At 28.2% G+C, this 72089-nt stretch overlaps 6 protein-coding genes across 7 annotated transcripts in view; 2 read left to right on the plus strand and 4 right to left on the minus strand.

Annotated features, from left to right (window-relative positions):
- Window positions 1-8133: 8133 nt before the first annotated feature.
- Window positions 8134-9762, minus strand: LOC113367476. Its single transcript, XM_026609082.1, has 6 exons — window positions 9590-9762; window positions 9360-9508; window positions 9063-9300; window positions 8835-8993; window positions 8477-8757; window positions 8134-8389 (listed from the first exon to the last, which is right to left on the minus strand). The coding sequence occupies exons 1-6, from the start codon at window positions 9629-9631 to the stop codon at window positions 8134-8136; spliced, it is 1125 nt and encodes a 374-aa protein (XP_026464867.1). The 5' UTR covers window positions 9632-9762.
- A 240-nt stretch (window positions 9763-10002) lies between these two features.
- On the plus strand, window positions 10003-12389 carry LOC113366325 (WW domain-binding protein 2). 2 transcript variants are annotated; one of them, XM_026607914.1, is made up of 7 exons: window positions 10005-10225; window positions 10289-10463; window positions 10649-10808; window positions 10881-11008; window positions 11126-11336; window positions 11749-11834; window positions 11925-12389. In XM_026607914.1, exons 1-7 carry the CDS (start codon window positions 10170-10172, stop codon window positions 11970-11972), a joined length of 864 nt encoding a protein of 287 aa, XP_026463699.1. In that variant the 5' UTR covers window positions 10005-10169; the 3' UTR covers window positions 11973-12389. The 2 variants fall into 2 exon arrangements, with proteins under 2 accessions (XP_026463700.1, XP_026463699.1); XM_026607915.1 differs by lacking the exon at window positions 11925-12389 and having other exon boundaries at window positions 10003-10225; window positions 11736-11834.
- A 193-nt stretch (window positions 12390-12582) lies between these two features.
- On the minus strand, window positions 12583-13958 carry LOC113367948 (tRNA-splicing endonuclease subunit Sen34). The gene is made up of 5 exons (XM_026609517.1): window positions 13663-13958; window positions 13347-13604; window positions 13086-13196; window positions 12890-13024; window positions 12583-12773 (listed from the first exon to the last, which is right to left on the minus strand). The coding sequence occupies exons 1-5, from the start codon at window positions 13796-13798 to the stop codon at window positions 12586-12588; spliced, it is 828 nt and encodes a 275-aa protein (XP_026465302.1). The 5' UTR covers window positions 13799-13958; the 3' UTR covers window positions 12583-12585.
- A 3467-nt stretch (window positions 13959-17425) lies between these two features.
- Window positions 17426-49507, minus strand: LOC113366746 (glycerophosphocholine phosphodiesterase GPCPD1-like). The gene is made up of 10 exons (XM_026608404.1): window positions 49306-49507; window positions 47782-48370; window positions 24501-24773; window positions 20614-20833; window positions 19165-19439; window positions 18888-19097; window positions 18666-18802; window positions 18312-18432; window positions 18098-18244; window positions 17426-17808 (listed from the first exon to the last, which is right to left on the minus strand). Exons 2-10 carry the CDS (start codon window positions 48340-48342, stop codon window positions 17605-17607), a joined length of 2148 nt encoding a protein of 715 aa, XP_026464189.1. The 5' UTR covers window positions 48343-48370; window positions 49306-49507; the 3' UTR covers window positions 17426-17604.
- A 12904-nt stretch (window positions 49508-62411) lies between these two features.
- LOC113366548 (cytoplasmic protein NCK1) overlaps window positions 62412-72089 on the minus strand; it is a 56276-nt gene continuing 46598 nt past the window's right edge. Inside the window, exons 2-10 of the mRNA XM_026608173.1 lie at window positions 66836-67083; window positions 66265-66426; window positions 65532-65739; window positions 65269-65402; window positions 64956-65179; window positions 64770-64870; window positions 64605-64694; window positions 64250-64469; window positions 62412-62885 (exon numbers count right to left, since the gene is read on the minus strand). Of these exons, the coding sequence (XP_026463958.1) occupies window positions 62667-62885; window positions 64250-64469; window positions 64605-64694; window positions 64770-64870; window positions 64956-65179; window positions 65269-65402; window positions 65532-65739; window positions 66265-66403 (1335 nt within the window). The 5' untranslated portion in view covers window positions 66404-66426; window positions 66836-67083 and the 3' untranslated portion in view covers window positions 62412-62666. The remainder of the gene's footprint in view (window positions 62886-64249; window positions 64470-64604; window positions 64695-64769; window positions 64871-64955; window positions 65180-65268; window positions 65403-65531; window positions 65740-66264; window positions 66427-66835; window positions 67084-72089) is intronic.
- Window positions 71543-72089, plus strand: part of LOC113366550 (3-ketodihydrosphingosine reductase) — a 1560-nt gene continuing 1013 nt past the window's right edge. Inside the window, exon 1 of the mRNA XM_026608177.1 lies at window positions 71543-72089. This exon is cut by the window's right edge and continues 36 nt beyond it. Within this exon, the coding sequence (XP_026463962.1) occupies window positions 71591-72089 (499 nt within the window). The 5' untranslated portion in view covers window positions 71543-71590.

Raw genomic sequence — 72089 nt, forward strand, 5'->3', positions numbered from 1 at the left:
TAATATTTTGACACATGTTTATATAACACAAGAGCGTGAAGTGATATTTCTTGTCAGCGATCATGGGATTTAAAACATGTACATATGTAACATGTATCCACAAGCGCCATGTAAAAATATCGAAAATACCGGTATTTTTAAGTTATTTACCGGTAAAATTACCGTCGAAAAATTAAGCGGTTTACCGGTAATTCGGTATACCGGTAAACCGGTATTGCATTCCCTAGTGCAGAACATTTGATGCGAATAGACGCCGACGAGTCTATGATGAATCGGATGTCGAATTCGTTCCTATAATTATATTTAAAATTCTTTCGACTAAACTGGATAAAGTCTCGCAATAATTCATTTTGCAAAATGATCGGCAGAGCCATTTCTTGAATCCTAAACCGAATTTTAAAAACCGTTCACAAGATCAACCGGACCTTTATTCAGTAATTGGTCTCACCAGGATTCAATTTATATTAAAACGTAGACGTTAAATTTGTTGTAAAGATTACCTCGGAAAAAAATATTATTAGCCCTCATACTAGAAAATATTCGAGATGATAATTTCGTGTCCGTTTTATGAATCAGATGCTATTATGCATATTAATTAATGTTGCCTGTGAGCGAAGGACGTCGGCCGCCGTTTATTTGCAAAATACAGATTTTCTTAGACGCTGCATTTGCCGGCGGCAATTTCGGCAAAGCTTGCAGAATTACTAAATAACCATTTAATAATAGGGTAAGGCGGGGCACAAAGGTCCGATTTGACTTTGAGCAATTATATTGTGAAAACCAGACCAATTGTATCACAAAAAATAATACATATCAAACAAAGAACTATCTGACTATGTTCAGTAAAACTACCATATTTGTATGAATGTTTAAATCCATCATTGTTCATCCAAATGTTTGTTTTTCTGCTGTTTTTCAAAAATTTTTCACCTGGTCCTTTTCACCCCATTTACATTTACATTATGTGAAAAGTACAAAAAATGTTATTAACTCTATTAATTTAAAAAAAAATGAAATGTGGTTCGTTAAAAAATGAAAATTTGTTCAAACGTTAATGTAAAATATAGTTTTATAAACAAGATATGAAGTGATCTTATTTATCAAACTATCATTTACAAATAAAAAAACGAATTCAAGAAAATTGACGCCTAGATGTTGGTGAAAAGTAGATATTATAGTAAGAAAGACCTATTACAAAGAAAATTTGTAAATATAAATTTACAACGCATAATTTTTTTTTTGTGTTACAATTATTCAAAATATTTCATAAATTGCTGTAGCTGCAGTCAATAATATTTCATATTATTATGAGAATTAGCTACAATGTACTTATAGCAATTGCCATAAAATAAATAAAACATTATAGTGAATGTCTCAATCAAGCAGTATTTTATCTTAATCAGATCATTAATGAGCATAGCAAAGAGTTGTAAATAGTATATGAATAATTTTAACCGTTATTCTCGCAAAAAAATACAAAAATCTCTGCTCTTTTCCAATGAGATCTGCATGTCGTATCTCAATTACGTCCTAGATTAAATTGCCATTCATGATATTTTTATAGATTTACTAAATACTGCATACGAAAAAGAGTAAATTGATTTAATTATCAGAACTATATTAAAAAACAGTGAAATACAATATCTGAAAAAACAATTAAAAATAAAAATTTATATCTGAAGAATAAATCAGAAATTAATTATTCTGCTAAAGACATATGTAGTTGCCTTACTTTTGCTTGATAAAAAATAGAAGATAGAGTAAGTGCAATAGGATTATGATCATTATATTTATTAATTTCATTTTGCAATGAACGGTACTAATCATGATGCTGATGAATATCAGACAAATGAAAACTAAATTGGTGTAATAAAATTCACAATATTCCAAAATTTATTTCAAAAATTTAGCAAAGTTTAAGCATTTTTCCGAACTCATTACTCTTTAAATTTTTAAGGATTGTACGTAATAATAGTACTACTAGATGCGCATCCAAAAAGTAATCAAGATTCAAATCAGACATCGACCTGAATGGACATGACATAATAGGAATCAGTCAATCTTCCCACTGATCCGAGTTTACCATTAAACTTAACGTTTTCATGAACAGAAGCGCACCAGGAGAAAACTTTAAACATACTTAGATTTATATTTTTAAGTGAAAACTGTTAATACTACTGCTTCATATCAAGATGTCCAAATTGAGTCTTGTATCCGAAACTTTGTTGCAAGTTGCAAAGACAATGACTCTATCCCTAAGCCATGGAAAAGCCGTTATTAGTGAGACTATTTTTTTTTTAAATTAATTACTGATTTATTACCCGTATAAAAAGTAAGTATAAAATAAGTATATAATTTTATATACAAATCAATCAAAATTACTCTCATATCGTGGCAGATATCGCCTTTCACTTCGTCTTTTTTTATCTTTAGTTTACTATCCATTCATTCAGAAATAATAAAATTTATCATTAAAAGCTCGTCTTTTCTTGATTGGTATGGTAAAAATAATATACATTTCGCTTTTAATATTTTGCTATATAAAACTTTATCGTTTCAGATAAAAGAACTAGTTAAATTGCCTGTGGATGACAAGATATGATATGCATTTAATTTTGTGTTTGATCAATTTGTGAAGAAAATGTAACAATATTTTAATGATAGTCGAAAAAAACCGTCAATTTTGTTTGAATTTGTTACTTTACCATGCTTTACTTTACCATTTACCATGTTTTTATCATTCTCATTGAACATTTTTATAATTTTAGATATTTGTTAAGAGTCTTAACGATTGTGAAAGTTTTTTTAATCATTACTCCAAAATTCTTGTAGAAGTTGAAATTATCCTATGACGAAGAGAAAAAATGAAACTACCTCTTTTTAGCATCTTTCATATTATAGACCACCATGATAATTTTGAAAAGAAAATAGTAACTAAATTTTAGTAACTAAATTAACAAAATTAAATTTTTATTTTAATATTTTGAAGTTGATTTTTTGTAGTTTTCTCATAGGCCTATAATATTTTAGGGGGTCGTCCGGTTTGACTATCAACTTTATCGCCATGCAAAATTTTATAAAAAAACCCAGAAGAGTAAACCTGAAGGTTCCCTTGTTAGTACATTGGCTACTGTACAGCAAATACAGTAAATAGCAATTGAAAATATGGAATATATACTTTTTACCCCCTCCCCAAATTCCATTTTTACCCCATTTGGGGTAATTTACCAGGGTTCCCCGACTGTTAAAAAATATCTTCATACAAAGTTTCATAAAGATAGACAAAAAAAAATCAACAATTAATTACAATGAGACGACCCGACCGATCTTCACCAGAAATTAATCAGCACGATGATCAAATGATGGCTTTCTGAAGGTTTTTAAAATTTCAAAATCGGTTCAGCATTCTTCGCGAAAACGTTGATGGACTATTCTCAACATGCTATCGCTTTCGGACGGGTTTTACAATTTCAAAATCGGTTCAGAATTCTTGGCGAAAACGTTGATAAACAAGCCTCAAATGATAGCTTTTGGACGGTTTTTAAAATTACAAAGGATTCTTAGCTAAAACAATGATCGTAAGTTTTCTGGTATTTCTAAACGTCGACAAAAGTCAAACTTTAGCTTACGTACAAAAACATACCTACACATACCCATGCTTGCGGTATTGACCGACATACCCAGACAAAAGACCAGTCTAGGATGCATAAATGCATTTCTTTCGCTATGCAAAAAAAACATGCTTTTTCAAATTTCGATCTCAAACGTTTCAGAATAACAAGGAAAAATCTAAAATTCTCCTTTAGGAAAGTTATCAACGATGAGCTGATCAACGATGCATCCCCATTGGCTACCTAGGAAAGACTTTAGTAAAATTAGGGCTACTGCAAAATGTTAGTTCGCCCTTGGAAATCACGTTGTACTGATCTTATATCGACTTAAATAAAATTAGCAATTCGGATTTTTAGCAAAACTATAAACAACCTTCTCCTTAAGGAAGTTATCGAAGAGCTGATCAACGATCCATCCCCATTTGCTACGTAGGAAAGACTTTAGTAAAACCAGGGCTTCTGGAAAGTGTTAGTTCGCCTCTGGTAATCACGTAGCACTAATCTTATATCGACTTAGATCTGAACATCAGAGCCCAGATGAAAAAAGTATAACTCGATCTTGTCCTGGGCGTTGGTCGTGTGGGTTAACGTTCTAACAGTGAATATATACGCGGAAGTCGAATGGTAAATAGTAAATAGTAACCGCGGCGCGTGCCACTTACCTTCCGATGAATCCAATCGAATCGAATCCAATCACGTCAATATAAAGATGATTTTTATTTAATAATAATAAGGTGCTTAACTATCTAAAAATATGAAAGATAATACTCAATAATATTGCTTTCTATTTATTATTCATCATGCTGTTCCTGTTACTGGCAGTGCAATGTCCTTTAGTAAAGAACATGGGGAAGAATTTACTGTTTGTTTCCCAAAGAGAAGTTTGCTTTAGCCAAAAAATCCGGTTTGTTAAATTTATATTTTCTCGACGTTTCAAGACATTCCAAGGCGTTTGAGACCAAAATTTAAAACGTATGTTGTATGAATGATAAGTATGAGATGAAATGAGTTATTGTCTACGCCAGTAAATTATCGAAGAACATGCAACAAAGATTATACAATACACAAGTTATTATACAATATACAAGTTAAAATTTATAATCAATAGATTAAAGAAGAACAGGCAAAACCTTTCGAAAGAGAAGTGTATTTTCGCCAGAAAATTCGATTTGCTATATTTATGTTTTCTCGACGTTTCTGAATCGTTTGAGACCAAAATTGAAAGAAATATAATATATAAGTGAAATATAATATATAATATTAAATGAGTCTACACCAGTTAATTATCCAAGAAGATGCAACAAAGTAAGATTATACAATTTAAAATTTATTATACATAGAATAGCAAAGAATAGAGAACATGGTAAACTTTTTGAAAGAGAAGTTTATTTTCGCCAGAAAATCCGATTTGCTATATTTATGTTTTCTCGACGTTTCCGAATCGTTTGAGACCAAAATTGAAAGATGTATGTTGTATAAGTGATAATATGAGATAAAAAGAGTAATTGTCCACACCAGTTAATTATCCAAGAACTAAACAAGATTATACAATTTGAAATTTATAATCAATATAATGGCCAATTGGAATTTACCTTTTTTTTCTTAATATCAACTTCTAATATTAGGATTAATTATGCATTCACTCAATAAAGATGATAAAGTCTTCGAATCCAATTTCTGTTGAGAATGAATCAATAAAATAATACTTCTAATACTACAAAATTCTTAAAAGAATTAACTGGACTGAGAAAAATAAATTAGTTATATTTTTCAAATCGTTATTCGCTTTGAAGAAAATGCATTAACGATACATTAGGTTGAAACAAATTACATGATAAATCATTTAACAGAGAAATTGATAAATTTGTTAAATTAAACATTATATCGTAGATAAAAACTTTGTCATAAAAAATATTTTGAAAATGTATTCATGGAAATCTTTGACTATAGAAAATTGTGCAAAAGCTGATCTAATAAAATGAATAAATAAAAATATTTTTAAAATTTGTTGATAGAAATCTTTGGAAAAGCTGATTTAAATAATACGCTAATTTTATTTAATAATTAATTATATTTTGATTTCATAGAAAAGGAGGAAAGACGTTTGAAATAATTCATCATTTACATTGTATACGATAGATTTGTTATCTTATTAAAAACTGATCAGAAACACTCACAAATAAATTTTATTTAACTTTGCTGCTCTCTAAAAATAAGCAAACCTGCAAAATGTTTAATCTTTGAATGCAAATTAATTAGATCAGCAACGACGCAGTTTATAGGAAATGAGCAAAAACCCTTGAAAGAAAATTATAAACATTGTTCTTGTTTTTACGAACACTGCATCTGTATATATATATATATATATATATATATATATATTTATCTGTGTGTGTATAATAATGTGTATGTAATAATGTAAATTCTGTATCAATTATAATATATGTAATTAATAAATCCTTATGCTACTGATTTATATGATATATATTCAATCTTGCAATTAATTTGATTTAAACATTAAACTATAAAGAAATTAATACAGGATTTTTTCCATTTATGGATTTTAATAATTATATGAATACCTTCGCGAATATTCATATAAGGTCTACTAAAGGGTTGCTTTATAAAGTCCATTCTAGTTAAATGTATCAATCTAATTGCTTAATGTCTAATATAAGACAAACTGCAATTTATATATTGGGAAATTAAACAAAACACTTTGATGAAGATTTTTTACGTTAACTAGTTGTTATTGATATATTATTTTTATAAACCAAAAAATATATACATATAACGTTATTGTCATTTATTTGTGGTCCAAATAGTCAATAAAGTGAATCATGCCATTCACTGATCTGGAACTGTGAAACAAATGTGTAATGAATGAATAAAATCGCTCGAACGATTCTGTTTCATGACTTATTGATTATTGAAATACAAAACTAGAAATAATCCGTTCGCTGAGGGTTCCGAATATTTATTTCCGAAATAAAAATACTTTTATCGGGTAATAAGGCGCGTTTCTTTTAGTCCAATGACGCAATATCATATGCTTTGCACATGTACAAAAATTTTTTTGAGTTTATAGCATTCAAAACCAAACAAAATGTTTTACACATTAATTATTACTATTTATAATATACACCTCTCCACTGGCACAATTTATATTTCTCCAATCTAGCAAAAATAATATATCAAATTTTCAAAGTTAATAAGTTAGTGAAATTGGGTGTAGTAACTTAGATGAGTAGTAAATATAAATTTCAATGGTATATGCAAATAAACCTTTGACCACTATGACTGATATTATAAAAACAATTTTTTTTAAATTATTAAAATTTTGCAGGAGGTTATATTCAGTCAACAACTTTTAGAAGAACACAGAAAAAAATGCAAATTAAGTTAGATACCATTATGATAAAAAGGCAAAAAATTGGAAACACGGAATAGACTGAAGATCTGACAAAATTCAAGTTTTCATTATTTTTATAAGTATATTCCTTTATATTATTTATTAAATATATATAAAATTAATGTCTGTTATTTACTTTAATACACAGACAATTTTCTACCCATCTGCCGTTTTCTATCCAAGCCCCATTTAGCTCTTGTTTATTGATAGAACGTAATTCCCAGATAAAATAGAGAATCATAATGCATACTTAATATATATATATATATATATATATATATATATTTAACACTTAAAAATATGTATTTATGCATATATGTTATATGCATAAAAATGATCTCTTATGAAACAATTGTAATTTTATTTGTGATTACTTAATTACCTTATCGTATTATAAAATCCGTTTTCCATGTCTTTATTAATAATTTTTCTTTTAACTCCTCGTCCTTTGCTCCTTTCTTTAATTACTTTTTGTAATCTTATCTTGAGGTGGCACTTTTTACTACTATATGTAATTTATTCTCCTAAGCTATATTGGAACTATCATATCTACTATAATGTTGTAAACCATTTTAAAATAGAAATAATTATGGTTTTATCTATCTATATATATATATATATATATATATATATATATTTTAACTGTTATATCGTAGCTATCAATTGGAAGTATCTTACCAAAATCGAAGAAATAAATGCTCATAGTTACGAATTAATAAATTGACATTATTCATCAAGTTGCTGCAGGTAAATTGTGTGTAGGTTTTTAAAAGGTTCAAAAACACTCCAAAATATAAAAAACTTCATAAGGCGTTTCTTCATAAACATAGATTAACACCTCCAAAAGTTTATAATACACGCCCAAAATTTGTGTGTGTGTGTATCAGAAAAGTATTTTTCAAAAATAAAGATTGATAAATTAGAAATGATGGATTTCAAATTAGATTTGAAAATGTTCTCAAACTAATATCTTTTGATTATATTCACTTTCTATAAAAAACTTTATTTTATGTATAAGAAAAATAATAAAAGAATTATTACTTTTAACATGTCTACTTTGTTTAAGATATTAAATACATACAAATGTTTATTACCCATAATGAGTACTTTTTATTGCCGGCTGTATACTTTGCTAATACTAATTTCATCAGCTACTACACAAACTTTAGCACATGTTAAACCAATTAGCACAGCTTGACGAAAAATTTCTTTATGAATTGGATTCAATGTATGGTAAAAATCAATTACATGTTGTATTACTCTTGGTTCTAAAGAATTAGGCAAACCTTTGGTTGAATTTTCAAAAATTTTTAATATAATGGGCTCAGTTGAAATACTTTCACTGCCAATGATAGTCTTATAAAACCTGTTGAAAAAAAGATTGATCTCAATACTTTTATCCACTACATTTCATGGTTGTGTAATATTAAGTTGTATGCATATAAAATATCACCTGGCTACCAGCATATTTCGCATGAAGTAAACACTGTGATTCGTACTTTCTTCAACAAAGTTATATAATAAACTATCTGTATTCTCTTGTATATTTTGATTATGATTAATATTTTGCTCCATTTGTTTTCTATTTGCTAAAATTGCACTTAGCATAGATATTAGCTGGATTCGATCATTCCTAACATAATTTGTACTGGCGGTGGTAGGATTCACATTATTTTGCAGTGCTTCAAAAATATAAATGTCTCCTTCAGGAATTAATCGTGCAATACTTAAGGCCTAATGGAATAAATAAATGAATTACAATTAAAATAATTTAGTGATATATATATATAGCATGAGCATATATCAAATACCAATTGTAAAAGTTGACTGAAGCCCGTTCGTTTATTTTCTTGCTTGTAATCATAAAGATTACAACTTTTAACAGTAATAAATGAATCAGCTAAAATATTTATAACAGACCAACTAACAGCATTCAAACTCACATGAATTGATACAATATTTGAAACTTTCTACAAAAAACAAAATAATACATATACAAATATAAAGACTTATAATTATTTAAATAATAGAAATAATACTTTTCGAATATTTTCATCAAGAGGTGGTGTAAGAAAACCCAAATTTCTTTTTTTGCCTTTCACAACTTTTTCAGTTGGTTTTTTATTGTCTCTCTCATCTAATACACTCTTATAAAACTTATCTAGTACTTTTATTCCAAAACCATCTACTTCCAATGGCGTTTCAAGATTATTAAACTTTCCTTTTCTGTTACGGTATTGCTCTAACTTTTTGAGTCTAACTTTAGTGATAGAATATCTGTAATATAAAAAATGATAGTAACTAAGCCAATTTATTAACATGTATAATTTAATTACCGTGATAAATCATCAATGGACTTCTCATTTAAAATATTCAATATATAATTTTGATCGGTATCGCTGTAACCACTGAGCGTATTGTGCTGACTACTTGAAGGAAGAGTACAGAGTGCTCTGGTATTTTTAATTTGAATTTGCCATAACAGCTATAATATATCATACACTTAAATTAATAATAAAGTTTAAAAAATTGATTAGATTTTACTTGTATTGAACAAAATTCTAACCTTGCTTGTTCTGATGAAACAATTTGTATATGATTGAATCATCTTTTATGATACGTGGTCTAACTTGAGACCATTTGTTAAAAATACTTATAAATATAAATCGTTTCCATTTATTTTTAATTATGGACTTTGAAAAGAAAATTAACCTTAAAAAATCAGATGTCAATTTTCAATAAACAAACCTCATTTACGCAATATATCAAAAACATAGAGTTGGTAGCATCTCCGAACAAATGTCGGTATGTTGGTAGTTTGTAGAAGTTATTTCTGATCATTTGTTCCCATCCCGCTTTTCAAACATATGATTCCTCTATGGCTTTCGAGAAATATTCTTATTCTTGAGTGTCCTTGACGTCAAATTTTTTATTTATTTATCTGTCGTTTTAAACCAATTAATATTTGTCACTTATGAGTCATATTTGATTACTTGATTGCATAGTGACTGTCATTACTTAATAGCATACAAGTGATTTTTCTAGCTCATATTCCGTAGTTATAAAATTCTGTTAGTTGAATTTGTTACTATTTGTTTGCTTTTGCGATTTCTATTTGAATTAACTGTACATAAGTGAGCTGAATAATGTCTCTCAATACTGCACACGCCAATGATGGCGTATTGATACATACTGGAGAATAGTAAGCAGCAACAAATCAAATAATCATACTATTGTGCAATTAATGACTAATATTTTTCTTCAGTATTCTCATCTTCAGTGATAGTGTCACTCTTCAGTTTGACGGACAACCTGGTGCTGAATTTTTGGGAAAGAAAGTTGGCCGTTTATATCTAACCACTCATCGGATGATTTTTAATAATAAATCATCTAATGATCGATTGCAGTCATTTAGTTTTCCATTTATCACCTTGTCTCAGGTAAAGTAATATAACTAAAATTATTGACACAACAGCAATATTGTAAATTAACAAATACCATTGTTAATTATTAATGGTTCTCTTTTTTTTACTTGCATTAAGATAAGTTAAGTCTAATACCCGAGTAAAAAAATTCATGAACAAGTAATAATATAGTAAACATATGGTTTGTGTTATTATCATAGGTTGAGCTTGAGCAGCCTATGTTTGGAGCAAATTATTTAAAAGGAAAGGTTACCGCACAGCCAAATGGCAATTTTACTGGCACAGCAGCATTTAAGCTTCAATTTAAATCTGGTGGGTGTATTGAATTTGGGCAAGCAATGTTACGTGCAGCACAATTAGGTATGCTCAAACTATTATCCAATGCATTATCCTATTAACAGCAATTTTTAAATAAAATTATTTTTTATTCAGCAACTCGCAATGCTCAAAATACCGCCCCACCACCATATACTCCACCTACCGGACCCTGGTATGCAGCTCCTCCACCAGCATATCAACCATCTCCTCAAGGTTATTATGGATGGATGCCCCCAACTGATGTGAGTAAATAGAATAATGCATACTCATTTATATCTAAAAAATGTATACAAAATTTATAGTTTAGTATTGAAGAATATTTTGTGAAAAATAATTATAATAAACTTCTATGGTGACAGCAATTCCCAAATGCACCACCACCAAATTCAGTATTCATGAGTGACAACCCGCCTCCATATCCTGGACTAGTCCCTAATGGAGGCTACAATCAAGGACCTAGTGCTCCTGGAGCACCACCAATGTATCCTCAGCTGAATCAGTATGGAAATCCAGCAAATTATCCCACACCGAATGGTGCGCAAGGATGGAGCAATCCTACAGCTCCTGCAAGTATGTTACCAGCAAATATATAAAATAAAGTCCCAACATGTTTGATCGTAATCCTATAATTATGTGGAAAAGAATTTCTTATAAAATTTAAATTAATCATTATTTTTTGCAATTCATATTAGAATCATTTTAGAATATTAGAACTCTTTAACAAGTATGCAATAATTATTTACAATTTAAATATGTGCCACAAAAATTGCAAGAATAATATACATAGTACATTTTGAGGAAATAATAAAATAGAAGAACTTACCATCTTGACTTTGTGTCATTTTTTTCTTATAAATTTTTCTTAAACTTATAAATCTGATTCCTTTGGCTTTAACAAGGTTGTTAATATTATTTCTTTAACATCAATTTGATTAATGTTTGTACACTCCAAATTTATATTATTAATAGTTTAAAAATTTAGATTCTAAAGCAGCAGAGGCAGCTCAGAGTGCTTATTATGATCCTAATCAACCCCAAACGGCTTATGTTCCTCCACCATCATATTATGTGAGTAAAAGTTAATTATGTAATAGTAATTTTAATACCTATAATATACAACCAAACAAAATTTATGCAAAAATTTTATATGTGCATTAGGAGCAGCCTCCAAGCTACCAGAACGCTACTAAGAAAAAAGATGATTAAAATAATCCAAAGAAAATAATGCTACTGTTGTAACTTTGTCACACTGCATATGCCTTTTTGAGATCACATATTAGAACTGCTAGATATTAAATATAATATATAAAATATATAAATGTGCATGATCATCATTTGACTAAAAATCATTCCTATTAGAGAAATAATTTATTTAAATTGGGGCTGGACTTCATTACTGTGATTTTAAATATGATTGGAAATTTCTTTGAGGGATATATAATTAAGTCAAATGTCTTGCGAATGAACTAAAGTTTTAATTTTTAATGTTTAGCGACGCAAAAAACTCAGTGACAATAAATAGTTCAAAATTTTGTTATTTCATGTATCACAAAAAGCTCCAATACAATATGCTTATATAATTTTATAGAAAAAAATGTTTTAAATATATATATTTTAAATTGGAAGAGTAGATAAAAATTCATTTGTATTCTTATTCAGTATTTTATGTATATTATTGTTTCAAAACTATGTATCTATAAAATATATAAATATATATTATATTATGCAATATAAATTTGTACTTATTTTATGATTCTACAAATTGTTTTCATTTTAGCACCAAAACTAATTACCTTAAATCATTTCTAAACATCAGGTATTATAATCCTTTCCAACTTAATGTTTGATACTTAATTGTGCCATCGATATCTTGTGATGCGTACACTGCAACTTTTTTTACACTAACTGCTAATCTTCCATTAATAACTATATCTGCCATACTATGTTGAACATTTAAAGAAGAAACCACTGAAACTATATGTGAGGCATGAAACAGCACAGGATCACCTAAAAATCATATAAGTATAATTATAATATATATTGAAATCAGATCATATATATTAACATCATAAATGTTAAGATGATAAATTTATAAACTACAATTGTGCAAGTTATAAAATTACCAGGATATAAAAGAAAATCTCCTCCAAATTTTTCTCCATCCGTTATGTAGTATCCTTTATGCCATAAATCTTCATATATTTTTGCTTTCAACACAGAATAATTTTGAAGTTTTTCAACTGGAATATCCTCCTCATCTAACAAATAGTTCAATTTATACCAACTCCTTACACAACGGATTATAAATCATTATGTAACCTGTTTCCAAAGGGTGCTCTGAGAATATTTCAACCAATGTATGTTGCCTTTGTGCAGGTACTATTTTACTAATTTCTGCTTGTATTAAATCATCTTTACTTAAATGCTGCTCTAAAATATGTACTATTTTAGTAATACTAAATGTATTAGGATTAAGTCAAATTGAAAATAAAATTTGCATTATATAATTTGTAATTTAAGTATTTATATGCAGCATAAAGTAATCTGATTATATTTAAATATAATAATGTTTATTAATACCATTTCCATCATCCCTATCAGCTAATTGCTTTTTTCTTTTTCCTTCGACAATCTTGTCAACAGTTGATTTAATTTCATTTTCACGTAATTGTTTTAAGAGTGTAACTTGTTCTTGATATAACTTTTCATTAAGTTCTTGAAATGCATGCTGTTCACTTTCACTTGGAGCAATATCTAAACCTTTACGTCTAATTAATCTAGCTATACCCTTATTGACAAGTAACAATACTTCTTCAGGTAATAGAGCTAGAGGTAAGCCTAGAAATTAATAGTCAAATTAAAATATGCTGTCATTATGGACAAATGGAAGACTTACCTAATATTGACTCTTGTCTCGGTGATGAAGCAACTGTACCTCTTAAATTACCAACAATTCGATATTCTTGCCGTAATTTTAGCCAATCTCGCGAATTCCAAACATAAGCCACTCCATCGTTAAAATATAATTTCATTGCACCAAAATTCAATAAAGGAATATGTGAAAACAAAAAGTAAACTCTCAGTCGATCGCAGAAATTGGCAGAAATAATATAATTTTATATATATAGATTTTGCTTCAGAAGAAAATGCTTTTTTTAATGCAAAGAAAGGAAAACTTGTATACTATATTATAATATAACATATAATTAATATATTATACCATTATACTGCTCAGGCACCTTACTGGAGAGCGGTTTATTTGACATTTCATAAAAACAACTGTCAGGTATGAAGTTACCATTCAAACAACGAACTAACTGTCAATGCTGCCAATATTGTGCAAATCACCGGATGATTTTTGAATTTATATTTTTATATTTTTGCTTATGTTAAAATATTCAGACGTCATTTAACTAATATTAAAACGCGCGTAATTTTATTCAATATATAAAAGAAATTAATACAACTCTCATTTAATTTGATGAAATTGCTGATATATGTATGAAACATATAAGTTTATGTGAACAAAATGTAGGATATATCCTATATTTTGTTCACATAATATCATTAAACTCTTTATTTTTATATAAACTCTTTATATATATATATATATATATATATAATGAAAAATATTTTAAAGTACTATTATATAATTTATAAACCTTTAGTTATCAAACATCAAATTACGGGGTATTCTAATATTGTCTAGGCATCAAATATTACTATGTTTTGGCTGCGGTGTATTTGAATAAAAATTCGAAGATTGAACTGATTTAAAAATACAACTAAAACTATAGTTTTGTTATTTAAATTCATGCAATAATTTGTAAGCATACTTTATAAAGCAAAATATATTGAGCAAAAGGCGTCAAAAAAATTAAATTTTTAATTATTCATATTTGCAAAGTCATGGATATATATCCATGATTTTTCACTCAAATCAAACATACACATTTTTCTTTCAAGAGTAGATGTTCTAAGTCTTAAATATTTCTAAACTCTAAATTAACTCCATATAATTATATAAATATAGTGTATAGTATTATCAAAATAAATAAATTTATCAGTATTTATTTATTCCATTTATTGATAAATCGAAAAATTAATTTTGTAACTATAGAAAAAAGTTTCAATTTTCAAAAATATTTTAGTCCATTTGCATCAATTCATCCATATGACATCAAAATGGCGTGAATTTAATTCATATCACATCAAAATGGCGTGTGAATTTAATCATCGTCCTTTCAATTGAATAATATTTTACCAAATACTACATATAATTCTCTATACCATAGTTTGTGTTAATTGAATATCTTCTAATTACCATAATTACCTTTTATAATTTTGTATAACAGCATCACCTCATTTCCTATTGCACTTGCACTTTTTTCAATTTTTTTTTATTTATGTCACGAATTTTGCACAAAAAAATAAGATGTCGACAACAGGTTAATCTTGTTACTATATTATCTATGTTGACTAAACTCATGTCCATCTGTTCGAGTTGTTTAACCATAATCCATAAAGCCTAAAATGAAAAACTTCGGCATGAAAAATGAAAAATCCTTTCAAAAAACCTTTGTTAAGATGTCAAATAACGATATTTTCCAGTTTTTATCTTTTTATTTTGGTTAGAATATAAAATTACAAAACTATAAAACCACTGGGTTTTGAACAAACACTATTGTCAACAATTCAACCAAACTAGATTAGTTAAGGAAAAGGACATATATACACAAATTACACATAACACATAACACAACACATAATCTATTTAATTTACTTATTTATTAGTTGTATTAGAATTTTTTTTAGTTACATGTGCAGGAGAGCAGCTCTCGCTTCGGCGATTCATGGCCTCGCACTCGCAATCGCTATTGTCTGAAGAACTTCGATCCATAATATATAAATACTTATGATAAGCTCTAGAGCAGTTCTTCGCCTTTTTAAATGACCTGGTAATCTTCTTCATTTGAGGAATGTCCTCAAAGTCAGTAGACAAATTACTTGGGGATGATATACCAGACTCGGATGACACCGTGCTGCTGGTCGTCGGACATGATTCGTCAGATAATAATCGATTCCGATTACGTTTCACACCAGAACAAGATGGCAACGTCAAACTTTTAGCGATCAAACTTGCTTTATCTTCGTTAAAGTTCGGCAAATTCAATGTCGGCACAGCCCCGTTCTTCAATTTTCGCGTGAAGGATTTGTAGTCGTCCATGCGGAAATGGTTCGTGCAGATCGAATACCTCTTATTTAGTTCTTCAACAGGATAAGTCTCAAGTTGAGGATTATCCACCAACTGCCTCCACAATTCTGCTCGCTCTATATTTGTAGGAAAACGATGCACTAGAATGTGCGTATGCAGATAGGAAAAACATTCAGGAACACAACACTTTTTCGCCATTGTCAAAATTTTCAATTCAACAATCACTAATGTCAAGTCAAATTTGTCACACGTCAATCAGATTTCTAAAGACCGTTAGTCATTTATTTTTCTGGTTCCACCATATCTCGTTCAGCGCATAAGATGATTAGGCGCTGAACAATCAGGATATGCGTCCAAAGTAAAAGTACCAATAAAAAGTCAATGTAATGTCAAAAATTAGATACATGTCGCAAAATCCAACCAGAAAAATTAAAAAAAAAGATAAAATATGTTCACAAATTAAGTTTTAACGTTTTCTAAAGAATCAAATAATTTGTATTTCATTTTTGAATAACGCGGGTCCCAAAAACGCAAGTAAAAATAATACTGTCCGAGTGTGTAGTCAAAATGTCCCGTAAAAACAGTAGGAAACAAAAATTCATGTCCGTTGAACGTTTCTTACCTTTTCGTTTTTCCTTACAACTTTATGCGTGAATTGAATTGAAAAAATTACGAAATTTTGTATTAGATATTTTTTATATTTTTCGAAATTTAATTTTAGATGTCTTTTGTTTTTTTTTATTACTGAAAACTTGAAAAAAAAACAAGCGAAAATTCGAGCCACGTGAAGTTCGTTCGTTATTTTTCAAAATGTCGGCGATTAATTTTTTAGTTTTGCAATTCGAATAAACTCACTGTTAGAAAAATGCATGAAATTTCAAAACAAATAATATAAAATCCAAATGTTATATTTGAATTAAATAATATTTTGTTTTGGCAAATAATACTATGACATATTGCATATATACGCAGTAAGATTATAGATGATATCCATGCAAAGATAAAACGAAGAAATAGGGAAATGAATTCACAATTTTTTTGAATATAATGGTAAACATCTACAGCTCAACATATTTTAAAACATAATTTGTGAACACTTTGATTTGTAGGTAGTACAATGTCTAGTTATTCTATTTAATGTTATTAAGTATTATTTAAAGTTAATTATTTCAATTTCGAATTATTTTTATCCATATATATTCATTTTGGCCAATTAAAATATATTAAATAGAATTAAATAAAAAACAGTTTTTATTCTAACCAAATATTTTATTTGACCAATAAGATAAAATGTAAGATATAAATATTCTAATGATGGAAGATTTAAATGTTGCATAATACTTGAATTTTGCATGTATAAAGCACGTAATAAATTTCTATATACGTTACTTATAAAAAAGTTATATATCATAGATTTAATCATCACATAATATTTGTTGTCACAATACATTTTATACTGAATTAGGCACTAATATGCATCTTTGTATAGAAAGAATAATTTAAAAGTTTATTATGTATATAAATAAAAGTTACTAAAATTCACTAACATTTTGATATAAAAACAATAAATGGAATTACAAGCAATTTATCACTAAGTGAAAGTGTAAGAATTAAATACACTTATCACTGTTGATTTATACTAGAAATAGATACAAGTGAAGTAGCTGTAGAAACATTATCCAGTAATGTTCGAGCTTCGGTTAAGTCCAACATTTTGGGGATTGGTTCAGCTTCTCTTTGAATAATACTATCATTTTGTTCCATACTTATAGTTAATAATTCATCACTAGTCTTAGATTCTTTCGTTTCAAGTAAAAATACACTTTCCTAAAAATGTAAAATTTATTTTATTTATAAAAAAAAAGAAAAAGAAGCAAAATAATGCCTATGTTTAAATATCATTACTATCTATTTGATCTTTCCTTTAGCAATTTAAATTATATATGGATACAAACATGATAAATTTGTATTTATTTACACATATGTAATGCGTGATGACTTCTTGTTAAATAATTTAATCTTTGTTTGTGCTATAATATAATTCCTGCTTACCTTCACGGTTTTGTGATTATTTAAATCAATTACTATATATTACTATAATATAATTCCTGCTTACCTTTACAGTTTTGTTGATATTTAAATCAAGCATATCATATATAACAGCATGAAGACCAAGTTTCTTCAAATATTGAATAGTTTCCTTATTATTATTTTCTTCTCCCCAACAAAAAATAACTAAGCCGGCATCTGTTGCTAAACTTATCTAAAATAATATGTTTATTATTAGCATGTGTCATAAACTATGGTTTGAAACATTTATTGAAATGTACCTGAGAGGAATCACGTAATAAGTCTTCAGTATTAACAACTATTCCTAAAATATCTTGGCAAACGGCATGTTGAACTGCCATTTCAATATTAATACAGCGGACATCATGATAAGGAGGATATCTGTAATAAAAAATTCATTAGATAAATAATAATAATTTATCAAACTATAATAATTTTATGCGAGTGTAATAAATATTAGTCTTAACTATGTGCAATGATCATGACATAAAATATAATATTTTATGTCGATATGTTTGGAACATTAAATATTGTTCTATAAACCTAGTCTTTCTATTTGATGTATCACCTTAGAAGTATTTGTTCATATTTATTATATAAAAATAGAGACTCACTTTTCACTCATTCCTTGTGTAAGGAACATCACAGGATACAAATTTTGTTTCAAACGTATCATAGTACAAATATCGGGATGGAAGCATGAGAACACAATACGCCTCTCACCAGCATTTTTGAGAACAACTTCAAGAATCTACATTTGAAAAAATAATAGAATTCAGATCACTACAGATGATTACTATAAATATCATTAATTGCATATATAAATTGCTTCTTACCTTATCTACATACATATTCATATCAAATGGATTATACAGCTCATACGAGCCATCTTTGAGTCTCATTGTCCATTTAATTTCTACATTAAAACCTACATTTGTGTCAATAACATTTAAGACTTCAGATAATTGTGGGAAAGGTTGATGTTCTTCTAAATCTTCATCGAAAAACCTCTGTTCATTTTCCCTTCCTTCGACTACATGATAAACCTAAATTAAAGAAAGGTATAGATAAGAATGAAGTGCAAAGTAATAGCGCAAAGTTTTGTAAATATACTTTTAGTTTTTGCAATTGCTCAAGTGTTAATTCTTTAACAGGTAGTTCAAGCATTTCACTATATTCATAATATTTTTTCTTTCTCATTGATACGCAGACTTGGAAGTCATGGTAAATGATTGGAACGTAATCCTTGCTGAGCTGGACGTCAAATTCGACCATGTCAGCTCCATGGGCTGCTGCAGATTTCATAGAGGCTATGGTGTTCTCTCGAACGGATCCACCATTCTTATCACGGAAGGAGGTTCCCAGACCCCTGTGACCCACATCTAGGCCTATAATAGTAAATAAGTAAGCATTGGAAAATAGTCATCTAGGAAATGATTAAAATCTGAACATAGACAATAAAGAAAAGAGTGCGCGTAAGGTTCACACGCGATTGAAGTAAAACTTATTTGCTACTAAACAAGATTGCATTTAAGTAAAAATAAATACATCATATAACCATTTGAAATAATGTGTAATAGTAATATGGTAACACTCGTGATGCACACATTTGTTAGAGTCAACCATTATACACATTAATATAATGATAAATTATATATTTATAATAGCATTAAAAATATGTATAATATTTAAAAACAATAATGTAATTAAAGTCATACTTCAAATATGACATGATCGGTTTGTCATTGTAATTAGCATTTAGGACTTGGACCTTTATAAGAAAAATGAAGTAATTGCTGATTAATACATTCTATAATATTTGTTCCCACAGTGGATTATGTAAAACAACGCCTAAAGAAATATTGTTTTAGCAACTTCACTCATCATGTAATTATGTTTGAAGAACTTCATGTAATTAAAATTAACATATATTCATTGACGGCTTACTTTTTCGCTGGCGATATAATCTCATTCTTTGAACAGCTGTAATACTTGTCTATCCTTAAAAATATTTTCCTTTTTAATAACTTCAAAGGTTTATAGAAACTTCGAATAACATAGAAATCATTTCTAATCAAAAAACTTACGTTTAGTACACGGCACAAATGATTAATTTGTTTTATTATTTTCAAGGAATAGGGTAAAATATTCAGGTACTTTTCATTGAATCAAGATTTGTACTACAATGAAACTTTAAAATGTTTATTTATCTATGCCGATTTCCTTGTTGATAACGGTACGCATACAACGTTCATGCCGGTACGCATACAACGACAGATCTCTATTCACATACACGACGACTAATCACAATCGACCCGTATTGAAATGATTTCATGTAGAGCGAATGACGTACAGTTCGGGCGTAACGCTATTTCCGTTGCATTTGTACGGATTTACACGGATAATCGCGCCTAAAGAAGTTTTACTTAAAAAATAACATTGCAAACTATCAATTGTATTTTCAAATTAAAATCTTCAGTTACTCTACAAATATATTTTCTCTAGAATTTCTCTAGAATCTAGAGTTTTTATGATACTAGTACTAATGATGGTTTAACTTACCAGTCCATGCAGAAGTCCAATGCTTGGCATAGGAAACAGCAAAATTGCATTTGTAATTCTGCATAGGTTTCACAACTAAATACTCTATATACATTAATCCAATTGGACGGTTTTTAATCGCGCAAGTTATTGGCACTTCTATGTTTCCAATGGAATTTTTGAGCTGGCCGGGCATTATGTAGTGATATCCAAGATGCTGCGGAGGTTCTCCGGTCTTGGCCTATACAGGGAAAACCAATTTATAAAACATTTGCACCATTGACGAGAGGCAAAAATTTTTATATCGAATGAAAAATATATGTAATAAAAAATTTACGCAAATAATAGTTTGCGCGTCAAACTTGCTGTGTCATCTCTCTGACCGGAACGGTTCTGCGATCATTTTTTGCACTTAACTGTTTTTTGTTGCTTAAGATGAGCATGTTTACATATGCCAATTAGGATTGAAATATTTTAATTCAATAAATAAAATTATTTATAATATATTGATCCGCTATCATCCGCACAGAAAACATGTAAAACTGTTAGTATCTAAAGATCGTTAAGTACAATGTGTTCTATCAGAAATGTTAACCTGTAAAGCTTGTTTTTAGTTTCACATCGACCTTAAAGCTGAATGTACTGTAATTCCACACCATTGCATACTTGGCAAAATGAAAAAAATCAACATGGTATTAACAAAAATTAAACTTTAAGCTCAACAAATTATGTTACTCAAATATTATGAATTTAATGTGTTGATTACAATAAAATTTACAATATTACAATATTCAATGAAAGTCTTCATCTAAATACTTTCTAGCAAAGTTATCAAGTTGAATCCAATGAATATGCTGATCCAAAAAAAAAATAGCAACCATGAATAAAGTTCCAGCAAAACTTTGATTATTGAACAATTTCAAAATGCCCAATCAATCCCATAGAATGAGATTATTTTACAAAAAAATCTTTATGAGACATATTGCACATCACTATATGCATGTGATGATGGTCAATAATTATATTAATTTTTAATTAAAGAATCAATGATGTAACTATATCATGCTTGACAAAATCCAACGTATTAGGAAGACTTCATGAGCAGACTGGGATGCATAAGCAAACACCAATGAAAAGTGATATATGAAACGAATTGGACTTCATTTTCTTTAGATGCTATAACACAAATATTGCCCAAAAATATTGCTTAAGTCTTTTATGAACATGAAAAATGTTTATTTATTGGACAATATGTTTTGCCGTATGTCTTATATGTAATCTGTTTGGATATATGCGCCAAAAACATAACTGACTTCAATCAAATTTGTACCACAGTTTTTAAACCAAACAGATCAAAATAAATCAGAATTTAAATTTGGAAAAAGTTTGCGTGATTTATTATTTCACTGATTATTCAATTTACCTTTTGCTACATTATTTATTTCTATATACACCAGTGTATAGAAGAATTATATAATGACTTTTTTAAAAATCCCATCTGAAATCAAATGCGTGAAATCGAACAATCCGAATATAAGTAACTGGTCATGATGTGAAGATTGTGACTTAAAAAATGATTAATAAAATATCGAATGCTTGATAGAACACAATCACACTGAAAGAGGACCTAAAGTTCATATTAACACAAATTTTTATTGATGCCATTTAAAGAAATGCACCAACACTGAATTTAACGAAGCTCTCCGACTCTGAAGCGCCGTCTCGTTCATCGGCTGTTAAAACCTGCCAAAAAAGAAATTCAGAACTTTAAAATTAATTTGTTTCTGACACAGCATACGAAATTATGTATTGGAATTGCAAATACTACAAACACTCAGTTGGTATATTTTTATGCCGTAATAACTAGTAATTTGATATGTCAGTGTTTCCCAACCCGTACAAATTCCCAAAATACGATCATATGTCTTAAAAGTACTATTGTCAGCAAAGAGTTACGTCAGCAGACTAATGCTTACTAACTGCTTGACATAAGCTTATTTCAGTTTCAGAAAAACATATAGCAAATTCGGCGTTCTCAAATTCGGTTTTTCAAGTTCATTGATATCCATAATATTTTTAATAGTACCATGAAAATCTTAATAGTTTCCTATGTAATTTCAATTAATTCACTCTCACCATTTCACTTATTTATTAAATGCATATAAAACCCTGAATTCTATGTCAAGATCACAGCATTCATATGTACTTTTTAATTGATTTTCTTTCTTAACAAGAAACTTTCGGTATAATACTAATGAATTCTCAAGAAAAATGAAAACTAAACAAAACCATAATTTCAATAAAAATGAAAAAACAAGTAATATACGTGATTGTATAAAACGTTAATAAGTTAATCTATTGATTTATTTGCTTATCATCAATTATTAACACGTGGATTGCCTAACAAATTTCTATTTTTATGCATAATACAAGATACAGTGGAGCCCCGCCTTACGAGCTTAAATCGTTCCGTAATCACGCTCGCATGTCGAATCTTTCGTATGTCGCAGCATTTTTTTTCTATATAAATATTAAAATTCCATTAATTCGTTTCAGCACAGTGTTCTTATTAATAATAAAATAAATGGAACGTTGATAATACCAAATACATATTTTGCAAAAATATAGAAATTTACTAAATACAAAATGAATAAATTATCATACATTTTTTTAAGTGAAACTTCTTTAGGCGCGACTAGGGAGTAAAGCTGTACAAATGCAACGGAAATAGGGTTACGCCCGAACAGTTTGTCATTCGCTCTCGATGAAATCATTTGTATGCGCGTGGATTGTGATTAGTCGTCGTGAATAGAGATCTGTCGTTGTATGCGTAAGGATACGAGAAGGAAATTGGAATGTCATTAGTTTTGAGGTTACATCGTAGTACAAATCTTGATTTAAAAAAAAATGCCTGAATCAGAAGAAAATCTCGTATGACGAGTCGCTCGTAAGGCGGGGTACAACTGTATTATGTTCAACGATTAATTGCAGTTCAGTTATTAAATGATTATTCCCATTATTTAGTGCTGCGATTTAATTCTCCAAAGAAATTAGTGTAATGTTACGTAGGCCTTTTCAAAAATTATAAAATATAAAACGATATATAATTTGCTTTTACAAAGTTAGAAAAAACTAGAGCTAAAAATTCTATTGAAAATTGGTGTTGGTTCTTTTTCCAAGAATAAAATTATGTTCATGGGTTCTATAATGAATTCATTTCGCCAAGCTATTGTGATAATAATAGTTTAAAAAATCGTCTGTATACATATTTATTTAATTATGTGCGTTTATTATTTAATGTGTCGCCAGTAATCGATGACACCCAGGGCAGTCAATGTCTTAATTATATTTTTAATAGTTGCTTGACGAGCTCAGAAATTGTTTAATAATAATGTGTATTTAATAGTATCATATTGAAAAAGTTTCATGTTGAAGAAAACATCACTCAAAAATATAAAAAACTAACAAATAATTTATATAACCCTGTCCGTTAAAAGTAAACATTTATAAATGTTATATCATTACAAATAACTGGAACACCACTATTGAAGTAGTGAATCAATATAATTAATCAAATATAGAGATACTGATATAAAATAGTTTATGAAGTGTTTAAAATAGAATGAAACAATACCAGCCGTCAACAATTCATATGAATAAATGAAAATGAACTTAAACATTCAAATATGTTTGATATTCAATTAGTAACATGGGTACTAATATGCACTCAAAATATTTATTGGATCAATTACACATTTCAAAAACACGTGCATTATCGACAACAACCCATATTCAGTTTGCGCAAATGGAACTGAGTATGAGGAAAGGTTGAAAAACACTTTGACATTCACAGATCATATAAATAGAAGTCAATCTAAACAAGCATTTTGACATTTTTGCGAACTTACTCTTGAACTATACGTGTACAGATCGACTAAGAAAGCTGTCGATTCTGGATTCGGTATGACCATATGGAATATCATACAGTTGTCTTTATTGTAAGGCCTTCCGAATTGCTCCTGATCCTCGAATTTGAAGTTTTCGTGATTGAGAGTGGCCACTTTGGTGATGACATTGGCGGGCTGGTCAACGACATCATGACTGTCACCGGTAAGGGACTCCTCCAAGGCAGACATCATGGTGCGGCCCTCGGTGCCGAAGCGTAAATTAACCGGAGTTACCTAGAAAAAAATAAATAGAATATTTACTTTTTATTTCTGATACGAATATTCGGATACAAATTTTCGTCGACGATTTCGGGAACACCGATCAACCGATTTGAATAATTCAAAAAATATTCGATTCGTATTGATGAGGAGACGTGCTGATCAGTTTTTGGCGAAGGCAGGTCTAGCCGTTCCGAAGATACGGGGCAAAAAGTGCCAAAAACGGTAACTCCGTTAGTTTTTAAGAGAATGGAGCGTCCGATTTTAGTAATTCAAAAAACATTTTGCTTGTATTGACAAGATGAACAACTGATTAAATTTTTGGAAAGGCAGGTCGAGCGGTTACGGACTCTCAATAAAAATAAGTTAAAAAATGCCATTTGGCGGTCAAAAATGTTTATTGGACATGTGTACATCAAATTATCAGATATTTTATAGAGATTTTAATAATGTGTACACATTTTGTGTATTTTTTTTTGTGTTCCGTTATCAAGATTTTTAATTAGGGTACGGAAAGTTCCAGCAATTTGCTTTAAGACGCGATACCATGCACCCCACTAGTTTATTTTTTTAGAATCATTAGAAATATAAAGAAAGTAAAAAAATGTTATGGCAAGGCCATGTTATGAAGAACTTTTCATACTAAATATTCACGAAGGCCATTTGGTGGTTGTGCGGTCAGGCGAATTTCTCAGGTTGTCAGATAGAAATCTGAACCTAGAAACCGCACAAATGCCAAAACAACTATTTTAGATAACAGGGTCTTTCTGACTCAGCTTCATAACATACGAATGACGTTGCAGTTTATATGTAAAACGCCTGAACGCACAGCAAATACATGATATTTTGACTGTACTCAGTATGATTCAGTAGCATAATGTATGGAAGTTGGAGCGTAACATGGCCTTGCCATAACTTTTTTCTGTTATGCGGTAGAATCGTTCCATAGTTTCAAATTCAATTATTGTAAGAAGAAACAAGACTCCTAGTTATAATAATTTTTCCTTAATGCCCAATATCTATTGTAAGGTAACCTTATTCACCTATTTTGTACTTCCATAAATCAAGCTTTAATTGTAAATGATTTCATACGACATTCTCTATGAGTAATAAAGAAAAATGTAAGAACTCTTTTGAATTAAAATTGTTGCATTATACATTAAATATTTGTAGTTGTTACTAATATTTGGAATCACTATTTCAAATTTTTGAAAATTTAAAATAAGAATTTGCATTTGATACATTTTAGTAAAAAGGAATTCTAAACGTACATCAACATAATATTTTTGGAAATACGATTTAAAATTAAATTATTATAATGAGGAGAATGACAATCATTATTTAATACTTAACAGATTTATTGTGAGATAACCTTGATCACTTATCTTACTACTCTTGAAAGATAAAAGAACAAGAACAACACAATTCATTGCAGGCTGGATATTGTAAACGCCAATTTTACTAAATTATTAAATTGCTCTTTTAGTCTCAAAATCTGTAAAAATCGCCATAAGAATATGGTTCAGATCAAAGGTCTTGATTGACGATTAGACAGATATTTTGCATACTGCAGAGACTTGCACTTGCTGAATCTAGGAAACTCAATAAGATATAATTTTTCATTCATGATTCCATGATTAATCATATCATGAGTGATCATCAAGTGTAAATTCCACATGGAAGCCAGAAAATGCAAGTTTCTAGAGAATTCTTTCGAACTTTGCCACATGAGACAAATCAAAAGAGACCTTGATAAGATAACAATTGCATATCTATACTTAAACAAAACAATGCAGAACTACTACGATCTAATGATCTAGTTTGGACTTTTATCCGGAATGTGAGTGGCATCACCAAATGCGAATTGCAAAAACTTTTCGGTATGGTAAAAACCCGTGGTATCTGTTTCACATGAATATTTGAATATGATTTTGACAGTCATGAATATTAATTTTATTATGATATTTTCCATATGGTTTGCAACCAGATACAAAAAAGATTCTGATTTCCAATCTGAATCAACTATTCCTAGCTCCAAATCCAAATCCAAATCTATACAATTTACAATGGCGTTATGATAACTAAGCTAAGATATTTATTTTCTATTTTTTCAATATTTTTGCATCAATAGTAGATACAATATTTTTAAAAAAACAATATTTTTAGAAAATCTACAACGTTTTTAGACAATCCTACAAAATTATCGTATAATCCACCATGTTTTCAGACAATATCTATAATGAGGCTGTATTATGTAAATTTTAGTAGAATTATGTAAATGTTAACAAAATAATAAAGTACTAAATTAGTATCTGATTTTGTTCAAAAGTGAACAGACGATTATTATTTATCCATGTAATATAGAGAACCGTATGTTTTATTAAAATTAAAAACAAATAATTTGCTACTAATTTTAATCTATAAATTTCAAATTAATACATCTTGAGAATCGTTGAATGCATAAATAACGGTATTAACATCCGATCGAAATGCTTATACAATTCCAGACAATGAGTACAATAAACCTCGTAAACAATACATCAAAAATAATTATTTGCAAATAACATTTCCAGGAACACAATATGTATAGAGTTCTGTTATATAGAAAATATCAACATCACATTTGTAATTAATTCAATATTATTCGACTATAATGAATTATACAATTAAATATAATATCTACATATAAATACAGAGGCGAACTTTACAACTATCAAAATTTTTAACAAACTCCTTCCTAAAAAAAAAACTACTGAAAAGTTGGAAAGAAAATCACCACTTGATCTATTATTAGTTAACATTAATCCTTGATAAAACTACATTTAGATCTTGATTTTACTAATTAATGGAAATTATTTTAGTTTTATATTATAATCGTTATTTAATTATGTTAATAGAAAATCAACTATTGCTTTGTTTTCTCAGCATCATGTCAGCATTTTTATGTATAATCATGACAATCTTTCAAGACGAGATGCTCAGTTTATGGCCAAGTTCCGAGTAAATTATAATTTGTGTCTTTGTTACATAAAACGATTTACATTATTTGTTGCAAAATTTATAATATTATTAAAAAATGGAACAGTCGGGGTTTTACCAGTGTGTAACGTGAAACCAATTAGAGTGGTAATAAGAAATGTGATTTGTATTCAAACCGGTATTAGTTAAGCCAAATCATCGTAATAAAAATGTAATTTATTAAGGATACTAAAACTAAAATTACCTAACTATAAATATAGACTGATGCTATTTTACATCGGCAAACAATGTAAGAAGGTAAGGTATGTGTGTTACAAAACCACAGATTTTTTATTGTTTTGAATAGCAATCAATTAAAGAGTCCTATAAGCTAGTTTGACCTAATACTACGTCGATTTTACAGATGGCAACCGAAACAGTTCTTTAATTTATAATTACAATTTCTTTAATAGGGTGAATATTTTAATGATGCAGCAATGTCTGAAAGAGGGCTATTTTTACTTGATAACATATTAAACCGATGTCACGACTACTTGACATCAGGCTCCTCAAAGAGCGATCAAACCCAGGACCTCTTACCCACAATAAAAATAGAGAAACATAACACACCATTATATATAATCTCTATTTTTCTTGTTTTATGACATTTACAATTTACAATTACATTTACATTTATAATTAAGTAATATATACTCTGAATTTATAATAAATAGCAACTTATGCATTAAAAAACTCTTGCAAGAAAATATTCTTCAGTTATAATAAAAATATATGCAACAAAATATTCCCCATAGAAACTTGAACCATCAAAACTCTTGCAACAAAATATTCCACTTATACACAATGAAAAGCCCTTGCAATGAAATATTTCTCGGATTTATAATATATAATTTATTATAATTATTCATATAAAACAGCAACAACATTTAAAAAACTATATACCTAGTATGTATTTATGGTTTTATATATATGAACCGACGATTAAGACAAGAAAACTATATGTAGAGAATCAAAATCTGAGGTATATACCTCATTTACCTGTTAGTGCTGATTTTAGACTCCTCTAACAGCAATTACTAATATTTGACTTTACAAGAAATACTTTTCAAACTTCTGCTCCCAGCCTATATGTCCTATATTGCACAGAATATTTTGGGAGCAGAAGTTTGAAAAGAATTCCTTGGAAAGTCAAATATAGTAAAGGTAGTAAGAGGAGTCTAAAATCAGCACCATTAGGTTGGACGTGACTTCAGACTGAGCATCAATAATGAAATTATACGTATACAATGGTACCCCGCCTTACGAGCGACATGACATACGAAAGTTTTGAGATATAAACCGTCAAAGAAGCGGTTTGTTTGCTTTGTCATACGAGCAAAATTGGAGATTGGAGCCGCCAAAGAAGGGATTTATTGCTTCGTCATACAAGCAAAATGAAACAGGTTCATCTAAGGGGTGCGAATGTAACAGATTCATCTAATATCAATTGCAACAAGGATTTTCGTATGTGAAGGCGAATTTAACTATCATACAAATACTTAAAGTAAATTATTTTAAAGTTAAATCTTATTAATATTAAATGTATCATTATTTTGTAAGACAAAGTTGGAATGTTTGTGGATAAAAATCCCCCCGAAAAAGATGCATCTGGTCGACCATCACAGTTGTTTGACGAAACATGTGTCATTTTGCAATATACAGTAATACCCCATTTAACGTCGTATCGTTTAACGCTGTTTCGGTTTAGCGCTCTTTTATTTCAACCCAAGTTTTGAAGATTAAATGAGGAAAATGTCAAAGAAATAATTCAAGAAGCAGCGCAGTCTTTCTAATGGTAAGCTTAAGAAATGAACTGAACAAGAAGAAAACAAAATTGTTGACAGTAGTGATTCAGCGGAAAAGCAAAAGTAATAAATGTTTTGTTCTATTTTTATTAAAAAACATACTATTAACTTCCCGTAGGGTAAGTTATTGTAATGGGCCGAAAATCGGAATTGAAAATTTTTACATTTCTCGACGTTTTGAAGGTTTCTGAACATTTTGGCATACCTCAGAAAAAATGGATGTGTGTGTGTGTGTGTGTGTGTGTGTGTATGTATGTATGGATACAAATTTTCGCCCACGTTTTCGGGCGTACGGATCAACCGATTTGAATGGTTTAAAAAACATTCGATTCCTATTAATAGGGAGAAGAGCTGATTAGTTTTTGGCAAAGGCAGGTCCAGCAGTTACGGAGATAAGGAGCAAAGAGTGCAGAAAATAGAAATCGAGTTTTTGAGAGAACGGAGCATCCAATTTGAATGATCTAAAAAACATTCAATTAATAATGATTGGGAGAAGGGGTTATCAGTTTTTCGCAAAGGCAGGCCCAGCCATTTCGGAGATACAGAGCTAAATGTACAAAAAATGGCAGTTTTTGAGAGAACTAAGCGTCCGATTCAATTGATTCAAAGAACTTTCTGCTTGTCTTAACAAAATAATTGATTTTGGAAAAAAAAAATTTGTACCATTTTTTTTTTTTTTTTTTTTTTTTTTAAATTTTTTGTATATCGAAAATAATTCAGATTTTATTTTTAATTCTGACTATAGTTCTAATATACTTTAAACAAATAATTTCAACTCTGCAATTCAGTTTATATAATTCTTATAAATATTAGACAATGTTACAATATTTATAATAATCTATTTGAAAACATTCAATATTCCTCGAACATTTCGTTACGGTACGGGAAGTTCCAGCAATTTGCCTTAAGGCACGATGCCACCCACCCCACTAGTTTAAATTTAATTTAAACCAATTTTCTAGCCATTTTCTCGTAACCCCAATATTTCTATGTAGAGATTTAACCTCGTTTAGCGCTGTTTCGCATTGCGCTCTGCTTTGATGGAACGTATCCCCCGCGTTAAACGTGGTATTCCTGTAATAAGTTGAAGAAAAAAAACAATGCTCATTGGATAGTTGTCTTAAACGCAAAAATAAGTATAATGATAATTTAGTCGTTAGTAATTTGCTTCGTTTTTTGCAGTATATGTATTTGATCTTAACAATAAATTTTCATTTATTATTATTATAGAAAAAAACACGGCTGGAACGAGTTAATGGCATTTCTATGTAGTTATGTATATGGAAAAAAATTCTTCGAGATACGAGCAATTTGAAATCCTAGTTTATTTACGGAACGAATTAAGCTCGTAAGACGATGGTGCCACTGTAATTTAATATATTATCCATACATTATTATATGTGCTTATATAGATATTGAATAATTCTCCGCGGATACTATGCAAGTTCTACAATTAATTACGCAATATACTTTGTCTGTTACTATATCCAACATCTACAATCAAATAATAACGACGTAGGTCTGCCAAGAGACGCAATTCGAAACAAATTGTCTATGCGGCAATTCGTAATTTCGTGCAGGATGTACTTTGAACCAATGACGAACCGCTTGAAACGGTCACACCACTCGCGGTCGCGGTGCCGGTGCCTCCAATTACATATAAATCATACGATAATTGACGAGGGAAACGATACTGGGAATCTCAAACCGAAATTGAGGACAATCAGATATATGGATTTTTTTATATATAAATATATATTAACAGCAATCAGAACTTTTTTTTAATAGTCCTATAAGTTTGTTGTAACGACTTCCTAATAACGTGCTTTTAATTTTTAATGATATATTTAATTATAATAAAATATATCTAATGATTTAGTTTTTTATGAATGCTGATAAGGGCTATTTTCATCTAGAAACATATTGCCATTTTTCAAGAGAAGCCTGATGTCTCTACTGCTAGACATCAGGCTGCCCAAACCGGGTAGAGAACATGGAACTTCTGATTCGAAGCCCATAGCTCCAACCACTAAACCTAGATATAGATTATAGATTATTCTGATTAACAACAATCTGAACTTTTCTTTGATAGTCTTATGACTACTAAGGCTCAGGCTTCCTATTAACGTGCCCATCATTTTTAGGAGGCAACCCAACAATTGGTTTGGCCTATTTCTGATATATTTCATTACACATATTAAAATATCTCTAATACTGCTGATGTATGATTTTCTTTCTTATGAAGCAATGCTGATAAGGTCTATTTTCATTCGGAAATGTATTGTCATTTTCCACGAGAAGCCTTATGTCACTACTGCTTGACATCAATCTTTGACTGTCCAAAGCGGGTAGAGAACATGAAACTTAAGGCCTAGATATAGATTATTTGAAACATAGATTATAAAAATAACTATGTGCAGTAATTTTATTATGTGACCAGCCACCAATGAAGTATGAAATGAAATACAAACTTCAGAAACGTTACATTATTAGTCATAAATTTTATAAGTCATAATAAAAGTTGTACACAATGTTAAATAATTAAATTGCTGAAATAATATTAATTTCGAATGGATTAATTAATTCGTGATCCATTTATGAATGAAACAAATAATACATTAATAATAAAATGACAAGGGTTTATATATCAAAATATTATATTTTGTTCTTTTGCACATCAGTTCTTTGCAAAGTTAGTCTTTAGAATTTCATGTTGATTTTAATAAATCCTTGGCACTAAATGGATTTATAAGTGGGAAACAATTTTATTGATTCCATTTCCAAGGAATAATCAAGAAACTGAAGAAGTCAGACAAGGAACAAACACAAATTTACATCGATTTTAAAAATGACTAAGTTATAAAAACCCTGCTTTTATATAAATATTATTAACATACGTAATCCTCTCGAACTTTTCAAACACCTATAGTTTATTTTAATATACACGCATTCAAATCGTAATATTTACATTTATACAAGAATGTTGAGTTTTGTTTAATATAACAATCTATATAATCTTTTACTACATTTCTATTTATGAATTAAAGACAATTTAGCCTTCAGGAAATAAACTCACGGAAATAATCACAAAAATATAGTGCTTAGCAATTATAATGCTAAATAAACAATAATATTTGTATATTAAGCACGTTATAATTAATAAAAATAAAAAAAATATTATTATTAAATAACAAAAATATATGCAAATATCAAATTATCATAAAAATATGTTACTCTTATAAATAATATGTTACTGAAGAAAAAGGGTAATGTGAGATATGTATTTGATTTATAGAATATAAGTATAATTTTATTGACAATATTGTTAAGTAATATTTTGAATTGTTTGCCATATAAACAAATAGTAAACTTATGGCGTCAATTTTTTCATATATTTTCGACTATTGCGATACAGAGAATATAGAATCAAAGTTACGAATGCCAAACCAGATCCTGACTACTCTACTTTCAAAAACATTAATGTTCTTTAAGTTAAAGAACATTAATGTTTTTGAAGTTAAAGACTTTAACGCCATTTATTATTATGTAAATTACCATTATGAAGAAGCTCATATCAATTTGTTACGAAGATTACATATATCTACAATCACATATAGAAGCAGTTGTTATATAAATACAAGAAAAATAATAAATATTCTGTAAAACATAAATTCGTAAAATTAAAATAAAGCCCTTTTGATAAAATGAATACGAATCAATAAGTAGTGATGCGGAACCATCAATGTACAATCTAACTATAATTATCTGAGATTTATCAAAATAATAATTTTAGCTTTCGCTTATTTCGAACCAATCTTGCAAAAATCACAGTTCATTGATTCCATCGTATAATATAGAAATCTCAAACATAATCACTAAAAAATATCGAGGTTAAATGAGTTATACAGTGCCGCAAATGATCTAGCGATTTCAATGACCTTAAATTTTTGCCTTGATAATATAAAAACTAAATCAAATGTCCTTGATAGATAATGAGATGATTTTACTATATTTGAACACAAATGTGATTTTTTATATGACAGCCATAAAATAATCATTAGGTAATTTTAACTCGATTATTTGATATCAAAATGTAGATACATATATACATTCAATTTGTTCTATATATTAAAATTGGCATTCAATTATACTAAGCTAATTGGTACATGTTAATCTATCTTAATAGCAGGTTACATATATAAGAAGCCATGGCGCATGATGATGCTTACATAATAGTTGGATGTATTCTTAAAATGTTTGGCGTTTTTTCAAATCTACTTCTATATTTATGGTGACAGTTTGAACTTGAAGCTTTCTTCCTAGTCATTTGGCATTGATAGCGGTGTTATATGATAAATTTAAGATAAAAAAGATAATAATGTGAGTGTTTCCTAAAGTAAATGTACCGAAAAGAGTTTGATGGACCAAATAAATTATTGCTAGAAAATGTGCCATTGCCATAAGCAGATTACATGCTTATTGAACCACGTGTGATTGCTTTTCTATTACACAAATATATTTTTTATTAAAAATTACTAATTATATCTATGGATAGAAAGAGATTACATGCTTATTGACTCACGTCAGTTTTACTCAGGTGTAATTGATTACATCAGAGGTCGGGGAACCGAGGTAAATTACCTCAAATGGGGCAAAAATGGAATTTTTAGGGGTAAAAATTATGTGCATATTTTTATTTAATATTTACTGTATTTGCTACGTATATGGTCTTATGAGGAATATCTCTCTTCGCCATGGAGTAATATGAACTTGGACCAAAATATTTTGAAGTAATAATTAAAGTTCCTCGACCGTGGATCACATTGATCAGATTTTCGTAAAAAAAGAGATTTACAATGATTTTTATTCTAAGTATCTGAAAATTTGTTCAATATTCGATACTTACTATTTTTTCGGCAATAATAAACGCAAGCCAGTAATCTTCTTACAAAAATATGATTAGTACTTTTGCTTCGCGAAGATCTCATGCAATTATCCTTTTAAAAATGAACAGATTATACAGAATATAAATGAAAAATAAATATTACACTTTAGAAAATCGTTAAATAAAACCATCTAGCTATCTAGAAACATTAAAGTTTTATGACATACAAAATTTCGAAAAAAAGAGTGCGCGTAAGGTTCACTCGCGATTGAAGTAAAACTAAATACATCATGTAACAATTTTGAATAATGTTTATTAGTAATATGGAAACACTCGTGATGCACGCATTTATTATATAATGATAAATTATAAATTATATATTTATAATAGCATCAAAAATATGTATAATACTTAAAAACAATAATGTAATTAAAGTCATACTTCAAATTTGACGTGATCGGTTTGTCGTTGTAATTAACACTTAGAAATGAGCCTTCATTAGAGAAATGAAGTAATTCTATAATAATTCTATAATATTCGTTCATACAGTGGATTATGTAAAACAACGCCTAAAGAAATATTGTTTTTACAATTTCACTCATCATGTAATAATTGTGTTTGAAGAAATTCATGTAATTAAAATTAACGTACATTCATTGATTGGTTGTATTTTTTTTTACTCTTTCGCTGGCGATGTAATCTCATTCTTTGAGCAGCTGTTGTATCTGTCTTGCTTATAAAAATATGTTACATTTTAGTAATAACCTCAAAGGTATATAGTAATCTCGAAAACCTCGAATAATACAAATTACTTCAATAAACTTACGTTTTTTACAGGGCACAAAATTTTTCATTTGTTTTATTATTTGCACTATAATTATTTATGGGGGACGGGATAGAATATTCTTCCGATCCAGACATTTTTTATTAACTCAAGATTTGTACTACTATTTAACCTTAAAATGTAATAACATGAAACACCAAAAAATGAACACACCTTTCGGTGACGTACTCACGCATACAACGAACATGATACGACGACCAATCACAATCGACCCGTATAGAAATGATATCATCGACATCAAATGACGAATCATTGGCACTCGACTCAGCCGTAACGCACTTCCGTTGCATTTGAACGGTTTTAAACTCTAGTCACGCCTAAAGAAGTTTTACTCCAAAAATATCATATATATATATATATATGGTAATTAAATGGAATTTTTTGGTATATCATAAAAACGGATTTATAAAACCTGCGACAACTATTCAGATTCGTTTACATAGTATATATTTGAATTAAAATTTTGAATTATATTTTGTAATAAATTTTATAGATTTTACCATAAATTTAATTAGTTTGCAGCTCCTTTGCATATTTTTTGCTGACCTATATACAATAACAGTGCAAATTTGCATTCTAAATGACGTTCAGCGTAGAAGATTAATTGCGAATTCAAATATTAGCACAGACAAATATCGTTTATCAAATATTTAATCAATCGTGTATCAAATATATCATCGTTTTAATCGAATAATTGCAATTCGGTATATTTTTTCATATAAGTTTGAGGCGAAGATCACTTGTGATAAGTTGTACAACATCAAACGGCTTTAAAATTATCAAAATCACGTTAATTTTTATGGTCTTATATGCATGAATTAGTGTATGAGATGTGATTAATGACCTGAAAAAGGCAAACAAGGATATTATTTTGAGAGATAATCTAATTCTGAAATTGCATGTCAGAAGGTAAGGGAGCGTCCATTAATCACGTGATCGATTTTTTAAAGATTTTTGGGCCTCTCCTCCTTCTTGGTGATTCGTGATGATATTCACAATTTAATCCATTTTCGAATTAGTGAATATTGGTTAAAGCAATTCATATTTCCAATATCAGTGACGACTCCCAAAAATAACAAAACTACTAAAATCTATAAAATAATAACATAAATACATCTTCTTAGTATCAATTAAAAGACTATTAAGAAGATACAAAGCTGTTTTAATCATTAGCAGTCGGCACAGTGTCAAGAAAAGAACTTTTTTTTCAATTGAGATTACTATTAGCACACATTGCTAAAATTTAATCGCCCTGTTGGATTTATTAATATGCAAATGTTTGCACAACTGATAATATTTATTATCAGCCGCATAAAATATCTTAGCTTTGTTTGTTATTCTATATCTAAAGCGCAGTTTCGAAATCATATAATAATAAAATAAGCCACATTGACAAATTAAATGACGAAATATTTTTGGTAATTGTTATCATGAACTATATCAATGAAAAATAATATACAATATTAGTCTGCAAAATTTGATAGTATGAACCAAGTAAAAGTTGATCCTGATAACTTTGTTGCAGGCATGGCAGAAATGGCTCATCAAACTTAATTAGCATAAAAAATTTATTGTAAAACTTAATAATTACTAAAACGGAGTATACATATATGAAGAAAATATGTTACAAGTCAAAAAAATTGTAATGTGGAGTAAAAATTAAATTAAAATTGGATATGAATAATTATGTTTTTAATTTAAAAAATGTCAAAACCAATATATAGGTGGTAAAAGTACTGAATAGAATACGATATAAAAGGTTAGTACAGAATATATAATAGAATATGTTGTAAGTGGCTAAATGCTCCAAGTAAAGGGGCGTCCATTACTCATGTGATTGATTTTTTAGGGATTTTTTGACCACCCCTCCCCCTGGATGATGTCTTGATATTTTAAATTAACCCCACCCCTCCCCCACCAAAAATCACGTGTATTTTTAGTTACGTACAATTTTTCGAATTGACTAAATAATCGTAGATTTTTTTTTAAATTAGGTAAAAAATAGATACACGTGATATCTAACTAGACCCCTCCCCCCTCGTGATTTTTTTGTCAAACTCTCTCCCACTAAAAGCCTCAAGTGGTTGATGGACTCCCTAAGGGTCAAATAAACATAAATAAAAAAGATAAAAACATTTTTTATAAAAATAAAAAGAACTAAGGCAGTAATCATTTTAAATTAAAGAAAAAGTTTTATGGTGCGTGATTCCATGTTTTATTGCTTTTTTGGGAAAATTTACTAGAAATTATAATTAGGACCCCTTGGCCAAAATTTTCTAAAAACGGACAATTTAGTATTTATTAGTATTTCAATAAAATACTCAAAAGAAAAGTTTTATGGCGCGTGATTCATTGTGATTTATTCGTTTTATTGGGAAAATTCACTAGAAATTTGTTAGGACCCACAGGCTAAAATTTTTTGAGAATGTACATTTTAGTATTTCAATAAAATTCTCAATGTCTATAAAAGACAGGTGACTATACTTAAATATATTTACAAATATTCTGCTATAAATTTTAATCACCAAACGAAGTATAATATCATTTTATTACTCATTATCAATTATTTCATTTAATGTAGCTGTTAGCATTCCTCAGAAATTCTAGTTAAATTCGTCTAGACAATTCTTTTAATTATGACGCTTCGACCTTCAAACCTACTTTTGTATTTAGAGTATATATATAACATAAAACATGTACGTTTCATATATTTTGGCTGTGGCGTTCCTTGTATTTATTGATCCAACCCAATGGGGTACCAATTTATGTGGAAATTGCTTTATAGAGAAAAGAAATTTATCAGAAAATTGATGCAAAGTAAAGTAATTTAAGTTTATATGAAAGAAAAATCTAAAAAAATCCAAGTGTAATAAAGGATATGCAGATTAAAGATATGGTTGTGTGACCACACAGAATTGACCCCACGCTGGTATTTAAATGAATTATATGTCATTTTATAGGTCTTCTTGAAAAAATACCAATTTTCAATTTCCTAGCTCATTATTTGGCCCAATTATGCAAAAGTGGCCCCTCAAACTTTTATAATTTTTTTATAAAATGCTTCATTATTAAAATTTTGATCAACTTCTTGAACAGTCCTAAAATATTTATTATCTAATTATCTACTCGAATCATATAATTATTCGTATAGGTATTACAATCATCAGACAAAATATAAAATAGCAATATGATATGACCAAAATGGGTAAAATATATTTTACTATTTTAAAGACAAAGCAAATATAGTTTATGCAAATATAAATTATAGAAGAAAAAAAATATATCAAAAAACTGATATAAAGTAAAGTAATTTATTCTTATGATGAAAAGCTTTTGAAACAAATAATTAAAAAATCAAAGTGTAATATGAACATAAATTTTTTGAAACGTTCGTAAAACTAATGATAATTTTAATAACTTAATTATACAGTTTTCATATATATCAATATGTTCCATAAAATATTTCACTACTGACATTTTCATAGACTTCTTGAAAAAATGTAATAACGAAATATAAAAATTAAGACAAAATATGAAAATTAACACAAAATATAAAAAAGGGCAAAAAACCATTGATATTTTCCTAATCCAGAAAAAAACGCATATAATTTGGTTTACATAAATATGTAAATATAAATTATATATATGAGCAACGAAATATATAAGAAAGCTTTGTAAAAAAAATTAAAAAAGTATAATTATTCGTCTTACAATCATCAGACAATAGTGTGATATAAACTGATAATTTTGATGTAAATTTTGTATGATAATTTTAACCCTTTCCACTCGCAGATTGCAGAATTAACATGTATTTTTCCACCGGCGGCATCCGAGTGGAAAGGATTAATATAGCAATTATACAGTTTTCATTCATAGCAATATGTTCTATAAAATATTTCACTATAAAATTTGAATAACCTCTAGAAAAAAATATTGTTAATATATATTCCAAAAAGCGTAAAGTTATGACTAAAATCAGTGAAAAATACTTTTTCTCTATTCTAAGAATAAAGAGAAAATAATTTGATTTATATAAATTATAAGGAAAAAGAAAGGTATCAGAAAACTGGTATGAAATAAAGTAATTACCTTCCAGTAGGGTAAGTTATAGTAATCGCAAAAAAATCGAAAATGAAAATTTTTGTATATCTTCACGTTCCAAAGGTTTCTGAATATTTTGGCATACCTTAAAAAATGGATGTATGTGTGTGCGGATACAAATTTTCGTCGACGATTTCGGAAACACGGATCAACCGATTTGAATAATTCAAAAAACATTCGATTCGTATTGATAAGGAGATGTCCTGATTAGTTTTTGGCGAAGGCATGTCTAGCCGTCCCGAAGAAATGTGGCAAAAAGTGCCAAAAACGGTTACTCAGTTTTTAAGAGAACGGAGCGTCCGATTTTAATAATTCAAAAAGCATTTTACTTGAATTGATAAGATGAACAACTGATTAAATTTCTGGGAAAGCAGGTCCAGCGGTTATGGATTCTCAATAAAAATAAGTTAAAAAAATGTCTTTTGGCGGTGAAGAATGTTTATTGGACATATGTACATCAAATTATCAGATATTTTATAGAAATTTTAATTATGTGTTACACATTTTGTGTATTTAGTAAATAATATTTTTTTAATCTAAGAACAAAGCAAATATAATTTGTTTAACATGAATATGTAAATACAAATTATATGATTTTGCAAAAATATAGCCATATCATTTTGCTTATACAATTTCAATATATTAGACAAACAGTAATTAGGAATGGTTATCAACATAAAAAAGAATATTTTTAGCATATTCTAAACAAATAATCGCCGTTACAAATCATTGTAGATATTCGCTTAATTGCATGAACAATAGATTAATTACAGTTATTTTTTTTTAAAAAAATAGCAATAAAACATTTGATTGTATTAATAGACATATGATCACGTAACTGTGCATTATATTTTGAAGCAAAAAACACTTTTCGCATTTTCGCTCATCGCCATAAATATTATGTAATTCTGAAACAGTTGTGAATAATAGATATCATTACATAATAAAATATAAAAAATGAATTTGCAACGTTTCCAGTTTTCAAAATGTTCAAATTGCGCATCCTTGGTAATTGGTAAAAAACAACAAACACGTGCATATTTATTTTTACGAAGGTGTGTACTAGAGCGTAATATGATACTTAATAAAATATGTCATCCAATGTCAAGTAAAGTACAAACGAATCAACAATAGAATTTTATGACGAGAATTATTAATTATCTTGTAAAACACAAGTGCAGTATTTTTCAAAAATTTTTGAAAATATCCTTCATACAATTGCTAGGGTTCAATGTTCAATAAGATCGATAATATAAACACTTATCAATAAGAGATTTCAGAGATTGTTAATTGTAAATTACGTATGCCAAAGAACTAAAGGAATAAGACGAAGTTCACTTTGTGACGAATATAAAGGATCATCATCTACGCTAATAATATACAATTAAAAATAAATAATTTTTAATAAATTAAAATCTTACTAAAAAAGCACTTATTATTCTATTATACATGAGTAAAAAATCTATTTTTGCCAGAATAAAAATGCAGGTACAACAATCAATTATTGTTCTAAATACACGTGTTATCAATTCACGTATATATGAAATAATTTATCAGCTTATTAACGGGCTTCTAGATAATAGATAAACTAGTGGTGTATGGCATCTTGCCTTAAGGCAAATTGCTGGAACTTTCCATACCGTAACGAAACATTCGAGGAATATTAAATGTTTTCAAATAGATTATTATAAAGAGTGTAATACGGTCTAATATTTATAAGAATTGTATAAACTGAATCATATAATGGAAACTATTTATTTAAAGTATAAAAGTGAGCTTCAAAACTTTAGCCAGAATTAAAATAGAAATTTGAATTATTTTTGATAAAAAAATTATATAATTTTTTTTTCCAAAAGAGATTGTTTCGTCAACACAAGCAGAAAGTTTTTTGAATCATTGAAATCACCTGCCTTTGCCAAAAACTAATAACCACTTCTCCCGATCATTACAAATTGAATGTTTTTTAGATCATTCAAATCGGATACTCCGTTCTCTCAAAAACTCGATTTTTATTTTCTGCACTCTTTGCTAGACCTGCCTTTGTCAAAAACTAATTATCACATCTCCCTCAATAGGAATCGATTTTTTTTTTCAATTTTACATGACAATTCTGTGTAACTAATCTACGAAATTATAAGCTTTTGGTTTGTTCAAAATTGAATATTTTCACTTGGGTCATTTCCCTTTTCAAGACCCCTTATTGTTGCAAGTATGTCGTCAATTTTCTGTAGAGGTTTTTTGTAAGAAAAACAATATTTATAAATTTTGAATAATTGTTAGGTATATTTTTTAACTTCCCGTAGGGTAAGTTATAGTAATCGCAAAAAAATCGAAAATGAAAAATTTTATATATCTTTACGTTTCACAGGTTTCTGAATATTTTGGCATACCTTAGAAAATATGGATGTATGTGTATGTGTGTGTGTGCGAGTGTGTGTATGTGTGTTCGGATACAAATTTTCGTTGACGATTTCGGGAACACGGATGAAGCGATTTGAATAATTCAAAAAAACATTCGATTCGTATTGATAAGGAGACGTATTGTTTAGTTTTTGCCGAAGGCAGGTATAGCCGTTCCGAAGATATGGGGCAAAAAGTGCCAAAAACGGTAACTCAGTTTTTAAGAGAACGATTTGAATAATTCAAAAAACATTTTAGTACTTGTATAAACAAGATGAAAAACTAATCAAATTTTCATGAAGGCAGATCTAGCGGTTTCGGAGATCTAGTAAAAAAAAGTAAAAAAAATGCCACCTGACGGTCAAAAATGATCATTAGACATATGCACATTAAATTATGAGGTATTTTATAGAGATTTTAACAATAAGTATAAATTTTGTGTACATTCCTATGGGTTCTTTACCAATACTTATCCGTTAGACGGCGACGCGGCGCTTACGCGCTTCGATTTTCTCTCCATGCAGTTAAATCAGTACGATTGCTTTTCGTAACTAATCTACGAAATTATAAGCTTTGGTTTGTTCAAAATTGAATATTTTCACTCGGGTCACTCCCTTGTCAAGACCCCTTATTGTTGTATGTCGTCAATTTTCTGTAGAGGTTTTTTTATAAAAAAAAACAATATTTATAAATATTGAACAAGTGTTCGATATACTTTTTTGGTCATGATTTTTGTTCCTAAACAAATGCCCGCGCTTTCTGCGAGTTTGCATACGTACGCTTCATTTGATATCTATAATTGCATCTTGTATCTAAAATTAGTGAAGAGCGCTTTTGGAAACGAGAATTTTTTTCCCGTATATATAAGATTTGAGAAATAATTGAATTATTTTTAACTTCCCGTAGGGCAAGTTATAGTAATCGCAAAAAAATCGAAAATGAAAATTTTTGCATTTCTCGACGTTTCAAAGGTTTCTGAATATTTTGGCATACCTTAGAAAAAATGGATGTATGTGTGTGTGTGTGTGTGTGTGTGTGTGTATGTATGTATGTATGTATGTATGTGTGTGTATGTATGTGCGGATACAAATTTTCGTCGACGATTTCGGGAACACGGATCAACCGATTTGAATAATTCAAAAAACATTCGATTCGTATTGATAAGGAGACGTGCTGATTAGTTTTTGGCGAAGGCAGGTCTAGCCGTTCCGAAGATACGGGGCAAAAAGTGCCGAAAACGGTAACTCAGTTTTTAAGAGAACGAAGCGTCCGATTTGAATAATTCAAAAAACATTTCACTTGTATTGACAAGATGAAGAATCGATAACATTTTCATGAAGGTAGGTCTAGCGGTTTCGGAGATATGGAGGAAAAAGTAAAAAAATGAGCCGTTTGGCGGTCAAAAATGATCATTAGACATATGCACATCAAATTATCAGATATTTTATAGAGATTTTATCAATAAGTATACATTTTGTTAACATTCCTATGGGTTCCGTACCAATTGCTTATGCGTTAGACGGCGACGCGGGGCTTACGCGCTTTATATTTTGTCACTATGCAGTTAAAGCAGTACGATTGCTTTGAAAAGAAAGTTCAGATCTTCCACAATATGTCAAAATAAAGAAAAAAAATTTTTTTTTCAAAAAAAAAAAAATTAATTTTTTTTTTTTTAAAAAATTTTTTTTTTAAAAAAAAGTAATTTTTTGTCCAATCTATAGTTTCTCAAAAATCTTATTTTTTCAAAGTAATTTTTTTTCAAAAATAATCGTTTTTAAAAAAATAATAATTTTTGGTACGGGAAGTTCCAGCAATTTGCCTTAAGGCACGATGCCTTAATTGCCTTAAGACAGAATTCCACTTACAGCTAGTTTTCAAATGTATTTTTTCATTATTACAATAGAAAATAATATTGTTGTGATTATATAAATAATAATATAATCTCCAATTTCCAAAATTAGTCCGCTACTTTTGATCAGTTTTGCAGCGGGGTTGCAAAAAAAAAGACCTTCGCCTAAAGTTTGCAAATCGTACGATGCGAATTTCAGATGATCTAAACAACGATGTTGCCAGATCTTCTGACAGTCTGCGTCGTAAATAAAAATCAGTTTAGGATTTGAGGTTCCAAAACTTTTAAAATGTTGATTTGCTATTCGATAGCTAAATTATGACATCATTAAATAATGATTATAATTTAAAACTAAAATGTTTTCTTAAATTTAGTAAAATTAAGATGTGTTTAAAAGTAGGTTAGACCTTTTGACTAACATTGTTATAATATCCACAATCATTTTTTTTTTAATTTGAATATATTTTATTGATATTTGCAATTACAAAAATTAGTACATTTTTCACTAATTTTTGCAATATCAAACGACAATAAAAAATATATTAAAAATTTAAAAAACTGATTGTGAATATGACGAAGTTAGCCAATAATAAATTTCAACTAATTTAATAACTAATTTTTAGATTTATTAGTACTTTTTAATGCAAAATAATAATTTACCAAAATTTTAATAATTTAACAAAAACTTCATAATTTGTAACCGAAAAAAACTAAATTATGACTGAACTCTTATTCTTTTGATTGAAATAAAATTTATATACATATATTCCAAAACAAAAACAGTTGATTAAAGTACAGTTATTTTTTTTTTGAATAAATCCAAAATGTATTTTCTTACTCTTGTTATAGCACAAACAAGTAGAGCAATGGAATAACTTTTAATAACAATGGAATAACAAATATGCAATTAGTTCAATAACAAAAAACAAATATTTAAATAAAGGCGGTAAGTTCAACTTATGTGATAATATGTTTTCTAAATTTCGAATGAAATTTTTCTTCTATTTTTAGTTTTATGATAGTCTTAAGTACTATTATCAGATTCTATAAGCGGAACAAAGGTGAATAAAATAATTTACTATTTATAGAAAAGTCAGTTTCTCAATAAGCAAAACTTCACATTTATGTTATACTAATTTAGATTTATAGACAAAATTAAACATTTATAAATAGAATATCATTTTATCAAGCTGATTATATTTTATACCAACTCAAATTGGCAATCATTAAAATAATGCATAAATCAGGTTTTAATTAACGTTTTATAGCAGATATATTATATTTTTGGATACATTTTAAACTAATGGGATCTATGGCAGCATCGTGCCTTGAAGTAAATTGCTGGAACTTCCCGTACCGTAATTAAAAATCTTGGTACCGAACCCAAAATTATTTACACAAAATCAGTACACATTATTAAAATCTCTGATAATTTGATGTCATATGTCCAATAAACATTTTTGACCGCCAAATAACATTTTTTGCCTTATTTTTATTGAGAGTCCATAACCGCTGGACCTGCGTTCCCAAAAATGTAATCAGATCTTCATCTTGTCAATACAAGTAAAATGTTTTTTGAATTATTAAAGCTTTTGCCCCGTATCTTCGGAACGTCTAGACCTGCCTTCGCCAAAAACTAATCAGCACGTCTCCATATCAATACGAATCGAATTATTCAAATCGGTTGATCGGGGTTCCCGAATCGTCGACGAAAATTTGTATCCGCACACACACACATCCATTTTTTAATGAACCATACATCCATTAGAATCCATTTTTTCTAATGGATCCATACATCAATTTTTTCTACTGCCAAAATATTCAGAAATCTTTGAAACGTAAAGATATATAAAAATTTTCATCATTTTCGATTTTTTAGCGATTACTATAACTTACCCTACGGAAAGTTAATTGTAAGTCATATAATAGAAGTTCTCCTAATTGTAAGATAATTCCTATACAAAATCTATTTTCATTCAGTTTCAAAGAAATTATGATTATTAGATTGAAGTGATAAACTTGTAGGAACTCTGTAAAGTTTTAGTAATGACTAATATGACCCGACATTCAGAACGAATTGATAAAAAATATATACGCACATGCTGTGACGTAGAAGAACGAGCCCATTTCAATCTATTTCATTTCAAACATTAAACAAAGCGTTAAATTGGTCATTAGCATTAAAAGTAAACATTTTTTTAATTTTGTGACATCATATAATGATCATTTCATATTCATGAATATCAATTTTAAAATTTGTTGAATAAATCGTGCGCTTAGTATAAAATAAAAAATAAAAAACATAAACTTCTCCTTTGGGAAGTTAATTATATATTTCATATAAGTTTTTCATAAATGGTTTCTATATCATCTTCTTTTTTGCTGATGTATTTAAATTCATTTTTTGCATTATTAATACATAAAATCTTCAAAAATTAGTTTGTTTTCAATTTTTTTATCTTTTAAATTAAAAAGTTAATTTATGCAACATATTTGTTTAGATAAATATTACATATATGTATATAAATACATACAACTTATAATATAAGATATATGTATTTATATGCATATATGTAATATTATCTTCAGTGTCAAACAATGACATGTCATTTTTTGCAAGTTTTTCCATTTATTTCTATATTTTTATAATCATATACATCCTGATAAATTCCTTTAACAAACTTCAGAAAGATTTATCAAAATCCGAATAATCGTTTAGGAGGAGTATATTTACATACATCATTACAAAAGAATTTTATATATAAGTCTTATATATATATAAAATTCATCTGTAATGATGTATGTAAATATACTCCTCCTAAACAAATTTTGATAAATCTTTCTGAAGTTTGTTAAGGGATTTTTTTAGACTGAAAAATTTCAATTTAGTTATGAGTCTAGACAATATTAGAATATGTATAATAAATTCATGATTATGAATAAGAAAAATTAAATCACTACGTTGTTATTGTCAAAAAGCAGCTGAGATGTGCCAGAAATTAAAATAATAAACAGGTACAGTATCTGTATGGTAGATTGAATGATACACATATGAACAGGATATGACAAATTAATTAATGATAATAATTTTAATAATAAACTGTTAAAAGAGGTAAAATAATAAGGGGGGGAGAATTTAGAAAAAAATGGCAAACAGGCCCTGAGGACCCCAGGAGCGTTCCTGGTAATAATGTATATTAAATTATTACTAAGAAAAATGTAAATTAAATGTTATAATTACTAAAATACAGTTAAAATATGATACGAGATTATAAAAAGTATAGGCAACATTATTGGAGCATTTATTTTAGGTGGAAAAATCCAAGGTAATATTGTACTTTTATCATGGATACTATATTTTTTTTCTGAAATTGTTATACCGTTTAAAGGACTTCAATTTCCAATATAGTGTGGGAATTGAGACAGTTTTATATTTAACATTGCTCATATTGATGTATATGCATTTTGGTGTGTAGAGTAATTGAAAAAATAATTATTTTTAGGTAAACGGTAGATATTAGTATAGGATATTAAAAAATTGTAGATGTGGGTACAGGGCAACGCATGTCGGGTCATCTAGTACATATATAAAAATATATATTCTTAAAATGTTGATTTGCAGCCAAATAGTCTAAATAAATAGCAATGAATAAATAACTATTTATTATGTACGTTTCTGTATGAACTGTATGTGTGTCATCATTCAGCACGTTAACAAATTAAAATCAGTAAATAAAAACAAATAAAATAAAATAAAAGTTTAATAATAAAGTTATATAGTAAGTCACATGATTAACAAATTGTAACATCGATAAAATTGATTACGTACACAGTAAATACTTAATTACATATTTTTTTTATTTTGAATATTTGGTTGCAAATATACATTTCAAGAATATCTTTCAAAAACAAATTTGAAGTTTATATATATATATATATATATATATATATATATATATCATGGTATAAATATAATATATGCACAAATATATATATATATATATATATATTTATACAAATATATATATTTATACAAATAATATAATATATATGTATATATATATATATATATATATATATATATATATATATATAAGAAATGTGTGAATATTATTTCTTACCTTAACATAGCATAGTCTTCCATTCAGTCTAGACTTCAATTGAATAGGATTATCAAACAATTTGAACTGCACAGCCACTTCGCTCGTCAACCATCCTTTATCTTCCCTAGTCTGTCCATTATAAGTGCCGAATGTATGCAACTCAACATTTTCTAAATCTTGCTGATTGTAACACTCAATAGCTCTAGGTATATGTATTGTTTCCCACCTTCTAACATAATATCTATTAGGATCAATGCTGTCTACAGCCACAATACAGTACCGAAACCTGACTGTCTGTTTCAAAGGAACACTAATTCGTCTTGACCAAATGTTTGTGCCACATTCTTGAATTAGTTCTACACACTTTTCAAATTCCCAATTACCTAAAGCATCACAGTCACCCGTAATACACACAATTTCTCCTAACTGGACATCGGCTTGGCATCTGAACAGCCATGTTCGTTCTTGGTAGCTCCCTGATGTTATGCGGGAACTACCATTTGATTCTTCACGACCCATGCCGAAGGCGTCGCGTTTTTCTTGGTTGCTGGGGTCCTCTAGGAACCACCACTTCTGCATGGCAATGATTCTTAGTTAGCAAAAATAACTGAAAAGGAAATATATACATTAAGAAAGTAGATTGGTAATAAAACAAGAATTGAAATGTAAAAAATTTAACGCCATTGATTATATAGATTAAAACTACAGTATTAACATCACATAAATAATAAATAGATTGAAACCTGATGCAACAATAACTGCTTTTTTGTGTTATTGAACTATATTTTGTTGAAATATGGTTTTAGGAAAATTAAATTCCATTATTACATATGCAATAATAAAGTATTTAATAAAGCACCATGTAATGCTTTTTTGTAGACTTATGTTAGATAATCCTAAACAATCGGATATTAAAATTCATTTACTGACATATTATAATACTTTTCATTATATTATGTTTTATACAAAAGTGAGAAATAGTTTGAAAAATGCTAAAATGTGTTTTTTCAAAAGTATGACAATAAAACAAAAGAATGAATGCTTTCTATTACTCAAATAAGTCAACTAATTAAATTCATAAGTCAACTAATTATGTATGCTCAACTAATTATGTATGATTTATATTTTTAATTTTGTACCATAAATAAAGCTGAGGAAGATCACTGTTTACATAATAATGATTTTTGTCAACACAACTCTTTTGTAAGACAAATTAGTCAAATAATTTGTTAATTGAACTCAATAGAAATTGTAATTTTTATACTAGGAGATAAATCTTTCTAAGATATCAGTAATTATATTGAAAACTTATTCTTTAGAAAATTATCACTAGCATATAACGTGCACTAAAGAAAGTAAAGTTTCTGGATTGATTTTTGACCACAATACAAAAGCTATGTAGAAATGGTAGTTTCCATTAATTAACTTTGGAAAACTAAATATTTAAATATTAATAAAAACGCCAATATTTCATTTCCTATCATTTACAACAATTATTTCACACTTCAGTATTAAACACAATTACTAATTACAATCACATACCTTTCAGCCCAGCTAAGCCTTTCCCTGTGTCCTTTATATTTGTAGGAACTTTTACTAAATATCGATCTCAGAACGAAATTTTAATTTAACATATATGAAATACATGATTTATAAAAATAGATTTTATTATAACAATGTGCTTAAAACCATTATTAAAATGTTAGTAAATCAGCTGCTCGTGCAAGTAGGAGCTGATCGTGTGCTAGCGTAAACTAAACTGACAGTTGAGCGCCGTTGTGCTTTGCCATGACAGTTACGACCGGCCAGCGATTCTCAAACTGTTGGGAAAATAAATTTGGGTACAAATTATTGATTTTATAATATACATGTCAGTCTTTTTTTTAATTTTCCGTAGGGTAAGATATAGTAATCGCAAAAAAATCGAAAATGAAAATTTTATATTTATTTACGTTTCAGAGGTTTCTGAACATTTTGGCATGCCTTAGAAAAAATGGATGTGTGTGTGTGTGCGGATACAAATTTTTGTCGACGATTTCGGGAACAACAATCAATCGATTTGAATAATTTAAAAAACATTCGATTCGTATAGATAAGGAGACGTGCTGATTAGTTTTTGGCAAAGGCAGGTCTAGCCGTTCCGAAGATACGGGACAAAAAGTGCCAAAAACTGTAACTCAGTTTTTAAGAGAATAAAGCGTCCGATTTTAATGATTTAAAAAATATTACACTTGTATTAATAAGATGAAGAACTGATTAAATTTTTGGAAAGGCAGGTTCAACGGTTATGGACTCTCAATAAAAATAAGTTGAAAAAAATGTCATGTTTTATAGAGATTTTAACAATGTGTACATATTTTTAATACTATACATACATACCAAGATTTTTAATTATGGCACGGGAAGTTCCAGCAATTTGCTTTAAGGCACAATGCCATGCACCTCACTAGTTATAAAATACATGTAACATGTAACAGATTATTAATTTCCCGTAGGGTAAGTTATAATAATCGCAAAAAAATGAAAAATGAAAATTTTTATATATCTTTACGTTTCAAAAGTTTCTGAATATATTGGCATACCTTAGAAGATACCTATTAATGCAGCACGATTGCTTTGAAAAAAAGTTCAAAATTTTCAAAAAAATTCAAAATATGTAAAAAAATCATTTTTTTAAACACTAGAATGGCGGAGGTTGGTTGTATATCTATTTTGCCTGACTGAGAGTCGATTTAGGTAAGGGATTTGGGGATTAGGGAGGAATAGGAATTAATTTTTGTATACCTTTCATTGTGCTATGAAAAACGAAAGAAATATTTAAAAACATGACTTGTAATTGTTATTATATATCACATAAAAATGCAAAAGGGTCAAATTGACTCGCACCGTCATTCTAGTGTAAACGGTATTTTTTTTTAAATTTTAAAACTTTAAAAATCTCATTTATTCAAAGTTTTCATAAAATTTAAGGGCTTTTTTTGTAATTTTAAGTTTTGGTACGGTAAGTTTCAGCAATTTGTCTTGGAGCACCACTAGTCAATTATAATATCTATGTATAACCATATGACCATCAAAATTTAGTTATTGAAAAAAGTTAATTGACATTTTCATCAAATACACCATCAAAAAGCTTAGAAGGCGTCCATCAATTACGTGATCGATTTTAAAGGATTTTTAGACTCCTTCTCACCCTTTCGTAAAACCTGATAATTTTGAAAACAACCCCCCACTGTCTGTTAACATAACGTTGTTTTTAGTAAAAAATAAATACAGGTTATAACTTACTACACCCTCCCCCCTTCCTTTTCGTGATATTTTGTAATTTTGTGTCCAACCTCTACCTCTATTTAAAGCCTCGCGTGATTAATAGACGCCCCCTTATATTTTTGAATTTTATGCACATTGCATGTAAAAATACACTTGATATATCATATATTTTTATTTAATATCTAGAAATGCTAAATAAATATATAATGAATTAAATAAATCAGTGCGTAATAATAATAATAAAGAATTTCTTAAGGTTCTAAAATGGATAAAATGACTTAAATAAAGTTAAAAAAATGCAATTTTTATTACACACATCACACAAAACTTATAATTTTTTATACGTACTATAAAATCGTTTTGATCAGTTCGTGGAGTCGGGGGGTATGAACCCTGTGAAACCCTGTATTTTTTTTAAATTCTAAGAAAGAAAAAAAAATTTCAAGTTAAATGACATTTTTATCAAAAATCTTATTTGATATGCACATTTTATTTAAATGTTCTCTCAATGGACCATATACTTACTAAATATTGAGAGCAATAGTAAATATGTAATAATATAAATAGATTTTTTATCACAAGAATTATATAAAGATTTACATCAATTCAATAACTATCTAATCAAATTTCAATGTATCTAATCTAATGTACAATGATTCTATAGATATTATTTTTATTGGATAATTTGATGAACAATCTGATCTAATTTTAATATATTTGATATATATGGTAATATTTTTATATATATTATATTTGTTTTAATTCAATTTATCTAATATTTATCTAATTGTATTCCAATGATTTGATAGCAATATTTTACTTCATACTTATTATGCTTTTTATTTAATTTTAATTAAATTATAGATATTTCATATTTGCAAAAATTATATAGAGTAAATATAACTGGTGATTCAAAATTAAAAGTAATAAATAATTAAAATTTTATATGATCAAATCAAATCGTATAATAGCACATTATAAAACCAAATATAATAATTAAGCAAATATAATAATTCAATCTTGATTATAAATTTAAAGAAGGTTTATGTTATAAAAATATTGGAATAAATTAAATTAAATTTATGTATCATTAACAATAAATATAAATTCTAAAATAACAGACATATATTGTATTAATGGTGCATAATTTTTGGAATGAAGAAATATTATGAACTCTTTATTCAATTGTTGCAAGTAGGCGAAAATATTATTAACAAAGCAATATTATTTGCATGCATACATATATCAATCTAAAAATTTATTTTTTAAAAAAAAGACAATTTTTCTCATATATGTGAAAAATTATTTAATATTTCACATATATGAACCGATTCTGCCTCATAACAGACCATTGTTATGGCAAGGCGATGTCATGAAGGACTTTCCATACAAATTCGGTCTAAATATTGACTTAAGCCATGTAGTTGCAGTCACGTGATTTTCTCAGGTTGTCAGATAGAAAACATGACCTAGAAACCGCACCAATGTCAAAAAACCGATGTTAGATAACAGGGTCTTTTTGACTCAGGTTCATAACATAAGAGTGACGTTGCTGTTTATGTGTAAAACGCCTGAATACACAGCAAATACATGATATGTTGACAGTATTCAGTATGATTCAGTAGAATAATGTATGGAAGTTGAAGTGTAACATGGCCTTGCCATAACATTTTCGACAGAATCGGTCCCATAATTTCATGATATGCAGATGTAGGAAGATCTTTTGTCCAGGAGCTATTAAAAAAAAATTGTACATTTATACATTTTTGAATTATTTGAAAATTGAAAGCATTCACTTTTGACCTTTGATCACAAGTTTTTTAATTAAACACTCATTAAGAACCAAATTATACATTTATGTACTAAAAATTCTAATTGAAAATACCTGGAGCTATAGATGTTTATTGGTGTGAGAATATAAGATATATATATATACGAGTATATATATATATATATCATCGTGTTGAATAACACTGCATTCTGACGTCGACTTTGACCCTACTTCGCATTAACCGAGAATCAGGTGCACTGGTAAGACTAGCTCCAATTTAATGGTGCGATCACCAGTCTGTCACGTACTATCAAATCCTAAATGAAATTGACCTATAGAATTATTCTAACACTTTAATAGTCATATCAAAATACTTAATACATTTGTCCATGAAAATAGGAAGTTGGCGTGTTGCCACCATGTATTTCGCAAACTACGTACTTTGTGTAAAAACTTTACTAGTATCGATTGGCACGTGTTTTGGTATTCGAGAGATTGCAGTTATGCAGAATGGCGAATAAATGACCTCGAAATGCAGACGCAAAAAAGCTTGAGCTTTCACTAGTGCGCTAATTTTCAGCTGCTATTTTAGTATATCGTATGATCTTCGGGTGCGCACATTAATGTCGATAAACTTTTGCCAGCAATGACGAGCCGAATGTTTGACCTCATTTTTTGCACATATCTAATCGCGAAAATACTTAAACTTTCTCTTCGCAAATCTCGCTAAAATTTCAATTAAAATTAATTAAGATTAATTGAAATATTTGCGCAATCCTGATGTTTCTTAATTTGTTGCGTTTAAATGTTTTTATTTTAATTGCTAATAAAACTAGTGGGGCGCATGGCATCGTGTCTTAAGGCAAATTGCTCAAACTTCCTGTACCAAGAATTATTTTTTTAAAAAGATTAACATTTTTGAAAAAAATATACTTTGGAAAAATTAGATTTTTAAGAAACTATAAATTTTTGACAAAAATTTAGTTTTTTTGAAAAAAAAAAAATGACTTTTGAAAAAATATGTTTTCTTAATTTTGAAATATTTTGGAAATTCTAAACTTTTTTTTCAAAGCAATCGTACTGCTTTAACTGCATAGAGACAAAATATCGAAGCTAAACTAAGTTACCGTTTATGGTACTTTTTGCCCCATATCTCCTTTTACAAAAAAACTGATCAGCACGTCTCCTGACCAGTAGAAATCGCAAATATTCGCCAAAAATTTGTATCCGCACACACACATACATCCATTTCTTTCTAAGATATGCCAAAATGTTCAGAAACCACTGAAACGTAAAGATATATACAAATTTTCATTTTCGATTTTTTTGCGATTACTATAACTTGCCCTACGGAAAGTTAATAAATCTAAGAGGTTTCTTTAGAAAATAAATAGTATTATGAGAGGAAAATCTGACATATTCAGATAATATAATGAGCTCGAGATATGCAATGCAGCGTATTTTACAAGACAGTAATTTAGCAAATAATGGAAAATCTTTTCATTAAACTACCTCAGTCCATTTATTTATAATCCAACTTTTCATACTTGTATACAGATATACTTATGTCATGTCTAAGAAATCCTAAATTTTATAGACATAGGTAATTTATTATTATAATAATAATAAAACATCTAACATGATATAACTGAGACAGCAAGGCAAAGCAAATAATATTCCATATTAAGAAGATATAACAATGTTTATAGCAGCAATTTTTAGTATTAATTTAGTAGTAAATTTAAAGTTCAAATTCTATTCAATAACCATTCATTTTTTCATTCAATGTTTTTATCGTGATCTACGTATAAAAATATAAACTGACGTCAAATAATTTAAACAAACAAGTGATAAAATTGGTGCATTAACAATTTAATGGATTTGTAATGCTATGCGTCATTATTTGTTGCTCGTTTGTTATTTACATAAAGTTGTTATTTGTATTACACAAATCACTAGTAAAATAATTAATTGGCTCACTTGATAAATCATCTTTTAAGCAATTAAGAAACTGTTCGAAATAGGCGTAACTATTTGGTGATTTAATATTATTATTATTTTCCTAAAAAGCTATACTGAAAAAATGTAAGAGATCCATCCATGAATAATTAAAAAATAGATAATTTACTAAAAATAGCTTAAATTAATTTGATGTGGTTGATAATGTATGAGGCGTCTCCACCGTAATTATTATTTTAAAATTATCTTATGTAATGAATAAATGTTAATAAACGCATGCAAGAGCTTTAAAACTTCTTAGTTTGCAGAATTTGTAATGAAAAACATATGAATAAAATAAACATAAGTTTATAGACATAAGTTCATAATAAGTTATGAACTAATTCTGGACCTTTTCCAATTTGTTTTTATTAATTATTTTAAACATTATTTTATTTTATAATTATTTTAAACATTCTAGAGATTTTTTTCTTTAATTAGTAAATTTTAATAATGTATATGAGAGATAATCGGTTATATTGAAGGAAAAGACATAGAACAAAATACTTTTTGTTCAACTTTTTTAAATACGACATGTTCTAATTGTTAGAAAATTATCACACAAAAAAACATATAATATACTCTAGGCAAAGCAAACTTTCCAATGAAAGTCCGACTTTTCTGAACTACTTTACTTTTTGTAAGAGTTTTATATTCATAAGAAACAGTATTACATATAATATTTTGAACCACACTGCGTATTTTGGTATTGATCCATGCGGTAAAATTACAAGAACAACTTACAATTAGTATTATGTAATACTTTGTGCTCTACATTTGATATCAAGTCAATATTTAAGATCATGTAATAATTAACATTTAGTTAATAAGTCTAATCATATTAGCAATGTTTCTTATGCGATTGTTCTTAAGGTTAAGGATCAAATATATTAAAATATCAACTGCAATTTCGAAATTTTATAAATTTTATAAATTCTGGCATCTTTTTAATATATGTCGGAGCACACACACACACACACATATATATATATATATATATATATATATATATATATATACTCCAACGGACTCAAATGCTTCCAAATTTATAAGAAAAATCTTCTGATAGTTTTAGCTCTTAATATTAACTTTAAGATAGTCCGCACTCCAACCAAAGTTTCACATGAGAATAAAATTCTATGTGTTTTTTAGAATTTCATAAATTAGCGATCAGTGAATCAAAATTTAGAGAATAATATTGTATTTGCTTATTTTGATCACAAATAAAAAAAAATACAACAAAAATTTGATATATTTTATATAATTGCTTAGAAAGAAGCACTAAGAAACTTTAGTTAGAGTGCGCACTATCTTAAAGTTAATATTAAGGCTTAAACTTTCAGAGAGTTTTTTCTAACAATTTGGAAGCATTTGAGCCCCTGGAAGTAAAGTAATTAGGAAAATCCATATTAAGGACCACCCTAATATGTGTTTGTATTTTTTGTTAATAGTTTTTTTTAATTTAATTATTTAGTGTGTTTTTGCTGTTGATTGTTGTTGAGACATATTTATCGAGACTGTACAAGATTAAGTAATTATTATATTTAATTTAGAAGATTTATTCACAATAAAAAGACAAATTTAGCAAAAACCAGAATGACTCGTTTATATAGATTTGTATATCATTCATATGTACACATATATAAATAAATGTCTATATCATACCGTTTTACTCAATGTTGATAAACAGTTATCAAAAATTAATTCAAACGGATATGTTTTGTTGACTATCGAAAAAAGACAAAATTAATTACGAAATATAATATTTATAGATGAAATTAAGTAAAAATATGTTTTTAAGTAATGATAGCAAACATTGCTCACACAGTTAAACAAAAACAACGATAACATGACCCATTTAAGTTAAATTAATTGACATATTTGGTGGCATGGTACGTGCACGTGGTCAGGCATGCACTTGACACGACAAGGACAGAGCAGACAAGGGGGCGCCTATTATTATCAATAAGTAATAGATTTTTTAATGATTTTGGGATCCCCTTTCACCCTTGATGATACTTCGTGATATTTAAAATCACCCCCCGTATTTTTAGTTCCGTAAATTTTTTTGAAAAAAAAAAACGGTAAAAATAAATACACGTGATATCTTCGAGGTCTATAGACCTCTCGCATCCCCATCTGATATTTTGTGATTTTTTCCCAAACCTCCCTCCCCTTAAAAGCCTCTCTCGTGATTAATGGACGCCCTCCAAGTAGCTTTCAATGGGCCGCTATTTAAATATTAAAAGTTAATTGGTTATAATTAGTTAATTAGTTATTATAAAAGTTATATTAGCATGTCTAGTTTTAATAATATGTACATATAAAAAACTATAAAAACAAATAGAAACCTACTACTCATCTACTACTAATGAAATATTTTATTTATCTGATCTTATTTACTTTAAGTGAATAAATATTGTAACAACATTAGTAGAGATGTAGACATACATAAGCAGATTTTAAAAAAATATACAATATGGTTTCTGATTCTTTTTTTTCTATTTTTTTTTATTTGTGATCTTGCAAAAAAAATGTAATTTTTGTATTTATAAAATAAAATATGTAATGTTATGTAATTACATGTCTAAAATAATTATATTATCAAATAATCAAGAATGTATTGATTGATTTTGTATGTTTTCAAAAGTCAAGACAAAGTAATATTAATTTTAAATACCAAAATATTGTAAATAAGGAGATGTAACACATTATATGCAACGTTTAACAAATTAAAGCAGTTACATTAAAAAAAATAATCTTTTCTCGGAATAATTGCACATGTTTTCAATCACAATGCTTTAGTGAGTAGTTTGTGATTATAAAAATAATTTTATGTATTAATAGATTTTGCATTTTTTTAAATTAAATATTAATATCAATAAAATTAAAGAATATTCATGACTTAAAAAATATGATATTAATTATTAGTTTCAATATATTGTAAAAAAACAAATGCAATAACACTTAATAAATTAAAACCGAATTATTTAAGAAAGATATTTCACATTTTCATTTAAATCAAGCCTAACAAATATATATATATATATATATATATATGTATATATATATGTATATATATATATATACATATATATGCAAATATGTACATATTTGCTCTTTTATCACATTATATTCTAATTAAAAAGTTAAATTTTGAATATATCACGTGAAAATTCCGGGCTAGCAACAGAACATCTTTATTAACAAAAATTAAGTAATACCGTTAATTTAAAATAGTGAATACAAAAATTTGTGCAAATAAACTTATAGTTCAACTTTTATATTTCAATTAATATTTTGGAAATGAATAATCTCACTTGCAGCATACAATAAATTTAATGATACTTTTGAGTTTTTTTTTAATAAATAGATAAACAAATATAAACATAACATATGCTTTAAATATATCATTGATTTTAAAAACTGTTTGATTATGCGTGGATTTTAAAATAAACATCTTCGCATCATCAATTCTAAATAATTCTTTACAGGAATAAATTTGATCAGGTCTATAGAAAATAAATAAAAACAATACTGTATCAACATTCAAAAGTCAATATAATCGTACGATTACGAATCAGTTCGAATTGCAAATTTTTAGCATGGCTTGATCTATTATGCTGTGAACTCATTAAAAAAGCAATTAAGAAATATTTTCTTTTATCACTTTCAAAACAAATAGATAGTGTATTGTAAAGTTATGCGCTTTAATAATTTATATAATTTAATTTGCTACAATTTATCATTCACTGCAACAAAAATATTGACGAGGAAAACGAAACCTTTCTTACCTATATAAATGATAAAACACATTTATATAGCTTATAAAACGAGTTATAAAATAATTATATAGCTTATAAAGTTATAAAGATAAGTATAAGTTAATGTAATCTGAAAGCTAAGAATAGCTAAAAATATTTGTTCTAATATAATCAATTCAGCCGATCACCTTGAAACACTCGAAACAAAGGGACCATATTAGTAACATCCAATTTTTTTTTTGACTACAAATCTACATCAACAAATATTAGTAAAATATCTAAAATTTCAGATAAATCTAAAATAAGTATGTCCTTATTGCTATTGGTAAATAAGCCGCAAATTAATTGCTTTCAGTCAACCAATAAAATATGTAAATAGAAATGCTTTAAATGTAAAAAAAATGTTAATAAAAATTTGCAATTAATATTATATAATACACGTGTACATGATATTTTTATTATGTTGCTTCGCTATTTAATTAGCATTCTAATAGATAAATTATTAATAATTATCATAACAAAAGAATGAAAACAATTTCTGCAACTAAATTAATATGATGACTTTTTCAAGTAAAATATTAATGTTCTATAAAATAATGTTCTAACTTATTTCTGTTTATTTTGCTAAAAATATTAATTATTGGTATAGTAGACTAAGTACCTATTAAATAGTAGTTAATTATTGGTATAGTAAACTCTATTGAAATTATTACAATCAATACACATTTTGTCAAAATCGAATTTATAGATCGATTAAAATATGTATAATGATGGCGAGTCATATTTAAGAAAAATGGGCATTTTTTGATAAAAAATTTAACATGGGTGTCCAACCAGATTTGACATGAAAATTTTATATAAAGTCTGTTCCGGAGATGGCTTGAAAATTACATATAAATTCTGTTTATCAAAATAAAAATTATAAAAATTATCACGTACAATTTACATTGGCATTCACATTTTTGTGATGTATCCACAAAAAATTACGAATATGAATCTATTGCAAGCATATATAACTATCTCTGTGATTCTCTCTTATTACATGAGAACATTTATTTTCTCTTTTAAGATTTTAACAAAAAAAAATCTAAGACTAAAAAATTATGTAGCTTAATAATCTTTACTTTAGATTTGATTGCCTACTTCGTCTTTATGACTTTTATTGATTATCATGATTCACTTATTGTTAGTGAAAAATTGCTCACTAAGAACGTCTCACAAAATCGCGCAGAAGTTTTTACTCTATTAATAATTCATTTAATTAATTTGTTTAACTTTAAACACAAACCATAAATTAAAACAATATCTTATATTGATATTTTTTCTAAACCCTGGTATGTGTTTAACTATAATCGCGAGCAACGATTTCCAAGGTCTTTATTTGGCACACGACGTTTGTTATACAATTTTTCAATTGATATTTAATGTTTACTAATATAAACGGTCTATAGACAAATTGTGCTTAATAAAGAGTCAATTTAAATTAAGTAGAAAAATGTATCTCCATTTTTCTATATTGTTCGATTAAGAGCTATAGAAAATATAACGTAGTAAATACGTGATTAGTATTTTATTTAACATATGTAAATATGTATGAAGTCTAAAAATAATATGATAAATTTACGAAATAAAATACGCTATTTGCAGACTTCCATTATTTTTAAGAAGTTATTTTATTTAATATTACATTGCATTACCACATTTATAAATATATAAAATGCAAAATAATCATACATATATTCAATTTTGTTTCTACCTTAAATTTGAAATGTATCAAAAAAAAAAACTAAATAATATTCAAATATAATAAATAATCGTGACACATAAGATAAATATACAGTATATGGTTTTATATGCTAGCATAGTATTGATATGCGCATAAATATAGGATAAATGGCAATATTATATATTGTAAAGCCTGTTCAATAATATATTATAACGAGTCGATAATAATAATAGTCATTATGAACCGCAATGACATCCACACTTTAACCCTATTATAAGAAATATCCCGAAGCATATTCTTTAAGAAATGAAATCGAAATTGAAATATTTCATCGACATAACTGCAAGTTAGAAATAAATATCAAGAGAAAAGTAGAAAGCTTTTGTGCAGCTGTCATGATATTTCACATTGACTCATTCAAATCACATTTTTTAATATCGTAAAAAATGCTAAATGTTCATGTAGAAATAAGCTATAAATGTTTTGATCATGCTAGTTCAAAATCACTCATGCTCTTAGAATACATTATATATAACATCTCACCGTATCGTTAAATAAAGGAAATAATGATATAAAAAGTTTGAAATTAAAATCTTATGGCAAAGATGAAAAAATCTCTTTGACAAAAAAAAGTGTGGTATTAATAATAATATCACTTGCAGATTCAAGGTAAAACATCCTACTGACACATACCATAATAATATTAAGAACATGACTACAATGATATGGCATATGTATATATGTTTATATCAAACACAAAAATGCAAAAAGTTTATTCATAATACACTCACACATATCCAACTAAAATACTTCAGATAATATTTTTTTATAATAATAAATATTTTTTGGTTAGATCTATATGAATAATTTAAACAAAATTTGTCTATACGCTCTAATATAAATTAACCTAGCCTGAAAATTACATTTATACTCTCTCGATTAATGAGACATAGACATCATAGTTCATTCAAAATGTTTTATATCATAAAATTTGTACATTTGTAAAATTCAATTAGGAATTTTCCTTAAAGATTTATGGTTTCATTAAAACAATTTGCTTTAAAACTTGAAGACAAATTTATAATTATCTACAATTATTACAAACAAACTAAGACTTAAATCTTAAATCTTTTCTAAAAACAAAACATCTATGGTTGATATTTGTATGTGCAATATGTTATATTTTTAAATATGTATTAATTAAGCCTTATACAATTTCAATATGTTATAAAACATTTTGAACAAATTGTTTGCTCGTCATATGCACATCAATTTAGCACATTCCAATTTTGGTATTGGAAATACATCAACATTTTCACTCATAGCATCATGTTATAATTTCATTATTTTATCATTAAAATACATGATATTATATCCAAAACATAATCCAAATCAAGTATCGCCAGCTAAAAACACCAAAATCTGTTCATTAAACATATACCTATATGTAGCTAAACTCAGTCTTTAAAATCATATAATATATTTAATTATATAATAGAATACTATAAAAATGTATATAAAAATAATATGGATAATCGTAACTTACCTTCATAATTAATGTGAAATATAAGCAAACCGAACACAACACTATAAAACAAAATTAAAAATAAATATACAAGTGAGGTCGTATAGATATCTACTCGAGACCATTGCTTGAAAATATTTAGATTTGATCTATTATTTGAATATAATATCATCTTACTTAAATTTATATTTTATATAAAAAGCTTATGATACATTGTTTAGATCTTAGTATATTTATTATACTTTATCAAAAACCCAATAAAACTTATTATCAGTATAAAAACTTACTAGAGTATTAACCACACTGAAATTAGCTACCACTGATTTTCGAAAGCTAATATGTATTCTTGTATTAATTAAATTTTTATATGATTTTCTACTTTTTCACATCAAACATTGGCAATACAATGAACAAATGTTTCAATCACAACAGTTGGAGATTGAGTATTGTCAATAAAATTAATATTAATTTATTTACTCCTGAAAAAAATTTCAATGAATGGTAATTAAAGTATCACAGTTTATTAAAATTTATTTTCAGGTCAAAGATTAATCTCAATATATAGATATTATTGACACAATTCAATCTACAAAAGACTGTAGTGCATTTGTTCCACTTATATAAATTAAAATTCATTTCAAATTATTTCCGTCACTCAATAATTGTATACCACTTTTAGAATTTGTTCTATAAGAGTATCATTTAGTTAAAAAAAAGTTCATCACAAATCTCTTAATTTAAGAAACTTATTTTGCATGCCAATTCATTTTGCAATGCCTCCTCCAGGGCATCAAATTAAGAACCAAATTAAATCTCAGAAACCATTTTTTAGAACGTACCAATATTGTTCATTCATGTGCCATTAGAACCCGTCAGCTTGGGTAGCGGTCTTACTAAGTATAATTTCTCACCTTGTTTATTGGTATAAATAGGTGCTCTTTGGTAATGATCGACTAATTGATCAAGAGTGTGAAACTTTCTCTGACCTATGCAGTACAGTGCGCCTTCAACATGCACTCGAAAATGCTTATTACGGCCAGGAGCTTTGAGAGATACTGAGTAGTCGCCCATCTATAATCAAATTAAATTAATGAAAATTTTTGAAATAAATGAAAGAATCCTTCAATTTAGAAGAAGGTCGACAATATTTTCAGAATAAAATTACTAGCAAAATACTATATTATAAGGATCTCTCATACCAAGAGTTTTTTATATTATACTAATAATAAGCTAATTCTTAGAAACTCGAAAAAAATAATTATCAAATTAGTGGTGCATGGCATCGTGCCTTAAGGTAAATTGCTGCAACTTCCCGTACCAAAAATTAATTCTTTTATTAATTGTTATTTATTTTTTTAAGCTTTGAAAAAATAAGATTTTTGAGAGATTTTAAATTTTTGAAAAAAATTGAATTTTTAGAAAAAAATGTCTTTTATTTTGAAATATTTTGGAAAATTTGAACATATTTCAAAGCAATCGCACTGCTTTAGAGCAGCAATATCAAAGCGTGTAAGCGCCGCGCCGCTGTCTTACGGACAAACTATGTTAAAGAACCTATAGAAATGTTAACAAAATTGATATATATTATTAAAATCTCCACAAAATATCTGATAATTTGCCAAAAATTTAATCAGTTCTTCATGTCAATACAAGTAAAATGTTTTTTGAATTATTAAAATCGGACACTCCGTTCTCTTAAAAGCTGAGTTACCGTTTTTGGCTCTTTTTGCCCCGCATCTTCGAAACGGCTAGACCTGCCTGTGCCAAAAACTAATCAGCACGTCTCCTTATCAATATGAATCGAATGTTTTTTGAATAATTGAAATCGGTTAAACCGTGTTCCCGAAATCGTCGACGAAAATTTGTATCCGCGCACACAGGCACACACACACACATACATCCAGTTTTACTAAGGCATGCCAAAAAGTTCAAAAATCTCTGAAACGTGAAGATATGTAATAATTTTCATTTTCGTTTTTTTGCGATTACTATAACTTACCCTACAGGAACTAGTTGCAAATAGTATTTTGTCTTAATGCTACATGAATTTTGCAAAATGTTTAAATAATATATTTATTCAATAAGAAATCAATATATTAATTTATGAGTGATTTATAAGTATACCGAATTGCTATAGTTATTCAATATTACACATTATTATGCACGCAATGTTTTCTAAAAGCGCGGCCGATTAATTCAAATTTTACTTTATTTTCATAATTGAACTTCATTCATATTTTGATATGTTCATTAAGACCAGATACACTATCGTCATGCAAGGACTCATTAAAGTCGTCGAACAACTAACTACGAAGAAACGGCTTGGCCGATTCTTTTGCACATTTCTGCGAATTCTAAAAAAACGGCTCAATCGATCGTACCAAAAAACTCACCATTGTTATGTTCAAAAAGTTAATAAATATACAATAACTTACATTAGTTTCACTATCACGAATAAGAAAATCTCCATCATGACCATGTTGATTTAGTATTACATCACACTGATTGCGTGTAATACAACCATAATACCAGGGCTTCCCAGAAAGATGTGGCCTATCTGCAACCGGTTTACATCTATCAGTTGTACCTGGCGCATCATTATTACGTCGGTCCAGAGAATCCGTGCCTTGGCCATCAGCATGGCACCCACGATCCCTAATTAATTTATTTATAAGATTCAATCATTATATATATATATATATATATATATATATATATACATATATACATATATATATATACATATATACAGACACAGATATCCAAAACTGTGTATAAATGTTTGTTTACCTATAAGGTTGCGATAAGTAGTCTGAAAGTTCTTGTAGATAATTGCGTGGAACTAACCCTACTTGACCCATACCATTTCGTGCTTTAAACCTAAAAGAGCAATTTTGAAATTTGTAACTGTTATCTACAAAAAAAAAGGTGATTATAAAAAAAAAAGTATCTGACCATTCAGGATCTGCTGGTGGTCTATCAAGAATTTCAAGACGGTCTCCTTTTTCAAAAGACAATTCTTGATCATTATTTGAAGAAAATGAATACAATGCCACCTAAAAATAGTTGAGGGGTATAAACATGAGTGATCTATATCTGAAAAATTGATAATAGTTTATGGAATAGAAGTCTGTAACTCACAACAATATCAAGAACATTTTCAGCCATGGCATATGTATGTAAAGCTTCATCGGAATCGCCTTCTTCATTGGTATAATTTGAGGGAAACCAACCAGCTACATTTCCACTTTGGCCACGCCACCAGCCGTCATTACTTTTTTCTAAGATTAAGATACGGGTTCCTTTTGTTAATGAAAGCTCATCAGGCTGTTGAGCTTGGTAGTTGTACTTTACAACAGCAGTTCCTAAAAACATGACATATATTTTAAAAATTGCTATCATTTTTTTAATAAGTTTATTGCAGCATGCTATTTTTTTTTTAATAGATACATACCAATAGCCTCTGATGGATCAGCTGGTACTCTTCTGGCCATTGTTGGAGAGTCTACAGATCCGTGATGGTGAGAAGGTGATCCACTTGATGGTAGAGTCTTAGATCCAGTGCCTTTCTTAACTTTTTTCTTTATACTGTTGATAATAATGTGATAAAAATTAATTGGTTTTAAAACAAATTTGAGTTAATAAATTAAATAATAAGAAAACAATTTAATATATGCTTAGAACTTCAAGCATATAAAATATTAATGCTAGAATTACCTGTCAAACAGTGAAGGTTTTTCTTTTTTCACATAATTGCTTGGAACATATCCTGATTGATTTCGTGAGTTTTGAACTCTCCACCAATGTTTCGAATCGTCCAATAACAGATAACGTTCATTTTTGCGCAAATCCAGTTCTTGTGAGCCTTGCGCAGCATAGTCATATTTTGCAACAACATAGCAGACATCTTCTTGATTTGTTTTACCTTATTATTATAAATAGATAAATAACATCTCTTATAATAAATGCAATATTTAAAAATCTATAAACACATTGATCTCTCAATAACATAAATTACTGTGCTTCAATTTTAAAAAAATTAAAAAACTGATTTGCAAACATATTTTCTGGGGCTTTTCAATTTTAAAAATGAAAATCAATCAATGGTAAAACTGACTCAAAATTTATAATCAAATTATAAAGTGATCAATTTATATTTTGAATAATCAAAATTATAGCAAAATTCTGTAAGCACTACAATTGGGTATACAGATCATAACAAGTAATTTGAAAATATACTATCCGATAAAAGAAAATACAAATTGTTAAGACCCAATTAAGAACACTAAATTATAATCAAAATATATAAAAAGTATTCACAATCATATAATGTACAGGAGCAAGAGAATAGTATTTTGTAACCAAATTTTATAATAAACATTCTGTTTTATACCAGATGTTTAGGAGTTACTAGCACAAATGAAGGATCATCATAACAATTTCATTTTACCGTGTCTCATATTGGCTGCCATGTGGTGTACTGGAGGAGGTGGTCGACTTTGATTTAGTGAGTGATTTTTGTTTTGCCAAGAGGTTGTGGTTGGGTCATTACAGGCTCCCGTTCCACGCATAGACCGCGTCTCCAACATTCCTCAAAGCAAATGCTTAATATCTAGAGATAAATAAATCATAACATAAATAATAATGTAATAGTTATATAACAATTATTGTAATAATCATATAACAATTATTATAAAAATATGTTGCTGGCAAAGATAATAATCATTTTAAATTAAAAAAACGTCTGACAACAAACTATTAAATGTACAATTAAACTGATATATAATTGAAAATTGGTCAAATTACATTAACATAAGGACAACAAATACTTCATTTTCAAAATTATGTTCGACTACGCAAATGTTTAAAAACGTTAGCTATCTATGTCTATGTGTTTGTTATAAAGCATCATAGAATTATTCATAACAAAAATATTAATATTTCAAGATTGCAAATGTGTTTTAGTCCAGCAAATCACTAGTGAAATATTTGTATGTTTAAAATGCACATTTCATACATACATGTCACAAAAGTAATCACTTAGCATACCAAATGCCACTTTTATACATTATTAACTTATTCAGAACAAACCACATTAACGTTAATATTTAAAAACAATGACACTACGGACCTCACCCACTTTCTCCACATTTACAAATTCAGACAAAATTCGATTAAGAAAACTGCATTTGATAGATTAACTTGTTCTCCATGTTTTTTCTTTAGTTGACAGCGATTTCAGTGTTGCCATATTCTACATTGGTGATTTCTGTGAGAGATAGTAAACAAAGTTTGAGAAACAATAATAAATAAAGTTTATTTTAATTTTTTATTGATAAAATTTATTTATTGTCAAGTAGATTGCTTTGAGAACTCAGTAATTAGATAAATATTTATATTATCACAATATGTAGCCGCACAAAGAAATTAATTGTTTGTTGAGTTGTCTTATTCTTATTTAAATACTTTAATTATTATATACTAATAGTAATAATTCATCATTATTATTTTTAACTTTGAGAAAAAGTTGTTTGGTTAATTTTCTGTTTTTCTTGATATTTAAAGTCATTCTGAATCGTTTAGACCAGGGCTTCTTAAACTATGGGTCGCAACCCCAAAAGGGTGTTATAATTTTTGTATGTTTTCAATAAATTCTCAAACTATATATTTTTATTTGTAAATGTGTAATTAATTTATTTTTGAAGTACAACTCCTTTAGGCGCGGCCAGGGTGTAAATCTGTACAAATGCAACGGAAATTGCGTTACGCCCAAACTGTACTTCATTCGCTCTCGGTGAAATCATTTCAATACGGGTCGATTGTGATTAGTCGTCCTGTATGTGAATAGAGATCTGTCGTTGTATGCTCGATATCAACAAGGAAATCGACATAGAAAGATAAATAAACAATTTAAAACTACATCGTAGTGCAAAACTTGATGCCTGAATCAGAAGAATATTTTACCCTGTTCCTTGAACATAATACAACAAATTAAACATTTGTGCCGTGTACTAAACGTAAGTTTATTGGTTAGAAATTATTTCTATATTATCCGTAGTTTCTATAAATCCTTGAAGTCATTACAATGGAAGATATTTTTTAGGCAAGACAGATATTACAGCTTAAATGCCATCCTGCACAGTAGCAAATAAGTTTTACTTCAATCGCGTGTGAACCTTAGGCGCAAATGTGTATGGGATCATCAAGAAACTCGCAATCATAGGTGAGGTCGCATAAAAACTCGCAATCGTAAATGGGGTAGAAAAGGACAAAAGTTTAAGAAGCCCTGGTTCAGACTAAAATTGGAACAAGAATTGTTTAATGCGTGAATCACCAATATATACTATTAATTTATCTATTGCAAATGTGTATGTAATAAAAGAATAGTATATATTATTGATTAATTATTTATTGATTTTTACGTCGACGTTTTCTCAAAAACGACTGAACCGATTTCAAAAATTTAAAAGCCTGATTTGATGAAACCTGGCAGGAACTCGCGGCGTCCGCCAGAGCCGTTTCTTTATAATTGGCAGCATAGATAAAAGAAGATTATAAATATATATAGATTGGCAAATTGGTGCGAAATTTTTCGTTAACATTTTCATAAAAAATCCTGAACTGATTTTAAAAATTCAAAAACAATCTGTTATCGGCAGGAATCGTGCTCGTTAAATTTTTTGATCATATTGATATAATTCCAATTGTGTACTTTCTAAAATATATAAGTGGTTTTATTATAAAATATCATCAATTTTGACTTCATATTTCATACCAAAAATTCGTCAATGTCATTTTTGTAGAATTCTGTAATTTTATAACAAAAGAAAACGTTTTAATAATTGTCAAAATAAAAATGATGTTTTGAATTTTGTGGATTACGATTTTAGTCTTTTCTAATTTTAATTCAATTAAAATATAAAATTATTAATCCTTTTTAATATCGAATAGAAAATAATTAGAGATGGCTACAACGGAGACCAAACCCAAAACGAAAAATTCGCGTCGCTCAAAACCGGATCCGGCCATCGCTAATTGGAGACCAGCAACGATAGTTCCGCCGCGACCACAAATTTGTTCATCAAAATTTCAAGGCAAAAAGCCCTTTTATCCAAAGTTTTTGCAAGAAGATAAGAAAGCTGATCTTTATCTGTTGCTTTCCGAAGAATATCGACGTATGTGGTTTAAAGCGTTAGATGAATATTACATAATTGAGCAAGAAGAAAGTCAACCGATGCCGAACAGACCTTATTTAATTCGTAATAGAAAGCCGAAAAGAAATGCACCTGACAAGATGGAGAGGTTCATCATGAAACGCTTCCAGAATATTACAGCGAAAACCGACACGGGAGATAAACATAATAAGAAATCAATAGAAAACTTAGAAGGGCCGTCTAAATCTTTGAATAAAGGTGGTGAGATGAAAGGCGTGCATCAAGGATACTGCACCGCTCCTGTTGAGACATTTCGTCCAATTGTAACCGTTATCAATAATGTTGAAAAACAATAAATTGAGCAAATGTATTAATTATTTATTATTATACACGTTATACACACAAAATATTTCATTGGTTTTTATTTGTTTTTCTCTAACATTAGATTTATTTTGTTTTACAGATATTTGTCTTCAATAAATTATCTTCTTTTGTCGTCTGCGTCCCTTGTGAGTTTTGTGCCCTTTGGTTTTTATTTTCTTGTGATTTCAAAATTTTATCCCACGAGTTATCTACTTGAGGCGGAATATTTTGAAACTGTTTTAACTTGAATATTACATTCTTTTTATGTTCTAAATGTACTCTTCTTTTATCACACCTAAACTGAAATGGCCTCAACGGAAACGATTTGATTTCTCGTTCTTCATTAAGAACTGTATAGTATTTCTGCTCGTCCCACCATTTTCGTAAATATTCATTAGACATTAAATAATGCATATTAATGAAATCTTCGTTCAAATAGCCTGGAATAAATGGTTCTCTATTTTGAAAGGAAGAAGATATTATATTGTCCTTTCTTTTAATAGGCTTCGATGGTCTAAATGTATTTCTTCTAGGTTTATATTTAATTTGACACTTGCTGTTCATTTTTCAAACCCAGAAAACTCTTTTTTGAACCAACCCTTCATAAATTTGACCCCAAAATTATATAAAACGTCAATTACATTTTAGACTTCTAGATCGCTTTGTGTATAAAATAAATACCTAATGGAATATTTTGAGACTTTGTGATCTGTATGAAACTAGTTGTGTGTGGCATCGTGCCTTAATGCAAATTGCTGGAACTTCCGGTACCGTAACGTAATGTTCGAGGTTAATTAATTAAGTAAATGTTTTCAAATAGATTATTATAAATACTGTTTTTTGCACAATTAGCTCGGTATCTCCAAAACAGCTGGACCCGCCAAAAACTAAACACAACTTCTCCCAATCTTTACTAATTCAACGTTTTTGGAACCATTCAAATCGGATACTCCGTTCTCTCAAAACCTGGATTTCTATTTTCTGCACTTTTTGCTACGTATCTCCGTAACGGTTCAACTTGTCTTTGTCAAAAACTAATCAGCACATCTCCCTATCAATAGGAATCGAATGTTTTTTGAATCATTTAAATCGGTTGATCGGTGCGCCCGAAAACGTGGACGAAAAATTGCGGAACGCAAAACACACACACACACACATACAAACACGCATTTATTTTTTCTTAGGTATGCCAAAATGTTCAGAAACCTCTGAAACGCGTGAAGATATGTAAAAATTTTCAATTTCGATTTTTGGCCCATGGATGCATTACTATAACTCACCCTACGGAAAGTTAATAACAACTAGTGGTGCATGGCATCGTGCCATAAAGCAAATTGCTGGAACAACCCGTACCGTAATTTAAATTTTTTAAAAACTAAGAAACAAAAAATTAAATTTTTTTCGATAATTTTGATTTTTTTCGAACATTTTTAAAAGTTTTGAAAACATTTAAAGAATTTGAATATTGAAAAAATTGAAATAATGAAATTTTGTTAAAACTTAGAAACTGATTTTTTTTTATATTTTAAAAATTTTGAAATTTCTTGAAAGTTTTTGATCCCATTCATGTCGGTCTACAGTGCAATAACTGATTTTCGACCGTCAAATGGCATATTTAAAAACATTCTGTTCTGGATCTCCGAAACCGCTGGACCTGCCTTTGGAAAAAACTAATCAGCAAGTGTCTCCTTATGTAAAAGAACATAATGTTTTTGAATTATTCAAATCGGTTGATCCGTGCGCCCAAAATCGTGGACTAAATTGTATCCAATACATACACACACCCTCATCCATTTTTTCTAAGGTGTGCCAATTTATCTATGGCCAAAATGTTCAGAAACCCTGAAACGTGAAGATATAAAAAAAAAATCGTTTTATATTTTTTGCGATAACTATAACTTACCCTACGGGAAGTTAAAAGTTATTACAAAATATAAAGAAGCATATTAAAAGGACACCATCATCATTGCAGTATTCTCTTACCTATAATCAACATAAATATCTTGGTCGAACACAAATGTTTCAAATGAAAAATATTTTACGCTACTTATATAATTTAATTTATTGAATTAAACGGTTCTTGATTATAATAGGCATAGTTAGTAATAATAAAATTATAGTTGTGAGTGTTGTATTTTATAACCTATTTTGAAATGTCAAATATAGATTAACATATATAATCTATAATCTCACAATTTTTTGAAACAATTTTAGCACATGAAGCTTATATACAAAGTTTTAGTAAATTTTAGTTAAAAAATGGCTTTGATATTGGTATTTATTATCTTATTTATATGCGTTCTCTTAGCTTTCAAATTGCTGTACAGAAAGCGACCAAAATCACTAAAAAATCGTCATATTATAGTTACTGGTGGTTCTAGTGGCATTGGCAAGAGTGTAGCTTTAGAATGTGTAAATTTAGGTGCCAAAGTAACTATAGTTGCTCGAAATGAACAGAGGCTCATTAAAGCGAAAGATGAAATTCTCAGTAGTAGTAAAGCAGCTACCACAGATTCCGTTCAGTATGTATCCGTTGACTTGAGTTCGAATTATGATGAAGTTGAAATGGCAGTCAAAGTAGCAGAAAGGTCTTTTGGGCCCACTTACATGCTCGTCAATTGTGCTGGTATGGCAGTGTGTGGAAAATTAGAAGATATGACAATAGAAAATATTAAATTAATGATGGATATAAACTATTATGCAACAGTATTTCCGATTAAAGCAGTATTAACAGATATGAAATCTAGAAAAGAAGGAA

Source organism: Ctenocephalides felis, unplaced genomic scaffold (assembly GCF_003426905.1).
Source record: "Ctenocephalides felis isolate EL2017-DRISC unplaced genomic scaffold, ASM342690v1 CF-g0.4_SCAFFOLD_01170, whole genome shotgun sequence".
In the NCBI taxonomy this organism is placed as follows: domain Eukaryota; kingdom Metazoa; phylum Arthropoda; class Insecta; order Siphonaptera; family Pulicidae; genus Ctenocephalides; species Ctenocephalides felis.

Excerpts from the sequence above, each read along its gene's own strand:
- LOC113367476 (XM_026609082.1), bottom strand. The coding sequence starts at position 9,631 with ATGATTCAATCATATACAAATTGTTTCATCAGAACAAGCAAG. Across the intron at positions 9,301-9,359 it reads TCCATTGATGATTTATCACG|ATATTCTATCACTAAAGTTA; the intron begins GTAATTAAATTA and ends TTTATATTACAG. Across the intron at positions 8,390-8,476 it reads CGAAATATGCTGGTAGCCAG|GTTTTATAAGACTATCATTG; the intron begins GTGATATTTTAT and ends TTTTTTCAACAG.
- LOC113366325 (XM_026607914.1), top strand. The coding sequence starts at position 10,170 with ATGTCTCTCAATACTGCACACGCCAATGATGGCGTATTGATACATACT. Across the intron at positions 10,464-10,648 it reads CATTTATCACCTTGTCTCAG|GTTGAGCTTGAGCAGCCTAT; the intron begins GTAAAGTAATAT and ends TTATTATCATAG. Across the intron at positions 11,337-11,748 it reads CAATCCTACAGCTCCTGCAA|ATTCTAAAGCAGCAGAGGCA; the intron begins GTATGTTACCAG and ends TTAAAAATTTAG.
- LOC113367948 (XM_026609517.1), bottom strand. The coding sequence starts at position 13,798 with ATGAAATTATATTTTAACGATGGAGTGGCTTATGTTTGGAATTCGCGA. Across the intron at positions 13,605-13,662 it reads GAGACAAGAGTCAATATTAG|GCTTACCTCTAGCTCTATTA; the intron begins GTAAGTCTTCCA and ends ATTAATTTCTAG. Across the intron at positions 13,025-13,085 it reads AGAGCACCCTTTGGAAACAG|ATGAGGAGGATATTCCAGTT; the intron begins GTTACATAATGA and ends ACTATTTGTTAG.
- LOC113366746 (XM_026608404.1), bottom strand. The coding sequence starts at position 48,342 with ATGCAGAAGTGGTGGTTCCTAGAGGACCCCAGCAACCAAGAAAAACGC. Across the intron at positions 18,803-18,887 it reads TGAATATGTATGTAGATAAG|ATTCTTGAAGTTGTTCTCAA; the intron begins GTAAGAAGCAAT and ends TTTCAAATGTAG. Across the intron at positions 17,809-18,097 it reads ATATCAACAAAACTGTAAAG|GAAAGTGTATTTTTACTTGA; the intron begins GTAAGCAGGAAT and ends TTACATTTTTAG.